The 72,089-nt window shown below is 38.4% G+C and overlaps 2 protein-coding genes across 2 annotated transcripts; both read left to right on the top strand.

Annotated features, from left to right (window-relative positions):
• The first annotated feature begins 45,553 nt into the window (after nt 1-45,553).
• On the top strand, nt 45,554-52,380 carry dgcr6 (DiGeorge syndrome critical region gene 6). Its single transcript, XM_002932074.5, has 5 exons — nt 45,554-45,695; nt 47,036-47,196; nt 47,924-48,024; nt 50,544-50,684; nt 51,551-52,380. The coding sequence occupies exons 1-5, from the start codon at nt 45,586-45,588 to the stop codon at nt 51,632-51,634; spliced, it is 597 nt and encodes a 198-aa protein (XP_002932120.1). The 5' UTR covers nt 45,554-45,585; the 3' UTR covers nt 51,635-52,380.
• A 16,597-nt stretch (nt 52,381-68,977) lies between these two features.
• slc7a4 (solute carrier family 7 member 4) lies at nt 68,978-70,044 on the top strand. The gene has a single exon (NM_001079352.2). The coding sequence runs from the start codon at nt 68,981-68,983 to the stop codon at nt 69,992-69,994; it is 1,014 nt and encodes a 337-aa protein (NP_001072820.1). The 5' UTR covers nt 68,978-68,980; the 3' UTR covers nt 69,995-70,044.
• The last annotated feature ends 2,045 nt before the right edge of the window (nt 70,045-72,089 follow it).

Below are 72,089 nucleotides of genomic sequence, written 5' to 3'. Positions count from 1 at the left end.
GAGTGCGGAACAGGAATTGATGGCATTAAACCAGCCACTTTGTTATAAAATGGCAGTGCCGCAAACTGTTCTGTGCTGCTCTTTCAGTGGTAACTGTAGTTTAAACCAAGCAAAACTAGTGTTGGATGAAACACACAAGTGGTTCACTCATGTTTACTCTTACAATTATAGCATGGTGCAGACAGGCACTGCAAATGAAAGGCATCTCCTGAAATATTTATTGTACTGGCTTTAGCATCAGGATACACGTCATTATGCTGCACGCTCTATTCTTGAATGAACATGTGTTTCTATTGTGGTCAGATATTGTTAGGAATGCCTCTGGATTTCATCCCAAGGGTCTATACTATCAGTATGTACTAGGTATACTGTGTCACTGGGAACAAAGTGAAAACTACTGCAATTTAACTTTTACTTGTTGGATCATCTGTCAGAGCCGAAAGTCAGTCATCATCCAGGAATGAAAAAGAAACATAAAATTTAGACTACGAGGATCCAATAAACTGTAATTCTTGCCAAGGATCCCAAGGGAAAATCTGACCTATGAAGTCCCCAGTTGATTAGAATCTGGAAACTGAAATAAGCACAAGTCTCAAGATAATATCTTAATCCCTGTGTATCCTGAGAGTGGTAGAACATAGCTAGAGTTACTGAAAAGTGTCCCACTACAAAAATGTAATGAATAAAGTATGGGGGAAAGTATCTACTTTTCAGTTTAACGTACTGGAATGGTAAATGAAGGATCATAGGAACATGAACAGGTAGTCATTTCATTATTAAGAAAAGCTGGTTTAATATAGATAATTTGACTAGAATTATTTGTACCTGCAATTTAAGGAGTGTGCATGTGGGTGGCTCGTCGGATAAAGACGCAGCATGCAGCGTTCCCTTCAAGCAGGCACATTGTGTCAGTTGGCAAATCTTTTATGTAGTTTACACAGAATCAGAATTTTCTACCAGTTCCATTATATTTTGACCCATGCGACTACATCCAACTTATAGGATGCATTTTGTCTATCCAACACCATCCTACAAAATCCCCCATGGAGTTTAGCCCTTATACAAGAACCTTCCAATTTCCAAAGAGTCCGAAACATTAATGCAGGTATATCCTGCATCAGTCATAGGTTCTGTTGAAATCACACTTCATTTGATAATTGGACCTACTTTTAATTTGAGCAAATCTTTAACCTTCATAGATAATAATATTGCCTAGGGCTCAACCAGAACAATATAACACTGTTTTCACAAAATTACTTTTCTTAGTTTTCCACAACAGACTCAAAAGTGAGACAACTGCATCAGACATTGTTCACCTTTGCCGTGCTGGGCCAAACCGGACATACAAGTGTGTGGACAAGATATATTCAATATATAAGATATGGTTCATATTAGCCACAGACATATTATGGTTTCCTTTCAATCTCTAGATTCATGTTTTTGTGCAGAAATATTTTCATTTTTTGAAGTTTTCTTATGTTTACTTATTTTTTGAAGTTACTTAAGACCTTTAAGGCTTAGCAATATTCTCATTGTGACTACTGCACCTTAAAACCTCTCTGTTGGTTTAAACATCCATACCATGCCCGGAGCTACCAAACAGGTTCGTTCCTGAGAAATAAAATATATTCATTACTTTACCAGGGTTTTGTGGCCTGACCTCTGGCTGAGCTGCAAGTCTTTTTTTCACATAAAGAGTATATGGGAAATGCGTGTGTTGTATAAAAACAAGTTTACAGAGTAAGTGAAGTCACGGGATGCCTTATTGGTTTGAGACCTGCGCTATTAGCTGTGCGTATGCTTAGTCCATTCATTTTGTCTGTGCACCTGATAGTAATTATAAACGTATTTATACAAGTCATCCTTTCCAGAACTTCAGTTTGCATTATACTTTGTGCCTTGAAAAAATTCTCCAATTTGCCGTGGTTCCAGGCAATGCTGTAAAATAAATAGTATTTTTGCAATTAACATGATATATTTTTAAGTCCCGAGAGGTTAATGTAACATTATGATGTGGCAAAAACTCTAACCAGATGTAGAACCTCTAGCTTGTCAGGAAAAGTAAATGCTTTGAAATGTATTGCCGAATCAACGGTCACAACTGAAGTGCGCCTCAGCTTTAAGTGAAAGTGACAAATGTCTAGGTTTGTTCTTCATCAGACACCCAGTAATTTTTATGCACATTTTTCAGTCATAGACACTGCCCTTTAGAGAAGTGGCAAGCATGAAACCTCTATACCCTGCAAAGAATAGCTGGGCTGTTACACTGCACTGATTGCCAAGTCTGGCTTTAGCAAAGCAGCACCAATTAATGCCTCCTTGGCATCCGTCCACTTGTACTCTCACAGTTCTTCTCACATTCATGTAGACACTCAATCACACTGACACATATTCTTATACAGTTTCTTAGCTCACATACACCCACAAAAACATATTCCGGCATGAAGCCATGCACTGTAAAGCGGAACTAACCCATTACACAAACATATATATATATATATATATAAATATATACACATATATAGTACCTGCCAAGGCTCCAGTTTTCTATTAAAAGGCAGCCTCTGTCACCTGATCAATCATACAGCAGACGAATAAAAGAAAGACCTAACTTAATGAAGAGTGAAAATGACTTAACTCTTCTTTGCTATGATTTGTATTTCCTTCGGCTGTGTTTTTTCACTTACTAGATGGCGGATGATTATTTACAGCGAATCTGATGTTTTTCTTAGTGAGGTTTCAATGGGACTTTGTGGGAATTTCACCGCAAAAGACTGAAAAGTATGCACAGATGAGTGCTTTATTTCTTCTGCAGAAACCAAACAAAGAATAAACAGCAAATGTAACTATGCAAAGTAACAGAACACAAAGATAACCACTCAGCACAACACGCGGTTACCATAATTTTATCTGTAGCCACTTTGGGGTATCAGCTTTACTTCCCTTTTTTAAACAGATCCTTTAACACACAATATTTTCAGTAATTCTGCTGTGGACATGTGCAGCTAATATAGCATACATTATAAAAGAATATATTAACAGATTATTTTTCCCCTTTAAAGGGTGCTGGTAAGGATGAAGATGAAAAAGCACAAAGTTTTCTTCAGGTCTAGTAACCCATAGCAACCTGATGTTTGCTTTCAACAGGGTGACCAGTAAATGCTATCTTCTGATTGGTTACCATACATAACTAAAACTGAAAACTTTGCCCCATTATTATAATAACCTATAGTTTTTTTCAGTTGTACCTGCATCGTGTCCCTGTGTTCTATTAGTATACTCAAAGGGGCAGATTAACAAAAAAAATTATTTATTTTTTAATTGGTAATGGTTACAGCTGAAAAAAAAACAATGATAACTTCTTTTCCAGCATTATTTAGTAAAAAAAATGGAGAATAGATCATAAAGTCTTAAACTTGCCTAGGTTGCTTTGCCCTCATGTGGTATCACAGTGACATTTCAGATCTGAAATTCAAGGACACTGAATTTTAGGAAGGCAAATTTTAGCTCCTTAAGGGCTGCGCTTCAGGGCATAGATTGGGGCATTATGTTTTCTGATAAAAATACAGAGCAGAAATGGTTGTAATTTAAAATGATATTAAATCATTACTGTTCTCAATTCATTCCATTAATAAGAAAAAGTAGAAGTGTTAAGAATCACCCTATGTGGCTTAACTCTGAGGTAAAGAAGTTAATAGGGATAAAAAGGAAAGCTTTTAAGAAATATAAGTCAGAGGGGACAGTAGCTGCGTTTAATGAATATAAACACTATAACAAGTGTTGTAAAACAGCAATCCGGAAGGCAAAGATAGAAAATGAGGAGCGCATCGCGGCCGAGGCCAAGACTAACCCCAAAAAGTTTTTTAAGTATATTAATAGTAAAAAGATGCAGGTTGAGGGTGTGGCCCCATTGAGTTATAATAACAATATGGTTACAGCGGATACAGAAAAGGCAGATGTGCTTAACCAGTTCTTTTCTTCTGTGTATACAGTAGAGGAGCCAGTGGGCCAAGTCCCACCCAATAGCTTCACTGTTGCCTCAGCTCCAACTACACAGTGGTTGGCACAGGATATGGTGCTTAAAGGGTTACACACGATAAATGTAAACAAGGCACCTGGGCCAGATGGAATACACCCTCGGGTACTGAGAGAGCTAGGGGCAGAATTGCAGTGGCCCTTGTTTCTGATATTCTCAGACTCGCTCTCATCAGGTATGGTACCTAGGTATTGGAAGAAGGCGAATGTCATTCCCATATTTAAAAAGAGAGTAAGATCTCAGCCTGGCAATTATAGGCCTGTAAGTTTGACATCCGTGGTGGGCAAGTTATTTGAAGGCTTGTTAAGGGATCACATTCAAAATTATGTAGTGGAGAATGCCATTATGAGCAGTAATCAGCATGGCTTTATGAAGGACAGGTCATGTCAGACCAATTTAATTGCTTTTTATGATGAGGTAAGTAAGAAGCTGGACAGTGGGGATTCAGTAGATATAATCTATTTGGATTTTGCCAAAGCATTTGATACCGTTCCCCACAAACGACTGCTTTCTAAGCTAAGGTCTATTGGTCTTAGTGAAGTTGTTTGCACATGGATAGAAAACTGGCTACAGGATCGGGTACAGAGGGTGGTTGTTAATGGCACATTCTCTACTTGGAGTAAGGTTCTCAGTGGGGTCCCTCAGGGTTCTGTACTGGGTCCACTTTTGTTTAATTTGTTCATAAATGACTTAGGGGAGGGTATTATGAGTAATGTATCAGTGTTTGCAGATGACACAAAACTCTGCAGACCAGTCAATTCTATCCAGGATGTGACATCCCTGCAGCAGGATCTTGACCAACTGGCAATCTGGGCAGCTAAGTGGCAGATGAGATTTAATGTGGATAAATGTAAGGTCATGCACCTGGGATGTAAAAATATGCAAGCCCCGTATACCCTTAATGGGACTGCACTAGGCAAATCCATAATGGAGAAGGACCTTAGAGTCCTTGTAGATAATAAACTTGGCTGTAGCAAGCAATGCCAGGCAGCAGCTGCAAGGGCAAACAAGGTTTTGAGCTGTATTAAAAGGGGTATAGATTCACGGGAGGAGGGGGTTATTCTTCCCCTTTACAGAGCACTGGTAAGGCCCCATCTAGAATATGCTGTTCAGTTTTGGTCTCCAGTGCTCAAACGGGACATTATTGAGTTAGAGAGGGTCCAGAGAAGGGCAACTAAGCTGGTAAAGGGTATGGAAAGTCTCAGTTATGAAAAAAAACTGTCCAAGTTGGGTCTGTTTACACTGGAGAAGAGGCGCTTAAGAGGTGACATGATAACTATGTATAAATATATAAGGGGATCATATAATAACCTCTCTAATGTTTTATTTACCAGTAGGTCCTTCCAACGGACACGAGGGCACCCACTCCGTTTAGAAGAAGGGAGGTTCCATTTAAATATTCGGAAAGGATTTTTTACAGTGAGAGCTGTGAAGTTGTGGAATTCCCTCCCCGAATCAGTCGTACTGGCTGATACATTATATAGCTTTAAGAAGGGGCTGGATGGATTCTTAGCAAGTGAGGGAATACACGGTTATGGGAGATAGCTCTTAGTACAAGTTGATCCAGGGACTGGTCCGATTGCCATCTTGGAGTCAGGAAGGAATTTTTTCCCCTCTGAGGCAAATTAGAGAGGTTTCAGATGGGGTTTTTTGCCTTCCTCTGGATCAACTTGTAGTTAGGCAGGTTAGGTATAGGCATTATGGGTGAACTTGATGGACGTATGTCTTTTTTCAACCCAACTTACTATGAGTTTATGAAACTTTGTGTGACTCTAAATTGGCCTTCCCAACTACATTTGGAAACCCAATTATAGTAGCATAAGAGTCTGTGTATAGGATATGTTTTACATTAGCTGTTGCAGTATAGGTGGTCTTTGAAAGAGACCCTTTATTAGCATGCCACAGAGAGGCCCAAGTCAATATCCTGCCTAAGGCCCAATTGTAAAGACTTATATATGGGAATTGTGTGTTTAATATATTCAGATCATATCTCCTCTATTGCTAGCCAAAACAAAAAAAGTATGCCTGGATAAAAAGGGTAATAAAGAAACTGCCAGTGTTTTTCCAAAGTAAGTTGGAAGAAGGAAACAGACTCCAGCAAGTAAAAGGTTAGCTGTACATTCAAGAGTCATAGATTGCTGATGTATTAAACTAACTGCATTAGGGGTAATTCAGAATTTACAAATGGGAAAGCGTTTATATCTGTAATTCTCCAGGTGTCTTTATCTCAGTGATTTGCTGATTCGAGCAGTCAACTCTCCACGTCACTTGATACTAAAGCTGTTTATGAAGACTAATTCTTGAAAGTAGCAAGTTCACAGCAGTGGGCTTACAAAAAGGCCAGAATGTCTAAGAATACAGTCATGTGATATCTCATGACCAAATGGTTAGCCTTACACTGGGCTTCCACTTAGAGAACAATTTGTCCAAAACTGGTGTCAAAGGTCTCAAAGAAAAACCAGCCCAAATCTATTTCAACAACAATCTATAACAAAACTGAAGACTGCAGAGTAGCAACTTTCCAGAACATAAGCAGAAATTCATATCAGCAGTTGGAGACTGAGGGGATCATTTATAGTTAGCTGTTTTCCTAGCATGCTTTAGCACTGATACTCCATGACAACTTCCTGTGACAGAGGTGCTTTAAAAGTAGACACCAGAAGGGAGTCATTCCTCATGTGGAAGGCTAAAAGCATAACCTGGGCTGAATAGAAAAGAACAGTGGTTATATGAAGAAAAGAGGCCATTGTGATTTTTTTTCAGGGAAAGTGCAAATGATTAAAGTGCACATGCAAAAGAGGATTGACCAAGTCATAGCATGCCTCTCATTACTAAATTATACTCTGGAAATCCATTATAAATGCTTTGTAATAACTTTACTTCATATGGATGCCAAGTCCACATGAAGCAGTAAAAATGCTATTTTTGTGAGCAATAAATTATACAATAAGAGCAATTTCATTCATAAGTGACAAAACTGTTTGAGATCATTTCAAAGACAATGCCTTTAAGCATGCGTATATGTTTTTTCTAAATATGCCAATATTTTACACTGCGAAGGTTAGTCAATCAATATTGGATGCAAAAGGATATAAAAAAACTACTTTTTCTGTGCCATTGCAACTTTTGGAATGTTAGCATGTTCAATTACAAACATCTAAAGAATATTTTCTCTTTTGCAGATATTGATCTACTAACGGCAGTATTACGCTCTTAGGCTCAGAATTTATAATATTATTGTACAGGTATCGGACCCCTTATCCGGAAACCCGTTATCCAGAAAGCTCCGAATTACGGAAAGCCCGTCTCCCATAGACTCCATTATAAGCAAATAATTCAGAATTTTAAAACTGATTTCCTGTTTTTATGTAGAAATAAAACAGAACCTTGTAATTGATCCCAACTAAGATATAAATAATCCTTATTGGATGCAAAACAATCCTATTGGGTTTAATTAATGTTTTATTAATTTTTTAGTAAACTTAAGGTATGGAGATCCAAATTATGGAAAGACCCCTTATCCGGAATACCCTTGGTCCCGAGCATTCTGGATAATGGGTCCTATACCTGTATTATAAAATCACATTTTTAGATTGTAAAGTGAAATTGTCTGCCCAAATATAGTTTGTCTTAGTTACTATAACATTTATTAAACTATTTTCTTAATTATTTTGTATTCTTTTTCTTCTCAAATTTTTATTGACATTTTTAAATACAGTAATACTTTGGTGATACGTCAGTGATGTCAGAGAATTAATGACTGTTTAGTAAATAAAATTACTACTTTTCATAAGAAGAAAACAAAACAAAACACAAAAACAAAGAAGCAAATACAAAGAAACAAATATTGTTCTTCTACATTAACATAAGGTAAAATTACCTCTTTGAAAATTATATCTAAATTTGACAGTTAAAGGTTTTTCTTCAACCCCTATAATGAAGAGATAGAAGGACAAATTCCTTACAAGATGTTCTTTAAAATTAATTCATCCTGACTCATATTCAATACCACCAAGTACACATAAATCTTTCAGGAAACTGAAAACTTTTTATGGTTGGACAAGAAGATCTGATGCAGTGATGAATGTTTTATTCTTACTGTGTTGTTTATTCTTGGACTGGCTATATTTGTGTATAACTGTCATTTCTGAATAACTAAACCATCTTTATTTGGCAAAATAGCCCATATTTGTTTTTTTTTTTTTATATTCTTCTTTAAATAATTAGATTTGATATATCATTATGAAGTTGACCTAGTCCCTGTTTTAATAGTATGCGCCTTTGGGTAATCCTAAATAGAAAATTGCTAAGTACACACTTTACGCACAATTTACAAACAATTTACGGTTCGCACAAAGAAATGAAGGACACATATATGTTAGGTCACATAAGCCAATTAATGGGTAAAGTCCAGTTTTTGCTCTCACGCCTTTAACAGTTACCATTATTTCCTGTCAGGTGATATCTGAGAAAGCACACAGAAAATCACGAAATGGTGGCTCAAGGTAAAAGATGTTAAAAACAATATTTACTGAGCAGTTATCCTCCCCCTCCCATAAGAATTTATAAAACTCACTCCCCCCACCCTTAGGAATGTGTGATCTGAGCTATAAGGGCTAGACTGCAAGCAGGAAGCTATGAAAACCAAGCTAAAATGGCAGCTGCAATCAGAGGTACTGAGGTATGATAAAGTTTTTGGCAGAATAAATATAGCATTCTAGGTGGCACTAATCTATTGGCAGTAACATGCCAAAATGACTTTCCTTCTCCTTTAAAAGAAAAAACTGTTACATTTGGACAGTAGAAAGCATGAACCCACATACTTACTCATCTTCCTGAGGTAGATGCTAAACAAGAACCATCAGAAAGAAGCAGCAATTCAGACCATGCTTCAACTTTCTTCATGTGTCCCCCACGTATTCAAGAGACAAGAGGCCCTACAACATAGTCTTATTTAGCATTATTCTTACTCAGAAATTTGGAGGTTTAACACTACAGTAGTAAGTTAAGGAAAGACTGCCTTATTTCAACTGGGAAATGAACAATTTTAGGCAGGATCCAGAAGCACAATATTGATAACTGTATAGGATAAGGCAAGTAAAGTACTAACTGGCCTACTGATGGGTTTGTAATAAAGGCACCTCTGATCCCAGAAGTGGTTATTTTGGGTAAACAGCAAAATGAATAGCTGAATAAACATAATTGAAATGATACTAACTGTATATTACCAATTATATTAGCCCAATAAATTATAAATGTTACACCTGAAAATGCTATGCAGTGTGCCATCACACATACTGTATGTACATTAGCAATATTTCTAATTATCTCATAAATATGCTGTGTATCTGCAATTTTCCCTTTCTAACCCATGTACACTATAACTGACACAATGTTTTGTGCCAGTCTGCATTTTATTTACATGTTTTACATCTCAACACCACGATCTGAAGAATTATGGTGGTGATCATTCAACTCTATAACCTACAAATCATTGTGTCCTGGGATAAAAGCAAACTTGAATATTATGGAGAATATTTAAAAAACCTTTGGTAGTAGCTGTGTAGCACTATTCCATACATGTCATTCTCGTTAACCTCATTAACATATCAAAAACTTGACTGTTTAGAGTATCATACATTTGGTTAACTGCCAAAGGCAACTCTATGTATTGTCTTTGTTATACTACAAAGCAAAAATGAAAAGCATCCACATGCAACATCTGGCTATTCTTTCTGGCTTTTGGTTACCATAGCTGAACTCAAGGCATATTGCAAGGGTTGATCTTGGGACGACAACAAAAAAAAACTATATATCTAAGATTCAACATTCAAGGTTGTTTAGGCAATATTCAATCAGAATTTAAAGGAGAACTAAACCCTAAAAATGTAATATGGCTAAAAATGCGATATTTTATATACTGAACTTACTGCAGCATCTCAATAGCAACAATGATCCAGGTCTTTACAGTTGTCACAGGAGGTCCCCATCTTGGAAAGTGTCTGCAAGACTCACATGCTCAGTGCTGCTCTGGGCAGCTGTTGAGGAGCTAAGGTTAGGGGTCATCACAAATCATCAAGCAGAAAATGAAGTTTATTTGACATATAACCTGATGTTACAGAGCTGATTATTAAATTCTGATGCTATAATTGCTTTGTTTTCAGAGCTACCATGTAATGTGAATAAATGACTAAACTGTCATATTTCATTTATATTTTGTATATACAGTATATTGTGCGTTGGTCCCTGAGCTCAGGTGAGTGACAGCATCACAGAGCATGTGTAGAAAAGAAGATGGGGAGCTACTGGGTCATCTTTGGAGGCACAGATCTTCACTGCTAAAGCACTGTGGTTGCCATGGGCTGGTACAGAAGCAACATTTCTAGCCTGCTTCTGTACCAGCCCAGCTTTAGGTAAGCTTTAGCTCTCCCTTAATGCTTTTATGAGAACATTCAGTGCAACCTTTTGCAGATTTTTTTATGTTCTGCAGCTCACCAGTTTGGATTTTTAGGGGCTATATGGTGGCTAGGTTCCTACTTACCCTAGCAGCAACCAAGAAGTGGTTTGGAACCAGTCTGAGAAATGAATAGGAGACTGTCTGAACAGAAATATAAACAATAAATTTAGACTAACCGGCGAATCAGGTTTTTGGTTTCCAGGGTCAGTAACCCTTAGAGCCAGACTAAATTTTATATTGCGTGCTGAAAAAAGGCAGAAAAAGGAAGGCAGGTAATTTTAAAGTCTTAAAAAATAAAGACCAATGTAAAAGTTGCTCTTTAAATAACATGGGTTGACAACTCAAGTTTAAATGTAACAGAGTTCTCTGTTATTAATAAAGCAGCTCTTCGCCACATGTGGAGTGAGCAAAGGGCGTTCTCACTGCAGTGTATGGATGTTGTCTAAAGCAGTCAAAAGGAATCAGGCATAAGATAAACAAAAACCTCTTGACTAGAATCTTACAGATATTCATGAAGGCAAGAAGAATGGCCTCCTAGCCTTTATGGTTTGAACTGCTGAACATTAAAACAGCAGCTGGGGAAAGGAATTTTTAAACAGCAAATTGTGGTTACCACAGAACCCTTTTGGTCATCTGGGAAAACTCAAGCTGCTATATTTTTAAAAATACTGAAGATGAGCTGGGAGAAGAAAAGCTATTCATCAGTTTTTGTTGTTTGTCTATAAATTTCTCAGTAGCTTTTAAAATATTTTACAGGTTATGTCCCTGTGGAACTGCAAAGGATCACTTCATCATGACCCAAGTTGGACCTGCTCAAACCATAAACTGCGTTTGGATGCCACATGTTGGTGTTATATTAAACACATGGATCTAAGCAAGTTTGGGGACCTGTGGCCCTCCACCCTCAGTTAATAGGAGAGCATGCTAGAAATGATAGAGTATTTAGGGTTCCAATTGCTGCCGAACTACAACTCCTAGAATCCAGTTTTGGGTTATAACAGTTAAGAGAAAAGTACAGCATATACAGACAGTGAGCCAATGATAATGTCTGAGGTTGCCTGCAGCCAGACTAGAATGTTTACAGGCTTTGTGTGTTGCAATCAGACAAGAAGCTACATCTCCTGCCATCACAACTATCCCCTCAACATTTAATTGACAAAACCTGTGTGTCAGTAATCAGTAACAAGCAGAGCATAGCAGGCCAATAAACAAATGAACATACCACAACAGAATGCCTTTATTTTCCTTTTCCCTACCCCTAAGATCTGTGCTTGCTGTGTCGTTTCAGTAAATGTTATATTACTTGCAGACTTTTATGTCTACTTAGTTATATGGTCTATCTACTCTCACTCTAATTAATGTAGTTTTAACACAGCAAACAAGTATAGCCATTGTGGACTATGGTATGAGAACCATGAATAAATATGGCCAATTTTATATAGTCTGTGTTAAAGGGGTAGTTAAGTTTTAAGTTAACTTTTAGTTACAGAATGTCCTATTCTCAGCAACGTTGCAATCGGGTTTCATTATTAATATTTTATAGGTTCTGAATTATTTACCTTTCTTGTCTACATTTTTTCAGCTTTAAAATGGGGGTCACTGACCCCGGCAGCCATAACCGATTGCTCTTTGTGACTATAACTTGATTATTATTGTTACTTTTTATTACTTATCTGTTATCTACGGGTCCTCTACTATTTATATTCCCATCTCTCGTTCAAACCACTGCTTGGCTGCTAGGGTAAATAAGACCCTAGCAATCAGATAGCTGGTCAAATACCAAATGGAGAGCGGCTGTACAAAAAGCTACATAATTGAAAACCCATAAAAAAGGTCAGTTGCAAATCGTATTTGTTTACATTATATTAAGTTAAAGGAGAATGCAAGTCAAAATTTAAAAAGCATACTGCCCAATAGTCCTCCTATTGTTTAGTATAAACGCCACACTTTTGGCTCACCTAATCAAATATTTACTCAGTCACACTTACTTCACATTTTCTAGAACAGGCAGCCATCTCTAAAAAGGTATTCTCCCTTCCTTTCCCTCCTTGCTTCATACTGCACATGTGTTTCATTCCCTCCCCCCCCCCTCTGCCGCCAGATACGCTTCTGATTGGCTGGTGGGCATGTGTAGCTCAGAACAGGAGACAGGATCAAGTTACACACATGCTCAGAGAATAGGAAGGCTGCCACTGGCACCTACAGGAAGGGGAGAGAGATTTCAGTGATGTCACTGTAGTCTTCACACTGCTGTAGGCTGCCAGCACCAAATCTCAGAGAAGCAAGCAGGGATCTGGGAATTTAGATATGCAGTAAGTACTTAAAAATAATGCCTTTAGACTTACTTTTAATTTATATTAACCTTTCATTGTCCTTTAATTAACTTAAACTCTTCTTCGACTTCAGCTTATTCTTCTGCTTTTTCTTATTATTATTATTTCCCCCATTTTCTAAACACGGGTTGGGCCACGAACAGTCAATCAGATTTCATCCATTGAATTTTATTGGTTTAAATTTAAAATGCTCTCATTCTCACACTGTTTATACCAGGGTGCCCACTGTTTGTCACTAGGTGACTTCAACTCAAGGTTAGAAAAAGTGGGCACACCCACCAACCACCAATCACAATTTACCTATTTACTTTTATTGGTTTAAATTAAACTGCTGCCGTTTTTTAACTATTAATCCTAGGGTCCCTAAACTTTGCCACTTAGTCACTGGGTAACTGCAGTCCCAGGTTAGAAAAAGTGGGCGGTGCCACAAACCGCCATTCAGATGTCACTCGTTGACTTCCAGTGGGGAAATTTAAGTTGCTGCCATTCAGACACTATTAAATCCAGGGTCCCCAAACTTTGCAGTGGTTTTTGCTATTTAACTGTGGTCCAAGGTTAGAAAAAGTAGGTGGAGCCAGCAACAGGTCAGATTAATTCAATGACGTCACGTTTTTTAAACTTCCCTTTCTAGTTTAAACTACCCCTTTAAGCAACATAGAAGAATCATTTCACAACTGTGTTCTTGTATTATTCTTGATATATACTGAAATTACTGATGTTACCATTTTTAATTTCATCTTATTATAAACAAAAATATACTTAGAACTAAACTATTTTAGTAACAAAACAGCTCCCTCTGATTTAAGAAACAGCTGATTTAAGATTACAATCCTAACAGCTCCACCCCTAATACCTAATACCTTTTGCACTCTTTAAAGATAGATATTAAAATAGATACAGAATGCAAAGATTTTAGGAAACTAACTGGGAAGCAAGAGTGCTTGTAAGGATATGAACAGGCAAAGATTAGTGTGATCCCTATTCACAGTGTAATTCTACATTTCCTCAGCCTATAAATTTGAGAAAAATGATATACACAACTTTCGAATGGCATAACTACTCCCAGCAAATTAGAGGCTATAAAGCAATGTGGTGTAGAACAGATTTAAATTAGCAAGCAAAGCTTCTCATTTTCGCTGAGCCCAGCAGCCAAGGCATATTTTGTAGCTGGGTGTGTAACATTCTGGTTTATGTCACAGTCTAGTTTGCATATTCTTTGGGTCTATTGCTTTATATATTGCCAGAGGAGATGATCATCATAGCTTCAGATTATAAAATGCAGAGAATCAAATTTGTACATATATTTGGCTTATCACTTTCTGCACAAAAGGGGAAAAAAATGTCACTCAAATTTAAGAAACTGACGCCTAATCATAATATTACCTAGCAAATGAATTTTCTTTTGTTCTTGTTTTCGTTTTAATGCAATCTTATCAATCAGTAGTATTATCTACAATTTTCATTTTGCAAATATTTTGAAAAATGCCCTAGACAGGTGCCCCATTTAATAAGCCAAGCTAGCATATAGCTGGATAAATTTGCAATATACATGGTAATCAAAATTTGCCTGTAGTTTGCCTCAAATATGGTAAAATGACCATATACTTTAGGTTCAAATTGCAGGTTCCTTAACTAATAATAAACAGATCAACACCTTCTCCTTGTAGATTGTAAGCTCTTTTGGGCAGGGCTCTCTCTTCGCCTCTTGTGTCAGTTGTTGATTGCTTTATATGTTACTCTGTATGTCCAATGTATAAAACCCACTTATTGTACAGCGCTGCGGAATATGTTGGCGCTTTATAAATAAATGTTAATAATCAACATGTCTCATTTGAATATGGTCAGTTGTTCAACTCAGAAAGTCGTCTTTTTCTGGGCCAAAATACCAGTATTACAAACGAAACTGCACCTTTTTCTTAAAGGAATACTGTCATGGGAAAACATGTTTTTTTTCAAAATACATCAGTTAATAGAGCTCCAGCAGAATCCTGCATTGAAATCTGTGTTGTGAGATGAACTTCAGTCACACTTTACTGCTGAGCTGCAAGGGGAGTGATATCACCCCCCTCCTAGCAGCCGATCAGCAGAACAATGGGAAGGAGCAAGATAGCAGCTCCCAGTAGATATCAGAATACCACTCAATAGTAAGAAATCCAAGACTGGCTTGGGACTCCTCCAGTTACATGGGAGTTGGAGAAACAATAGGTTAACTGAAAGCAGTTCTAATGTGTAGTACTGGCTCCTTCTGAAAGCTCAGACTCAGGCACAATGCACTGAGATGGTGCCTACACACCTATATTACAACTGAAAAAAAAATACATTTGTTGGTTCAAGAATAACATTTTAAATGGTAGAGTGAATTATTTGTGAATTATTACTATAAAAATCATGACAGTATTCCTTTAAAGCATGCATGTCTCTGGACAGACTGGATAAACAAAATATGAAACATGTTTATCAAGAAATTATTTAAGGGGATACATGTGTAGAAAATCTGAAGTCTCTAGGAAAAATCTGCAGCATGGACCCATGTTTGCTTGGTATATCAAGGCTGTAGGTATGAATGCTAGTGGCAACAGTGTCTCCTGAGGTACTGAGTGGATGTGACTGATAGTAAGACAGAGATAGTTACTATCATAGGAAGCGAGACCTCAATGTTAAACTTAAAAAGGGAAATGGTTCTCCAGAACAAGAAACATGGACTGGTTTCTACCACCTGGGGAAAACAATTTTATAGTCATATTAATTAAACAAGTTAAACATTTCATACCTGTAGTGATTTCCCCTTAAATATGTTTCTATGATTGATACGAGCAATTTAATAAAAGTCTTATTACAAAAAAATGTTTGCTGTCTTTGCCCTCTGAATACCAATTGTGCTTCAAAACATTTTAACACAAAGAAGAATTCTCATGAAGGATTCTAAATCTGTAAAACGGAACAGGAAATCTGCAGGATTCTTTGAGCTGGATGAGGAGGCTGCTTTATTGTTCAGTACACTGTATAATGGTAGCAGGTTTGAAGTTACTTCCACAATACTAAAAAAAACATGACATTTGCACAATAGAGACAACACAGCTATAGACAATATAGAACTGTGTTTCATCCACACTGGGGAAAATACAGACCTCAAACCATGTTGGTAATTTATTGCTTTTTTATATGTGTGTGTGTTTAAATAATGGAAAGGGGGGCTTTGTAACATTGCTATCTTTGTTAATATTCCCATAACACTTGTAAACAGAAATTCTTCAATTGGCTTACAGTGTTTAGCCCTCAGCAGTCTCCTCACAAGGTCCCCATATGTGACTTCTTGAGCCTCTACTGCTACTCTGAAATTGGCCAGTAATAAATATTTGTTTTTGTGTTTCCCCAATATACTTCACTCAAATATATATATCTTCTCCTTGTTTGATAATTCATCCCCTCATTTCTTTGGAAGACTGATCCATGTATAACAGACATTATAACATAAGTGGCATAAAAAGGCCACTTGTCCTGTAGTTTAAATACTGTAACAGTTGACAGACATTCTTTGTATTAAGGTCTAATGATGAGCAAATTTTTTCGGCAGGCATGGATTTGCAGCAAATTTCCACATTTCGGCATTGGCAAATTGTTTTGCGAAACTTCTGTGAAAATTTGCCGGGGTAAAATTCATGACGTGTAAAAAAATGTAATTGCTAATCAAATTGGGCGCAGTCACGCTGAATTGGGCACAGTCGCGTCAAAAAAAGTACGGGCAACAAAAAAAAAGCTGTGGTGACAAAAAAAGATGCGGGTGACAAAAAAGACACAGGCGACAAAAAAAAATTTGTGTGACACATGCCTTTCACTAATTTTTCGCCGTTTCATGAATTTTCTTGCCGTTTCGCAAATTTTATGGCAAAACAGGACAGATTCGCTCATCACTATTAAGGTCACAAAATGCCTGGACCATTTAAGGCAAAACGCATTTTTTTATCCTAGGTGTAAAAACAAGGGTAGTTCACCTTTAAGTTAACTGTTGGTATGATACTGGATGGCTGATTTCTTTTTCTTCATTTTTTATTTCCTATAGTTTTTGAATTATTGGCCTTCATTTTCTCTTTCCAGAGGGGGTCAAAAGGGCGTCACTGACCCCAGGGGCTACAATTTTATCCATACTTTTTATTTAGCCCCTCTATATTCAAAGTCTCTCCTTCAAACCACTGCCTGGTTGCTAGGGTAATGTGGATCCTAGCAACCAGATAGCTGCTGAAATTCCAAACTGGAGAGCTACTGAACAAAAAGCTAAATAATTAAAAAAAACAATTGCAAATTGCCTCAGAATATACGTTTCTACAACATACTAAAATGTAATTTTAAGGTGAACAACCCCATTAAGAAGAAAGAAACAGCAATTGTTTTAAGCATTAATCATATTTGGCCGAAGTCTCAGTTAATGACTAGCAAGCTAACCACTAACGAAGGGGCCGTATCATAACAGAGATGCAGACCCTGCAGTCGGGGGCCCAAGAATGTAGAGCACTCAGTAAAGCCCTAATTATGAACAATTTCAATATATCTTGGTTGAATAGGTCAAGTTACCAATATTTTGGGGCCCTAAATTGAGTTTGCTCTGGGGCCCAGTAACATACTGTTAGCCACTGCTAAGGTGCACATCGATTTGACTTTTTTTTATTATGGTTGAAATATAAATCATTAAATAAAATAGGTTCTAATTTTTTCTATTCACCTGTGTTCTTTACTCTTACGGCTGTCACCTAAACTGTAGAAGATACAGAGTTAAATAATACTGTAAATGCTTAAATTCCATTGTGCAAAATGTGCCAGATGTTTACATATGATTTGTATCAGTGTTATGTCAGTTTTGATATAGCGCAGAAGATTACATCTCTTCTCCATGGATGATGTAGACTGTGCTTTTAATAAGATCCAGCAACTAGAATTCCCCCACTGTTTTTTGTATCATTCCTTTAACAGATGGTTACATAATAGGATGGACCATATGGGAACGTGAGGTACGGAGAGAAGTAAAATGTGTCTGTAGTGCTTTGCAATCATGAGTGGGGCGGGCATGTGACTACCCCTTAGAAAAGATCACATGAGGGAGATACAATTAAATGCCTGGAAATAAACATCACACTGCAGTAAGCACATATCTACAGAACGTGCAGCAAAATAGAAAGCTCCAGGAGAAGCATGATCAGTTGTTAAGAAATTTCATATAATAAAAATGCTATGAATGTAATAACAGCAACACACATCAGGTTGGGATCTTCACAGCTTCTGGTGGATCTGGTAAATCAAATATCCTGTATCCTAAGCAAGTTCTTAGAATCCAAAGTGGAGTGGAGGGCCAAATAAACTTCCTTTGTGGTTTTCTGACTTTGCTGACATGCATGCCTTATTAACCAGACTGATTTTAAGAGTTAATTTCCAAGAAAGTTATTTATCGTGTATTTCCAAGAATTGCAAGCCTCCATCAACCTTCTTTACAGAAGCATAGCAGCAATCCATTTTCAGATCTGTCACAATAGAACTGAAAAACGTAAAACACAAACAAGGAGAAGCAGGAGAGAAAATTAAAAAAAATTCACCAGTGTCATAAAATGAAAAACATAAATTCTTACATCATGTTCCCTGCAGAAGAAGAGAAAATTATTAAGTTACTACCATAAAAACTACACAGCATGCCATAGGATAACAAATGAAAATGATAAAATAAAGTCAAATTTAAAAAATCTGAGAAGTTATTGGAATGCACTAACTATAGCTATAAAAAACAACCCAAAAACATCACACAAGGAGCCTAAATATATTGCAGTATTCTAAAGAAAGATCATACTAAGATGATTCTAAAGTAACAAACATTGAGGTCATTGGACCCCAGTACGACCAGCTGAAAGAACCCTGGTCATTAGGTTTTACATACAGTCTGTGCTTCTCACTGAAACAGTTTTGGGAAGATGGCTTTCAACTATATTGTTCAGGAACCATAACAGGTCAGTTGGCCAGGAAAGATGCTTTTAAGATGCTTTCTACCCCAAGCATTTTATATCTTTCCATCCTATTTACAAAAAAAAACCTGTCAAAAAAGTATTACATATGGGGGGAAGCAAATGTAGTTTTCGGCAAAATCAGCAGAAATCTCATGAGATTTTATAGCCTCATTGAAAACAGAAAATATTTGCAAAAGTTGTGAAAATAGTACAAAGCAATTCAATTATTCTAACATTATGCTGTTAAGGTGCATATTCTATTTTATCAATAAACTTATCAACACAACCCAGACAACAAAGACAGGCAAATGCCAAAAAAAATAGTTTGCCACAAATTTTGGCCATTTAAAAATAGAGCCCTAGTTATTTATTGTTATTTTACAATTTACCATGTATAGTTATGGGATCTGTTATCTGGAAACCTGTTATCTGGAAAGTTCTGAAAGAAAAGGCAATCTCCCATAGATGCCATTTTAATCAAATAAATCAAATTTTAATAATAATGTACCTCTACTGATCCCAACTGAGATATAATCAATCATTATTGGTGGCAAAACAATCCTGTTGGATTTAATTAATGTTTAAAAATGAGTTTAAGGTAGATCTATTATTATGGAAAGACCCCTTATCCAGAAAACACCATGTTTTCTGAGGTTTTTGGATAATAGGTTCCATACCCGTATTGTGTTTTGAGAAGTGCAAGGAACTGGAACAATTAGAGATATGTATTTGACAACTGTTACGTTGGTTATCTCACCCTCCACTGAAGTTCTTGGCTGAATATCAGATATGGAGGTAGAAACAATAGAAATTCCACCTCCACCTGCCGATTCAGCCCTAAACGTAGATTTTGCGCTGGTGACTTTAATGGCGCCCAATCAAAATCTTTTAACCTGGCCAATCGATGAGGTGACCGATAACCACAGCCTTTGCGAGCCACCATATACACACCGAAAAAAATACGAAACGAGGCTTTGTACAATAATATCAGTGTGTGTATGGCCGGCTTAGGTCAAGGATAGCTAAGGTAGCCCGTACCTAGGGAGTTGAAGTTTTTCCTGTGCTGCCAAAGAATGCTAGGTACTGGTCTAGGTACAATAGGTGGGCTTGTCAATATTAAAAGATATAGGCGTTTTGAGAAAAACGTTATGAGAGATACATTCTGAATTGCTTTAAAAAATAACTTGCCAAATAGAAGGTGAACTAAGTGAATAGATATTTAGTATTGCTTTAAAAATAACTTGCCAAATAGAAGGTGAACTAAGTGAATAGATATTTAGTATTGCTTGAAAAATAACTTGCCAAATAGTAGATGAACTAAGTGAACAGATATATATTATTGAAAGGTGATTAAACTGTATAAAAGGTCATTAAATATGATTATTCCAGCTGTTATATGGAGCATGAAATAGACCACAGTGTCATTAGTTCACATGGGGATTACATGATATTTTCAAAATACATTACATTATCTACATTGCTGTGTCACTGGAAAAATGGTATCACCCCAATATAAATCAAGTGTAACTGTAACATAATGTATAATTTAGACATTCAATTTCGCTGTATTCAGCTTTTTCTGGTGGGTAAATATTTTTCAGTGTTCCTCACAACGTAACCATTTGGCTTCTAAAATTCATCACTAATGCAAAGGAGTGATAAAAGCTATTTCACTTCAACAGAATGATAAATGATTGTGGTCTCATTTGAGAGAAAATTGCCAGCAAAGTGTTCCATGAACACTGATTCAGGCTTTAGATCAATCATTTAGAAGAGCTCTAAACAGTTTTGGAGCTTTAAATGCATATATTCATAGCAATAATATTTGGCTTATCAGGATGTATGTATTCAGCATCACACTTCACATCATGAGGATTCTACCCTTTGGTTGTATCCAATTTTTGATAATTAATTTAAATGTAATAAATGAATCATAGATCCTCCTGTTAATTCAAATGCCAAGTTATTAATATTAAACTGGAATGCATATTACCTAGCTGTAACTTGTAGCACTAGTGGTATCACAAAACAAAGTGCGTGTGGGTGTGTATGTTTTTGGTCTCCTTAAAGAAGAACTAAAGCATAGCTAAAAAAGAAGGGCAAAAATGTTGTACATTATGTACTGGGATTGTGCAACAGCCCAAGAGGAAGGGAAGATTTTTGCCTCCAAAGTTGTCTCCAGTAGCTCCCCATCTTCATTTCTGCTGATTCCCTGCACATGCTCTGTGCTGCTCTCCTGAGCTTAGGGACCAATGCACAATATATTGTATATATAAAATATAAATGCCACAATACAAGGCTAATTAGTAATGAAATGGGATGCTCACCTTTTGCAAACTTTACCCATTACAATCAATTTAAAAATACCTTCTTCATATTATTGAAGTGGTTAAAATTTCCACTTATTGACACCATCCCCCTGGAGAAGGGGATCGCCACCCCCCTCATTTATTTCCTACAAGCAGAGATCGTCAGCAGGGGGGAAGGTATTGAGTTAAGCGCTTATGTGCATGCACGGTTTCTTCTGAAATATGTGTCAGCCAACCGGAATTACTGTATTTACTCGAGTATAAGCCTAGTTTTTCAGCACCCAAAATGTGCTGAAAAAGTCACCCTCGGCTTATACTCGAGCCGGGTGCCATGGGTCCCTCTAGACTACCACCTTTTGTCCTTTGTGTGCAAATTAGGCCACACGCAACCAGACCCTCTGCCCTGTCTCGCTCCCAGTCACAATACTTATTTCCCCTTTCATGTCCTCTGGGACCGGGTCTGCTGCCAATTTGCCAATGTGCAATGAGCATGGGGTAGTACTCATATTGTTTTTGTTGACCCTCTTCTCCACTTACAGAGCTAGTTTACTGTTTTTCTTTGAAATAAATATTTAAAAACATATAACCCACTGATGCCTCAATTAATGTTATTTTATTGGTATTTATTTTGATTATTGAAACTTATCAGTAGCGGCTGCATTTCCTGCCCTTGGCTTATACTCGAGTCACTAAGTTTTTCCAGTTTTCTTAGGTAAAATTAGGTACCTCGGATTATATTCGGAACGGCTTATACTCGAGTATACACGGTATCTACAGAGGAAGATAGATCACACATGCACTTAGCTATTAACTCTGCTCTTGGTAACTACTACACACCCTCTCTCCCCACTGCCAATCTCTGCATAGGTGCTGAACCCGAATGGGTAAGCAACTTGTTTTATTTAATAAAGAAGGCATTTTTTTAAACTAATTGCAATGGGTTCTTCTTTTGCAAAGTCCTATCACTTTACAAAAGGTAAACATCCCCTTTAAGCATCCCATTGCATGACAGCCCTGAAACCAGTGCAATTAATATTAGAATTTAATCATTAGCCCTGTGGCTTCAGCTTATATGCCAGGCAAACCTCATTTTCCACTTGATTATTTGTTACAACCCCTAAGCTTAGCTTCTCAACAGGTGCTCAGAGCACTTTGAGTCCTAACAGAATCCAAGATGGGGAGCTCCTGTGACAACTTTGAAGGCCTGTATCATCACTGTAAAAATGTATTTATTTTACCAGGTTAAGGAACTGAAATAATTTCTCCATCTGCTCCTTACGGACATGGATAACTTGAAGTGGCATAATGATTTGACATTTGATTGACTGATATCTTACAATTCATACAGTGTCTCTTATGATCTCATTCCAGTTCCCCTAGGTCCAGTTGGAGGCCCATCCACATGTAGTCCTCAAAGAAATTTTTATCACCACTAGCAGGCCTATAAACCATGAAGACTAAAACAATTGGATTAAGACTATGGAGCACAATTACTATAAACTAAACAGGGGAATCCTTAGTGATTAGTGACAGTTTGATATGTTTTTCAATTTATTAACTCCTGACTGTCAAAACAGAGCAGGAAGTGGCAGTACTGGTGGTGAATATCACAAGACCAAGGAGCAATGCCAAGTCAAAACACCAACACAGAGAAACAGCCTTCCGTGGCAAGCCTGGGAGTTCTGAAGATGCATTATCACTGCTTGCCTAGCCCTGTGCTACAATAAAGTTAAAGTTAATTATGCTAAGCATGAGTAGTTCATTATTTTTTCAGGGAATAAACATTAAAAAAAAGCATTGGAATATGTTCAAATTTAATGCCATTAATGCAATTTAAAAACAATTGGCTGTGATGTAAAATTAAACAGCATTTGTAATACATTTTGCTTACGCATATATTAAAATATACCAAGGCTGAAATACATTAAGCAATGCTACATCAAGTGTAATACAAAGCAGACAGGGCTTTATGCTCAAGCTTAATGAAGTATTAATGACAAACAAGACTTTTTTTTAATGCATCAGCATGGCACTAAATTGTTGTAGAAAATAATGTGTGTCCAAAAAAAGCAAACTACCTAATTAATAAATGTTACCAATATTGAAAACTTAGCTGGTTTAAAGTTGTGCTGACTAAGCTATAAGCATGGGGCTGCAATGGGAAAGAAACATTTCAACACAATGCAGCACAGAAGAACTCCAGCCACACACACACACTGAGAGCAGAGAAACCTGCTCATCTATGTTGAAAAGACTCCCACTATTCACTAAGCCCCCCCCCCAGCAAATTCTAATCAGAAATCCAATGATTCTGCTTCACCAGAGTGCACATATTGCACCTAAATAATTCTGTGAACCAGATAATTAATATTAATAAATTATTTAACATGTAAAAAAAATATTTGCTATGCCTTTTAGTGGAGATGCAAAAAAATGTGGCAATCAACAGAAATGGCCCAGTTTCCCTTTTTTTTTTTAGATTGATAACTAGTGGCATGGATTTTCCAAAAAGGTGCATTTAATTGCACACTACTAAATCCATTATCTAGCACAGTGAGCAGAATCAGCAAATTTAAATTTAAAGGGGACCCCATACATAAAAAGCTGGATTTTTTTTTATTATAACATCCATATTGTTTTAAATGTATTTAAAAATCTGAGCTGTAGATCATATATTGACCTCCCTGCCTCTATCCCTGAGGCATAGAGAAGCGGCAGTGAATTACTTTCACTTTCCAAGGTGCACTTTCTAGATGTCACTGTCCTCCTCTCATTCCCCTTCCCTCATCACCATCTATAACTGTGTATCCTGTAAATGGGTATGTCCCCCACTCTGGTGCCTACATGGATTTTGGGATGATACAAAACAGTGTGCACAAAATGGCTCCTGCTTGCTCTGATTGTAAACTCAAGGATTAAAGATGCAAAATTAAAATAATTATACAGCGTAAGTAAAGTTTATTTGGTTCAACAAACGTAATAGAAAACGATTTGGAATTATTTGCTAGAGTGACAGGTCCCCTTCACGCCACACTGCATGTTAATGCATGATACATAGGGGCACATTAACTTACTCACGAACGGGCCGAATGCGTCCGATTGCGTTTTTTTCGTAATGATCGGTATTTGGCGATTTTTCGGAAAATTGTCGCGACTTTTTTGTTGCCATTCCGAATGTTGTGCAAAATCTGGCGATTTTTTCGTAGCGTTACTACTTGCGCGAAAAGTCGCGACTTTTTCGTAGCCTTCGCGCCGAGTACGAAAGATTCCGATTCATTCAAGCTTCAGTATGGTGACTTTTCTTGGGCCAGGTTGGAGCTGCAGGGTGCCATTGAGTCCTATGGGAGGCTTCCAAAATCATGCTAAGTCTGAAAGTTTCGCCTGCCACTTACGAGCGCTCAATACGAAAAAGTCGCGACAAGATACGAGCGCATCGTAATGGCTACGAAAAACTTGCATTTTTTAGGGCAAATCGTATTGGTAACGAAAAAGTCGCGACAATTTCAGAAAAGTCGTAAAGCCGCCGAAAAAATCGCAAAAAATACGAAAAAGTCGCAAAATGTTCGTTTTCCAATCGGAATTTTTCCAATTCGGATTCGTGGGTTAGTAAATGTGCCCCATAGTAATGTGTTTTTATGTAGGGAGCTGCAATTCTGAAATATTTACATGGTGCATGGTTCTGATCTCCCATTATTTCTGTGGGAGAAGTGCCTATAAGGATTCAGCACCAATGCTGGCTCACCACCAGCTATCTTGGCTTGTCTGGCCTTTGAAGACATATCCTCACTACATGCTGGCAGCCCTGAAATGATTATTTGCAGACCTCAGCACTGTACTGAGACTGTTTATTGCATTTTTCACTTCTTGTGAAATGCTTTTTGTTTTTAAACCAATCTTTATATCTGGCAAACATAAAAAGGTCTGAATCAATGTTCATCTCTAGAGGGTCCCCGCTCTGTAAATTGCCGTTTACAGTAAACTCCTGTGCATCCATGAAGTCTTCTATCTGACTAATCTCCACTTAATGGGGTAATGTACTGTAAGTTTCCTCCAGGTTTAGGAACATGCTAATTGGTTGCTATGAGTTACTAGACTTTTATTTTATTATGCCTACCTCATCTGCCCTTCTAGCTAATTAGCTACACCAATTCTTCCATTGACACCTTATTTCTTCTTCTCACTTTATTCTTTTCTACTATTTCCCCCAAAAGTTTGTATAATTCTGCTATTTTATAGAACAACTTACATACACAAGGTAAGGCAAGGTCATTTCTATTGTACTTGACCAATAAAGGACAAGACTTATCACAAAAACTTGGACAGACACTTCTAGTGCCTTGTAGCATGAAATGCATCAGGCTTTTATTTGGAGTGCCTGTTCAAGTTTTTGTGATAAGGTTAATCCACTCCCTCTGGCTGTAGATTTGGGGCAGGGCACCCAAACTCAACATTTCAACTGATGAGTTCTGCCGCTTGCACTTCTTTTTTGGGATATACATCTAAATACATATTCCAATAAAGAACAAGACCTTAATCCTCCCACCCCTCCTGTGTATTCCACAAAAATATTTTTATGGCTCCACAGTTGTTTGAGACAATTCAAATTTGTAATTGTTCATCTGTTAGGGTGTTCATTACTCTTTAGCCCATTACAGTTGCTAGGTATACTATATCTATCTATCCAGTGCCATCTCAGGGGTCCTAGCCGCCTGCCATTTGAGGCGAGTTTCTCAAATTGCCTCATGGCAGCAGCTCCCCTGTATGTATGTATCTATCTCCCCGCACCACTCTACCTGTCAGGTATTAGAGCACAGGAATGGAACCAAGTGGGAGCATTTATAAAGTGTAAAACCAAAAAGTGAAGTCAATGACCACTGGAAAATAAATATAGGCCTTGCTTTTTTAGCTTTAAACTTAATATATCAACCAGGAATGTAAAAGCAAAGGTTTTAACCCTTTCAATGCAAAACTACAGTGCAGGTAGCATGACTGCATATATAGTTATCAGGATTTTTATTGGACTGTCTGTTTGCATATAGCATTAAGCTGAAGTGGAGGCTAGAAAGGGCAGACAGAACAGTCAGGGTTGTTGTTTATTTCTGCAAAACAAGAAAATAAAAAATATTCCAAATGATATATAAACTGACAGTTTATATACCCTTTAATGACATATATAAATGGCAAAATCCTTGCAGAACTAAGTTTTGATTTCCCCTTAAAAGGCTAAAAATGATGAAGTGGGGGTTTCCTATATGTGAGAAGTCATTTCATAGTGTTTACAGCTCTATACATAAAAACGTCTATAACTTGATAGCTGATAATGTATTATGTAATGCTGCTTGTGTTGTTTCACAGCAGGCAATTCATCTTGTCCTTATCACTTCATGGTGTGACTTATCACAGTAGATTACAGCATCCTGACCAGAGTGTTAGAAGTGCAAAATTGCTATGTGGAGTTTGCTGCAAAAAAATAAAAAAAATCAGCAGCAGAACTACAGAACTGTAATTTAAAGTTGATAACATTGTAGGCACATGTATATATACATCTAGAATGTAATAGAATTTTCTTCAGTATAAGAACAGTTGACATCTAGGTATTAAATGCCATGTAGTGTCTTTAACGTGCTTAAGCAACAGCAATAGCCCCAGGGCCTGACAGTTTGTTGCATTCCACAAGATGTTGGTCACCAAGGAAAACTTAAGAAACTTTATCATGGGATTCCCCATTGGTGAACTGTAGTGAGCTCTGTTTTACCCATTTGATACATATGCCCCTCAGTCAACAGCTTGCAAGGCTTGGGTTTCAGAAGATGGGGTAGCAGACAAGGCAGATGGGGAAGCAGACAAAAGAGAAAATCTGGGCCCCATCCTGAGGGCAAAAAGCATTATTTAAGGGTGCCTGAGATGTAGACAGATTCACAATGATCACCCTGGTTATAACCAACACAATTTCTACATATTTTACATGTGTGTGTGTGTTTTCATTTGTGCTCATGATAAATTATATATTTCAGATATATAACATTATTAATCTTGCAGTAAAGATGGTAAGACTTTATGAATAGGTCACACAGAGCAATGCGAATGTGGGCAGAAGGCTGCTTCAAAACTCAACCTCTAGGGGAAGTGGCAAAGTGAGGAAAAAAAATAGTAACAAGCTAAAACAGGGGAAAAGAAAAATAAACGGGGATGCCAGAAAAAGAAAATGGAGTATGTGCCCAACAGTTATTTGGTTGCGATGTATCGAACTATGGGGGTCTGTTTACTAAAGTTCAAACAAATTGTCTATAGACTATCGCCTATTATCTCTGCAAATATTTTTGCAACAAAATTAACACCTCTCCCATATTTACTATAGTACAATGAGACAGATTTGTCTTGCAATAAGTGGCGATATTTACACAAGCGTAGCAGTTAGTTTCTGTGCTATTTCTGGTGAGTTGGAAGTTTTTTGGCGTTCATTTACGGCTAACTGCATAATCTGCTATAAATCTTGTGGATTTTTTTTTCATAAGAAGGCAAGGTTGATTGACAGGGAAAACTTGATTTGACCAGGCAAAAGAACTGCAGATCCGCTTCCCTACACTCCTCTGTGTGCCTGCATGAAATACTATGGCAACTGCCTGAGTGTGGGCACACAGAGCAGGGAGAATCGGAGGTCGGCCTGGAAAATGTCTCCGTTGGCGTTTTTCAGGCCGACCTTCAATCCTGTAATGTTATGTATTGTATGGAGTGCCCTTGCAGGCCAAAATATATAGGTAAGACAAATAGACAATTGAGGGATCACTTAAATGAACATGTAGGTAGCATCATTAAAGGGTTAGAAACACATTTTAAAATTCACAGTAACAAAATCCCAGAGGAATGAAACTCTGTACAGAGTACAGTAAGATATGAAATTATGTGGATTTAGACCCTACAAACATTTACTCCAAAACATTAAACATTAATATAAATCTGAAATCGTTTTAATGAGTACATCTGTGTATTTAAGATTTTAAATGTAGACTTCTGTTCATTTTAATTTTTAAGTGTTTAATTTTAAAATTTGTATATAGATATTTGGAATTGGGGTTTTGTAAATGATTCTAATGTGCCCTTATATATAATATGTCTCTATGTTGCTTTTTTTGCTTACTATATTATTTTTACTCTAATGTACAGTGGGAAGTTGTTGCTATAGATAATATTCATAGTAACGAATTGAGCGCAAGTGCGTCATTTTAGATGTAGGCATCAATATAGACACATGCATCATTTTAGTGTGCATGTGCCCCAATTTTGATGCATGCGTTAAAAATTACACACAATGCACATATGCGAAAAATTAGATGCAGCTTGCATGTGCAAAATAATTGCATGGCAATGGACGTATATAGACGTATATAGAGTGGCTGGACACAACTGAGACACATCTCTGAGGAAGCTAACAAGCAAAACGCATCAGACACAACACCATCAGGAGGAGCCAGACCAGAAAGTGCTCTTTATGATGGGCACATTTGCTTTTAACTATTAGTAAGTGCAATACTTTTATCTTATTAAGAACAGTTTTACACTACTGGCGGACTGTTCCTGCTCCAGTTAGAGACTATCTCATATATGATATTTATGGGACCATTGGTTTATTGATATGTGATGCATTATATAAAGTGTTTGTGAGTACCCAGTCACACCAATTTTGATGCACCTGTTTAAGAGGAATCATTTTGGGACTCTTTTCCATACCTCTCTGCTGTGAACTTAATCTGATTCACCAACACATATATATTTTATACATTTGGAGTTGTCATGCAAAATGTTAGTGAAGTGTTGAACCATTAGATATTCTTTCCAGGAATGTGAACACACTTTTCACTTGGGTGGTCTAATTTTAGCACTAATTACTATTTTTTTTTTTTTTTTTTTTAAATTCCCTTTAGCTTCAGCGCTGGAGAAATAAACTTTTCTTGGATGTGATGCTTGCCCTTTGCTGGAAACAGCAATCTGCCCTCACTATCTATTTGACCACATGTACCGTACAAACAGATAAAAAGAATATGCATGTCCATGTCCCCAACAGTAACATCACAAGCTTTGTGTCCCCCCTATTTCTTCTTTTACAACACAATGATTTATACATTAACCCTGAGAAGAGAAGTCTGCAGAGCAGTAATGGGAATGTTTTCCTGATGCTGCTGTTCAAAATGTGGCATATAAAATATAGTTGTTACTCTACTAAATTAATCCAAGCTTGGGTTAATAAGGCCAACATAACACATACAGCACGGAAACTTAATTTGCAATAAACATACAGATTGTGAGGGTTGAAACCCATGAGCACAGTTCACTACATCACTGCTCAAAAACAATTTTCATCTCAAAAATCCTCATTCATATAATAAAACAGTACTTGGGCAGCACCTAGTGGTCACCCTGGATACAAACAATTGTTTTCTTTTAGTAAAAGCATCCATTATAATTTGACTGTTTCCACTGACGCCTAAAGCAACTTTGTAAAGCATTTGTGAGCACTTTACTTTCATTAAGAGTTGATTTCTTCTATACCAACTGATAAAGTCAATAAACTTATAAGTATGGGTGTCTGGTATCTTAAAACATATCCTGTTTTCAAACACATTTTAGTGCATTTCTAAAGAGCAGCCATTAATCCAGATTAAAATTTGCCAAACAGCATTTATAAAATATGAAATATTTATACATGTAAAACCAGTTTCACCTACATTAGTTCACTTGCTACATAATATGGAGACATAAGTATGGTAGATAAAAGCATAAGCCTCCCACTGCTAACGTTTTATATTTTTATATGGGTAAACATTGATAAGGGTGGATATAATAAATATCAAATCAGGGGATCCAGAGGAAAAGACATTGATACATTCATTACATAATGTAACAAGGCATTTCTTTGTGTGATTAACGTGTCAGATCATCATACTTCATTCAAGTATTTTACTGTTTAAAGCAGTCAAACTCCATTTGGTGCTATGGGGTGTTAAAGCTCAGCAACAGGACCTCAGACAAAGCTAGATCAGGAAGCACCTGACACCCAGGGCAATACTATGTGGCCCAGTGCCCACTTGCTCCACCCCACTTACCCTGTCCATCACACTGTCCTCACTCCCATGCTCCTAAAACATAGCATCTCTTTTTTACAGATCCGCATGTTAGTGTCAGCTTCCATACTGCAACTAACTAGGCATTGATGAAGAGCAAGCCCATGTATTGCAAGAAGGATGGAGAACATATCCTAAAATACTGTCCAACCTATGACAAACCAGCTGCTTTTGCTTTCAACTCACTGCAGACTTCAGCTCAAAGATCTATACTGTGAGTTTCAGCTGAATAGCCAGAAATTAGACATAATGACTAAATCATTAGACCATGTAATTTGAACATTCACAGATGACACTTGTGGGCCCAGGGTTACCTCTGAGGCGAGATTCAGGCAGTCACCTTCTTCACTATTTCCCTCCCTTTTCATGTCTTCATAACCTCTGTAAAGGTATTCTCCATAGATTTGACATCTGTGAAGAATGCATTAGCTTTGATAACAACATGGCAGCTTATATTTATTTATACAAATATGCAAACAATGAATGTTTGATCCAAACAATGAGCTATATATATATGTTGCAAGAAGACAGGCACTCACGTATAAGTAGGTCCAAGGGAGCCTGGGTGCAGTCCCAAAATAATAGATGGAATTGGAATTGTATGATTAATATTGGAATTGAATGATTAATATTATGTCTCTGTAATTCAGAGGATCCTATACCTGTTCTGTTTTTGTAAGAATTTTAGGAAGACCACAGCAGGAGGAGAGGATGTGATTTAGTCAATCTCTTGATGGTGGTACATTATTTTCAAGAATACAGGCAGTTTAGAGGGATTTGATATATGACAATACTACAATCTTTTTTGAAAAGGTATAAAAATAAAAAAAATATTAGACATCTCTCTTATTTATTGGGCTAAATTTGAAACTAGCTGTATATATTTTGCCTTCCATGATTCCTCGCCTCACGCATGCAGCTTTTTCACAAAGCCTCTGATCCACCTATCACAAAACACTGTGGCATAAATTGGAGATCATCAAAAAGAATTTTCAAAGAACATCAAAAAGCTATTTTTCAGCAGTGCTGGCAGACAATAACTCATTATCAAAGTGGCAAAATAAATTAGTAGGGACATATATATATACCAAGTATGTATCATCACACAGATAAAAAAAAGGTACCACATCAAAAAATACTATTGTATTTAATAAAGCCAATGTATTGCTTGATGCTCTCTCTATCTGAGTGTGACAGGATGATTCACTCAAAAACAATATAGGTACATTGAATCTGACAGCATATAGGGTATAATTGGCTCATCTAGCCTGCCTTTTGTTTGCCTAAAGGTTATTTCATGCATTTGATGCCTAGGATTCTCGGTTTTATGCTTGGCACAAACATTTCTTCATCATTATTTCTTTAGTAGATGCAACCTGCTTACTTCCAAACCACCTCACGACTGAAATGCCTTTTTTTCTTATTTTTTTTTTTTTTTTTTTTTTTTTACTAACATTATCAGGATTTCTCCACTATCCAAGTCTGAATCACCTTTTTCCAAAAACCATTACAAACATAGTACATAATTTAAAACTGTAAATAAAGAGAACAGTAGATGTGACATTAGTACTGGGATCATTCAGTGTAGCAGGAAGTACAGACATTACCTTTCCATAGGTAAGTGTTAAGGCTGAAGATCAACATGTGGTGTGACAAGAGCATTTTGGACATGTTAAATGGCATATCCCCACTCTTTACCCAGAATGCTCTTCACCTTATGACTTGGTCCAGGGGTGGTAATGCAATTGCCACTTGTCAACAGTTGTGCCATCCTAAAATACAGGTATGGGATCCCTTATCCGGAAACCCATTATCCAGAAAGTTCTGAATTACGGGAAGGCTATCTCCCATAGACTCCATTATAAGCAAATAATGCTAATTTTTAAAAATAATTTCCTTTTTCTCTGTAATAAAAAAACAGTACATTGTGCTTGATCCCAACTAAGATACAATTAATCCTAATTGGAAGCTAAACAATACTATTGGGTTTATTTAATATTTAAATTATCTTTTAGTAGACCTAAGGTGTGGAGATCCAAATTACGGAAAGATCCCTTATCTGGAAAACCTCAGTTCACAAGAATTCTGGATAATGGGTCCCATACCTGTAATATTTTCTAATCCTTTTACATAATAAACAGCTCTATTAAATCCTCATACACAAAAAAGTTATTGTTATTTATACTAACATGTTCAGTCTCTCATTTCAACAAGAAATATATTTCTAAACTGTGTACTGTAATCACTTGGGTTTTTGCTTTGTCTTAAACCTAACATGCCTCTGTCATTGTTTTCCATAAATGAATAGGCCAAATATGCCCTTACATGAGTGCTCATGCATAGATCTATGTTTTTACATAACTTATGCCAATTACTAGCTATGACACCATCATTTACAGACAGCAATTCATCATTTATAGCAATGCTTTATGCCTAGGTTTAAAATTAGATGATATGCTATTATAAATGCCTCGAGCATTGCTCAAGCATTAAACAGGTATGAGACCTGTTATCCAGAATGCTCGGAACCTGGGGTTTTCCGGATATGGAATCTTTCCGTCATTTAAATCTCCATACCTAAAGTCTACTAAGGAGAATTAATCCCACCTCTAAACCCCCAGCCCCCCTGAGCTGTCCCCCACCCTGATACCTCCCCACACAGTTCATTCCTTTCAAACGTGTTCCTACTTCACAGGGGCCATCTTCTATTTGTTCGGAATCTTTTCTTGGAGTTCGCCAACACAGAGCCTGCTGGAGCATGTGCAGTTGAAGCTTGGCCTGAATCCTCTGTGCCCAATAAGGATTAATAATATCGTAGTTGGAATCAAGTACAAGGTACTTATAGACATAAATTAAAGGGAAGCTACAGTCACCTACTTTTACAGCATTTGCAAACACTCCTACAAAATTACTTACTCTGCCATGCCACTGATTAAGGCACTGCCATACAAGGCATTTGGAATCTATATTTGTTGGGGTGAAATACCTGGTGTCAAAATATGATGCAATGTTGAAAATAACTTGAGATCTAGATTGAGAAAGTCTCATTAAGAGAGTGTTTCAGTTAATAGTAGCTGCATTTCTAACCCATCCAATGCACACACTTTCTTTGCTACTGTTGGCTTGATACATAGTGACAATAATACTCTGCACTAAACGAGTCTTTTGATGAACACTTCTTTGTGATGTGTTGAAAATTGCTTGCAGCTTCCTTAAAAAGTACACTTCAATAAGACCTCAAGACGTATCCAAAATAAATATATAGGAAGTGCATGAAAGATAAAACTAATAGTGCATTATATTAAATGCAAAATATGACACCCTAAGGGGGACATTTATTAAGGCACGAACACTCCAAGCGTATTTTGTGCAACAATTTTGTACCTTGCGCAACAATTTTGTACCTTGCGACAAAATCGTATTGTCGCGCCGAGTACGAAAGTTTCGGATTCATTCAAGCTTCGTTATCGTGACTTTCCTTGGGCCAGGTTGGAGCTGCAGAGTGCCATTGATTCCTATGGGAGGCTTCCAAAATCATGCACTGAAGGATCAATGTCAGAAAAGGTTTTCCCGCTGTTTACAATCATTCGGTATGAAAATTTCATGACTTTCGGAGCGCCAATACGATATTATTGTGACTATTCCGATTTTTTCGTAAACATTTTCGTGATATTTGCGATCATCAGAAATTATTGTATCCAATCCGAATTTTACCCATTTTGGGATTCAAACTCGTGATTTGATGAATGTAGCCCTAAGTGTGTAAATAACACATCAAAAATAATTTGAAATGCTTGATGCAACTGTAAAGCCTCCACCCAGATGGTTAGGTAAGTATGCGCACTCACCAGACTTTAACCATTCTCATGCCAAAAAGATAACTCAACAGAAGATCCAACTGTGAAGTGTGAATATACTTCTCCTCTCCAATGATACAATAAAGAGGAAAGAAAAAATGGGTTAATAGACTACAATATAGGCAAGAGTCTCCGTATTCTTTATGATTTATACCAAAAAAAACCACTAACTTTTAATACTTGCATAAGTTCTGTGGAGATTGACAATCATGACAACCTCCTGGAAGGTCATGTAATGATCAATAGTCTTCTATGCAAACAAAACAGCCTTGGGCAAAAACTGTATGTCACTTTGAAGGCTTCAGAATTCTAAATTATTTGTAACAGTTTCTTGGGAAAAAAAAAACACTTGTTGGATGATATAGTACCATAACCATCAATGCAACAAAAATAATTTATATCTGAAAGGTAAAGGTATTAAAGACATAAGACCTTGGTGAAAACAACTAGAAAAAACCTGCATTGATATTATGACATTATCTGAATAAGTATGTACAAAAGGCATTGCATGTCATTATTAAAGTTCATAATATGTGTAAGTAAGATGAAGCAAATGCCTCCTTTTCTATTGGTAATATAATGTATTCTTTATATGCAGCATGCCATTGAAAGGCATCTTGGCATTATGACAACTATGTCTAGATAGTGAACAAAACAGTGTACAGACATCTGATTAGTGCTATTTAATGAATGCTTATTTGTCAAGGTGTTTTTATTATTGTACATTTGCATATGATGTTGTATTCATTTTATTTTATGCCAGAATCGCTTTTGTGGGTGGAGAAGGTTAGAATTGCTTCATCAGACCATGATTCAAGCTGGCAAAATACACACTTATATTTTTAATATTTTTAACTTGTTCACTCCGGACTGAGTAGGCAGTTTGATGGCCTGTGTAAGGGGCCAAATCAATACCCCCAACCTATGTGTGGTCAGGGATCAGCCAGCTATTTATTGGGGATGGTTTAAACAATTCCCACCAGGCAAGGACTATATATGACTGTTGATGCATTCACCTCCTGACAGGATTACATAGGTCCCTAACATGATGGGCCAAATCAGACATATATTACCCACCATCTTTTAAAAAATCCACTAGTGCGGTAATTTTTTCAAACACATTAGTGCATATGGCAGTTTAAATCATATCATACAGCTTGGATGGGTGAGTATATTTTTTTAGTTTGATTTGTCATGCTGTTCCCTGGTCTTGCATGCAAAGTATAGGGTCTTGTTTAAGTTATGCTAATTGTGAACTATTCATTCACTTTCAAAAATATGTCAAATGAACTACAACATAAAACATCTGAATATTCCTCTGTCAGAGGTAAATGTCCTCACATCACCATTTCTATCACCTACAGCACCTATTCTTATTTGGCTGTAATTATCATTTGTATGCATCTACTTGCACTAGCCATTACTCGAGAGTCAACCAAAAATCTCACAAAGCTTAGTCACACTATTATACTGGATTGCAATTTGCTGTCATCCTACCTAAAAACAACATTATTACCATATACTTGTGTCATGACTGGGAACCCTGAGTAAAGCTGGAGTGGCTTCAGATTTTTGTGAAGCAGGTAAATACTGGTCTTCAGAGATGTCCTTTTAGGGACCCACAATTTCCTGCTGCAGGACTGACAGGGAACTTGCACACTACAGAGATCAGACCAGAGTAAACAAAACTAGATATACACACAAAGAACAGGGTCAGGCATGATCTGAGAAACAAGATGCCAGCATGAGTAAGTTTACAATGCAGGAAAAGGGGCACCAAAGGGAACTGGATGGCAAGAAATGAAGCAAACCCATTATTGGCATTATGGTGTGCACAACCTGACATTATGATGCACCAAGAGATAGGAAAGCACACTGGTGGAGACCACACTGGGGTGCAGATTTATGACTGCTCAAGACTTTCAGCTCGAGCAATTGATAAGGAAAACCCTGTGTATGCTAAGAAACACCTAAAAGCTGTCAAACCATTTATTATTTAAAGCGGACCTGTCACCCTAAGAAATAAGTCCAAATTATTTTCTATATTGTTAGTTGAGCAAAATAAACTTTACTTACTCTATATAAATAATATAAATCTTGTTTCCTTCCATCTCGGAATTACTCAGTCAAAGCAAGCAGGCAGCTACCATTTTGTGGGCACTGTTATTAAGACAAGCTTTGTATCATGCCAAAATCTTATTTATGTGCCACAATGGGGGACCAGATGCTCATGCCCATGCACTGGCTACACAATTAGATGAGGAGGAGGGAGGGGAAAAGTGAGATGTGCAGTGACATCTAGGAAGTGCTGAATGGAAAGCTAAAGTTATTGTCTGCCCCGCCTCTATGCCTAAGGCATAGAGGCGGGGCAAGCAATATATGAGTGACAGCTGTGATTTTTAAATGCCTTTATAATGGGTTTGGATGTGTTAATATAAAAATGAATTTGGGTTTCATGTTTAATTTGAACAGGACTTTTATTATACAGATTTTCATGTCTGGGTGACAGGTCCACTTTAAGAAAGTCAAACTGGGGGCAAAAAACTCAACTAATGAAAATTTTTGCCTGAAACCTCACGTGAGTTCCTTTACTCATGCGATGCTTCCTTTATGACTACTTGAGCTGAAATGCTCAAGCAATCATAATTCTGCCCCTGGGGGTAGCAGAGATCATATATAGACACAATAGGGGTAATTTATTATGTGCAGATATTTACCGCAACCTTAGGAAGTCTATATATATACAGTACTTCTAAACACAATCAATTCAGAATTATGTGCCTTTTTAAAAAAAATTATCAAGTTACTCCTTATTCATCTCTAAGCAATCTTTCTTTTTACATGTAGCTTTCTGCCAGAGTTGATTATTTTGAAAGACTCTTATCTTAACACATTGTCTAGGTAAATGGAATGCAATTAGGTATTTTAGCTAACTGTTAATTAATATCTGACTCCTACTCTCGCATTAAGGGCTCTGGCACACGGGGAGATTAGTCGCCCGCGACAAAACTCCCTGTTCGTGGGCGACTAATCTCCCCGAGTTGCCTTCACCTACCATCCCACCGGCGACTTACATTTTCGCCGGTGGGATGGCAACTCGGGGAGATTAGTCGCCCGCGAACAGGGAGTTTTGTCGCGGGCGACTAATCTCCCCGTGTGCCAGAGCCCTAAGACATATTAAGAGCTACTAGTAACGGCTAAAAAAAATGGACAATGCTGATAATTTACTGATAATTGTCTCTAAGGGGCAGATTTATTAAAATGTGAGATTAGCCCTAACAAAAAAATTCACCCACTTTCTGTTCATTTCTATTCCTATGTAACTTTTACCTATTGATACCTATTGATAAATACACTTCTAAAAATCCAATAGGAATGATTAGAATATTGGTGATTTTTTCTGTTGTAAGCTCTAGTCTCACATTTTCATAAATCTGCCCCTAAGACTTGTGAACAATGTCCTTTATTTTACAGGGATTTATGCCTGTGCTGCATAGAATGTCCAGATACAGTTACTACAGTTTTTGAAAGCTCTTTTGGACTCAGAGTGAGTCTCAGTGGTGTTCAGTTTCTGAGCACCAGAAAAAAACTAATGTAAGGTTAATTTATTCAATGTGCCTGTCATCTGCACTTTGTGCACTGCCCTCATAACTGTGGTTGTCCTAAATAATATAGGACTGACTATCAGAGCAATGTCCATGAGGGGCTGAACGGAGAAAGCATGTTGTCATTCAGACATGAAACTCTGGAAGCAGCAGAAGACATAGGTCGCAAAAGGACCCTGTCCTCACCATCTGCCATACTGCAGGTGGTTTGGACAGGGCTGGCCTTTACCTTTACTATAGTGCTGTGTGCCTCCTGTAAATAAGGCCTTATATAGACTAATCTTGTGCAATCCTTGGTTCTCGCACCCATTGTAAATTTGACCACAATACATAGAGCGTAACTCTCACTGGAGCCATCTTTATCTATGTCAGGGCCTGAGGCAAAAAAGACTGTGTTGGGCTGCATTCTTTTTATTAAATAGGATTGTCCAATAAATAGCCCTTTGACTAATGTTGAACTAATGTACAACTCCTGGTAAACCACAATATATTTACATCAACAACAACTAACAAGCCACAGTTCAGGAAATTTAAAAAGTCATATAAATATTTACTGTCATTATTTAATGAAATATTATTGAAATATTGCTTTGATATATCTAGGATATACACAAAACAGTACTAGTGTCACTTTTTGTGTCTCTGAAATTGATAAAAAGATGTGGTTTCATTTAATGTCAAAAAAGCTGCAAAAATATAGAAAATTATAAAGCAGCAAGTACTATCCCAAATCACCCTGTTGCCAAGTCAAAAGCTTAGAACTTGCCTCTATCATATATTTATTACATTTTGCAGAAAGAACATTGGAGCAATAAAAAAAATCTTGTATTATCATCTCCCGTCAGTTTGTTTGTGTACTGCATTAGAAACATAATTATATTTTAGGTTTAAATCATTTCTTCTTTATTTTGCTTTGCTATCTCATTTGTATCATTTCTACTTTATGCCTTTGTTAATAAAGTGTAAAGAAGAAGATCTATGCTTCTGCAGGAACATTACAAAGAAATCTCAGCACTGTTCTAAAGAACATGGCGTTCCAAGTGGTTTGTCACTTTCCTGTCAGTGTGAGACTTGGTATTTCACTACATGAAATAAATCTGGGAAATCTATTCCTGCTGAGCGATATATGCACTGCCATCTTAACGGAAAAAGGTCATTGTCAGAAATAAAGTATGTCTTCTATTACTTCCTGCATGTAACCAAAATGTATAAATAACAGACATGAAATGTTAATTATTTGGTAATTGTTTACAGTTTCCACTAATTAGCCATTAGCAATATTCAGTAGTCTGCATTTTTAACATATTAACTCTGCAGGGGGACAGGCTGTTATATTATATTACTTCTTTTATATTCATGCATTTGTCAAAGGAAGATTAACGTCATCTGTGCACTTGCATAATTTTTCTCAGTAAGGTTAAAGCAATCTGATTAATACTGATATCTGGGCTGCATATTAAACCAGTCTACATTATATTATAGCTCTATTATATATATATATATATATATATATATATATATATACACACACATATATGTATATAAAATCAAAGTTTGTAAATGCAGCTTCAGCTGAAAGCAGTATTTCTTTGCCCCTTGCTATTCTCTGCACTGCTGGTTCTGGTACAATGTAACAATAGACAACTGATTAACAGATCTGTAAAAAGCATGCAAGGCACTTCTTATATGAAGAATAGGTGATCTGCTACATTGATTTCCTCCCAGAATTGCGGGATGTAATTACAATTATAAATCATTGTAAAACATTAATCAATATATAACAGAAGGTTGCCTACATAGAATTTTATTAGGAAAAATGTAATTTGGGGTTTACATGCCCAATAATAATAGTACAAATTAATAGTACAGTTTAGTCCTTCACATCCCCAACCCCATGCCTCTGCTTTTTACTTTCTTCACATATGGCATCCCTGCTCCTCCAACTACAGCATTGAGCCATGTGGATGTGGTGCAAAGATCTGATATAGGACTGATAACAACTTGCAGTACCTTATGAGCATTTTAAAATTTTAATAGAAATAGCAGCATGTAAAATACAATTTAATTAAAAAAATACAATTTAATTGACCCATGTTTTCATGGGAGGCATTTGATCAGAGAAACAACAGCCACAAAGATGCACAAAATAAGGTAATATACCTTTAAAGCCTAGACACAGAAAGGCATTGGACAAAGTTTGACATTGTTCATATCCAGGCATTTGCCCCATTTTTCACAGCTAATTCAACTAATATACAAGGAGGCCACTTAAAACCAAACAGGACCACCCCATGCCCCCTACTTTTCGGCAATTAGATGGTCAAACAACATTTTTTCCCACATTTCTAACCCTAAAAATACCACTGCCTCTTGTTTTGCAGGTTATGTCAGTAGTCAACAAGTTTTTAGATTTTAAAATAAATTTTAAAAAATTCACTTTTCACTTTTTTTATTTGCTTTAGAATAAACACACAGCCCATTAGGGGTCTTGTGACAAGTTCCTACTGAGCAATGGTCAGGTCTTTAAAAGAAAAAATGTCTTTTATTTCAGCAGCATACAGAAAAATAAAGATAGTTTTTTTTCTGTAAACAGTTCAAAAAGAAGAATATAGCTAATATTAGCAGGATAACACAAAAATAAGGGGATTTTTACGCACCTTGCCATGTCAAAATGTGTACACACTCAGAGGTTCCTGTGAGTTCTTTTAAGACATCACTCTCTGGGGCTGATTTACTTACCCACGAACGGGTCGAATGGAGTCCGATTGCGTTTTTTTCGTAATGATCGGTATTTTGCGATTTTTTCGTATGTTTTTCGATTTTTTCGGATTCTTTACGAATTTTTCGTTACCAATACGATTTTTGCGTAAAAACGCGAGTTTTCGTATCCATTACGAAAGTTGCGTAAAAAGTTGCGCATTTTTCGTGTAAGTTTTAACGCTACGAAAAATGCGCAACTTTTTACGCAACTTTCGTAATGGATACGAAAAACTCGCGTTTTTACGCAAAAATCGTATTGGTAACGAAAAATTCGTAAAGAATCCAAAAAAATCGCAAAACATACGAAAAAGTCGCAAAATGTTCGTTTTCAAGTCGGAACTTTTCCAATTCGGGTCGGATTCGTGGGTTAGTAAATCAGCCCCTCTGTCTCCCTCTTTCTCTACAAAAAAAAACTGTAGTCTGCAGCTCTTTACTCTGCTACAGATCACCTTTTACCAGCTAAATTAAACAAACAAAAAGTAGTTAGGGAAATGTACCAAAAAGCCCAAATCTTTGTGCTACATTCTAGACCAGATCCCCAACCAGTGGCTTGCAAGAAAAATGCTGTTTAACAACCCTTTTGATGTTGCTCAAAGGAGCCTCAAAGCAGGTACGTATTTTTTCATTTCTGGCTTGGAGGCAAGTTTTTAAGGCATAAAGACCATGTGCACCCACAAAAAGAGCATCCGGTAGGCTGCCAGTCCATATGGTGCTAGCAAATAGCCAGTCACAGCCCTTATTTGGCACTCTCTTTGAGCTGTTTTCATGCTTGTGTTGCTCTCCAACTCTTTTACATTTGAATGTGGCTGACTGGTTAAAAAAAGATTTGGGACCCATTCTAGATGCACAGTTGAGTCTCAGTGATCAACTGCAACAAGCAAGATGCAAATGGCAAAAACATTGTGCTCTGTGCACTTTTTTGTACTTTGCACAATGCACCATTTTTTGTAAAGCAGCCTTATACCTTTCCCGAGGTACTGTGGGAGCAAATGGAACAGAAAATGGTTTTGCTGTGGGGCCTTACAAATTCACATTTAATAAAAGGGTATGTGTGAGTTCTGTATATATTGTTTTACGTAAAGCCCTTAACAAGATTGAGAATTCAAAATATTTTGCATGAGATTCCAATATTTACTTTACTTTAAATGTTTGTCTTCTTGGTCATGGAGTTACTGCGAATGGGATCCTCATCCAACCTACCTGGCGGGAAGGACTGTGTGTAAGTTCATTGTGGTGCATAGGGATCTACAGTTTTTCACCATCATTCTTGGGTTTGGAAATTGTTTTTATATTTGGCTATGATATATTTGACTTTTACTGGCTTTCTGTTAATGACACCTTGCTGTAAATCAGTGCTGTCCAACTTCTGTGGCACTGAGGGACGGATTTTTTCCGGCCTCCGTGGTGGAGGGCCGATAATGGAAGACAGTTTTGACCACTCCCCTTTTTAAAACCACACCAACTTGAAACCACACCCATGTTATCGCATGACCATAGCCATATTAATGGTGGTAGTACAGCAAAAACCTGCCATACTCTGCCTTCCCTACCCTGCCTGTGTTTGCCATACTCTGCCTTCCCTATCCTGCCTGTGTGCACCATACTCTGCCTGCCCCATCCTGCCTGTGTGTGCCATACTCTGCCTTCCCTACCCTGCCTGTGTGTGCCATACTCTGCCTTCCCTACCCTGCCTGTGTGTGCCATACTTTGCCTTCCATACCCTGCCTGTGTGTGCCATACTCTGCCTTCCCGACCCTGCCTGTGTGTGCCATACTCTGCCTTCCCTTCCCTGCCTGTGTGTGCCATACTCTGCCTTCCCTACCCTGCCTGTGTTTGACATACTCTGCCTTGCCTACCCTGCCTGTGTGTGCCATACTCTGCCTTGCCTACCCTGCCTGTGTGTATGGCACACACAGGCAGCCTACAGTGACACAATGCTGCCACTGCTCCTACAGTCTGCACAATAACTTTATATTAAAAAACTTTTTAATTGCAGTACCATCTCAGTATATGTTCTTTTTATAGTGTGAAGGGTTTATTTTTGGGTTTCTACTGCTCCTACAGTCTGTCTGAGGTATGAACAGGTGAACAATGTGGGTGATTACAGCCTGAGCCTGAGGTGTGAACAATGCAGGGGATGAACAATGTAGGGATTAAAAGGTGTGAACAACACAGGGGATTACATTTTTAAACAATACAGGGGGTTTACAGCCTGAATTTGAGGTGTTAACCATGCAGGGGGGGGCAGTTAATCTCAGTATTGATACCATTTAAAGCTTACACAAAGGTAAGTTATCAAAGCAGCCAGACAGGTGGGGGGCCACACAGAGGGGGGGTCGCAGGCCGCCAGTTGGACAGCACTGCTGTAAATTATACTCGCCTCTGGGTCTGTAGACCACTATCCTACTCCTGTATGTTACTGCACACTACTGGTAGTACATTAGTACATGGCAGGCTGTAGAAGCAGACCCCTGAACAGTTTTACCAATACATTCCAACTGTTTCACCACACAGCAAAGGCCTAGGTTTTGGACAGCAAAATTTTAGAGGAGTCCTGTAGCAGCAGGTGGCAACCCTATCTGTAATAAGGAAAGAGCTGTCAAAATCTCCAGCCTTACCAGTCAACAGTACAGCTCTGTTTGGGGTAGGCGCAGAAAAAAGTTCATGCAAACGTGGAAGAGAAGGTGCAATCAGCAAGGGGAGGTTGATATTGTTGGGGAAATTCAGTTAATGGAGACCACTTGAGGTGAAAGACAAAGTTTATTTGAAATGAACTCTGTGGATTACGACCTCACTGTTATGCAAACGGTTACGCAAAGGAGTATGGGAGTAAAAGAGATACATCATTATAAAAGGAGAACTAAACCATAAAAATAAACATGGATAGAAATGCTGTATTTTATATATGAACTTACTGCACCAACCTAAAGTTTAAGCATCTCTATAGCAGCAATGATTCAGGTCTTCAAAGTTGTGCACAGGGGTCACCATCTTGGATTTTGTTATGAGTCTCAGTGACTTTGCACATGTTCACTGTGGTCTGGGCAGCTGTAAAGAAGCTAAGCTAAGGGGGTCATCACAAATCATCAAGCAGAAAATGAGGTTCAAATGTCATAGAAGCTGATGCTAAAGGCTGATTATTAAATTCTGATGCAAACTACACTAGTTTCATAGCTGCCATGCAATGAGAATCTGAATTAATTACTAATCAGCCTTGTATTGTGATTTTCGCGAGTCCCTTTTGACAGCTCAACCTGCAGTCCCAGATTCTTACTGAAAAGTCCCTCGTTTCCCTTTGATCTCCTGCACTGAAGCTAAAAAAGATACAAATTTATTTAAAAGTAGCTTTTGGCAGAGAGCCCAGAAATCTTAATGAGCGTCACCTGCACTTAGAAACATTGTTTCTCACATTTAATTAAATAAGTAGCTTTTGGCAGAGAGCCCAGAAAGGTAAAAAGCCCCACCTGCACTGAGATACAATTGTAACTAATAAGCTAAACAGGTCTCTTGGAGGAACTGAGACTTGCAGCTTAAAGGGCAATTTCACCTTTTTCAGCAAAACTGTAATAACACAGAAAACCCCCAGAAATGTGTTCAAACTTTAAATAACCTGACAAATTAAGTGAAATGGGAGTGGTTTTTAGGCAAATGGCAGTGGTTACCTTGGGCTGGTGTAGAACCCCAAGCCATTATTCAGTATTTCTACTCTACTTCTTTGTTAAAGGAGACATATTGGATAAATGTAAAAAAACGTAATTTTGTAGGCAATTATGAATAATATACGGTGCTGGTTTCCCTTTGTTCTAAAAATTAATCCTATTTGTAACAATGGCCCCTTTATTGGAGCTCCCTATAGATCCTATCGCTTCTCTGTCCCAGTTTGAAATGAAGAGTGGGCGTGTCCTAATGGTCCCTGCCAGAAGCACAGTAGGGAGAGCCAATCACAGCCCTGCACTCACACAAGCACAGACAGGCTTCAGTTCCCTATCAGGTCAGCCTAGCTGCTGATTGGTTCCTATCCTACAGTGCAGTGTGCCGAGGGCCGCCGGCTCCCAAGCTCATCCAGAGAATTCAGCCAGCAGGAAGTGGAACGGATGGGCGGGGCTAGTGGGGTTTTGGTTAAATTTCTCAATAAATCAACCTGAAACACAATTTTTTTATGCACATTCCTTCTATATCAGTATAATTCACTGGTACATTCATCATTTTTATAGGATATGTCTCCTTTAAGCTTTAGTTCTCCATTAAGGAGTAAAAATAGTTACCAGTGGGTGAGCATAGAGACAGCTCTTCAAAGCACAGAAAGAAAACACAAAGAACTGATGGTGTAGCCAAACAGGTGACTCTACCCTCAAGGTCAGGGTAGAAGTGACCAAGGCTAGCTTAAGAACAGGATCCAAGTCAGGGGGCTATAGGGGAAAATACCTATACATAATTTTGTTCTCTATCAAGGTGCAAGTGGGACCACAGCACTAAGGGTATAAATCTGACCCTTCCTCAGTCTGTTAACTGTGGTTGTTACATCTCATTTGAAAATACTAACATATTTTTCTGCTTCTGTAAAACTATAAATAACATTGACTTTAAGCATAATTTTTACCTGCCAGGCTGCTAATATACCAGGCAGGCGGCACAGAAGAAATCATATTAAGCAGTAGCGCACTGTATCCTCCCAAATATACGTCTGAATTTACACCTAAAACGTTCCTGATTTGTATTTTGTATTTTATTATCAGCAGCTTTTGGACCCATTTATCATAAGCATCTCTGACACCCTGGCACTTACGTCAGTATAACATACTATACTACCAAGAGGCCGCTTGGGTTCCATCGTAGCAGGAAGCAAAAGGCAAAAAATATATGCGTTTCACGTAACTCCACCCACACCATATAGCCACACCTTTCCCTGATTCGTATTTCCGGCTTCAGCCTACTTTCGAATGCCAATATGCGTTAATTAATAAGAAAAGCAAATAACCCCTCTAATTTTATTCAATCCTATAGTAATTGTGTTTTGCCATGTAACAAATTTAAAGCATATACAGCAGCTCCCCGTCATCGATTTCGGTGCCCTTAATAAAAATGGCGTATTTCCGTTGTGACGTATACCGCGCAGTAACCCAACATGGCGGGGTATATGGGGATGTATGAGGAGCCCCGTGACATAACTCAGCAGCAGGAGAGACATTATTATCTTCTGTCAGAGCTGCAGAGCCTGGTGAAAGATCTCCCCAGGTAGTGTGCCACGGACATACCGCCATACTGCTCATGGGGGAGTTCTTGCTTTCTAAGCCTGCCTGGCCTTTTGGCTTGTATCAGCAGTTTATCACTTTGGGTTTTATTGTGAGCAGCCATAGTTATGGGTACCAGTCTGCCAGCTCCATTATAGTTCCTAATCTGTCTAAAAACTATCTTGAGAATACTTTTTTCCTATGTTTTCATTTTAAAACTACGTTTTTTTCTTGTTTATGAGGTAAAAAGAGCAAACAAAGAAAGTAAAGCTGCTCCATGTTTCTGGTTCTTACTAGATAGCTTATTATCTTCATTAGCAGGGAGGTTGTAAGCAAGATTAAAAAAAAACTTGCTGCTTTATCAGTTTTTTAAGTGTTTGCTTTTCAATTAAAAGCAGAATTAATTTTCAGTGTAAGGTCTGTTTATTTTACTCAATGTATGTGGACCCTTCAAGGCTAATGAAAATCCCATCTTTTGGCAGTAGCAATACATTTATTCAGTTAGGCTGATGCCACACGTGGCGTTTTTACGCTGCGTATTTTCTCAGCCTAAAAACGCCGCACAAGCCACACAGCCCTCGACTATGGAATTTTTCAGCCTAGTACTGGTGACATAGCAAATCCCGTTTCCATGGTGCTAATAGTGCAAAATAGTAAAAAACGCAGCGTATTTCAGCTAGGTCTGGCAGCTGCCTTTGTGTATACATAGGAATAGCTTGCTTTGCAAATACTGGTGTATTTCAGCCAAGGCTTGAAAAATCCGTGCTAAGGCGTTTTCTAACGCATTTACGCATTGTGTGGTTTGCTTCGAGTCTTTTAAAGTTATTTCTATGGATGATGATAATATCGTGCGTTTTTCAGCCGCTGAGAGAATTAGAAAATACGCAGCGTAAAAACGCCACGTGTGGCATCAGCCTTACTGCTCACATGGAGTGGAGGGCTTCAGTAAGTGATGGCCTCTTTTTACTACAGTTTCATGACTTGAAAGCAGCGCTTGCATACACCACAATATTGCATTAGTGAAATGCAGTAAACAACTAATTGTCCAATATGCACGTATTGCCAGCTTGAAATTGCTTGCTATCTATTTCAACAGTAATCATTCAGACTCACCAGTGGACTTGTGGGGTCACGAGAGCACACCCACATGTCTGGCTGTTGAAATAAATTGGGAGTGATTCTGAGAGAGCTATCGGCTCCCAAGCTGGGAATTGTTCTGATTGCAAAACACGAAGATTCTTATCATATTCCATTTCTTTAAAGTTTATAAATATGTGTCAGTGTGTATTGTAACAGTGCCTGTAAAATATGCAATCTTAACCAAAATGTCTTCTCTCACTATAGTTCGTGCCAACAGCGAATGTCTCACACCATACTAAGTGATTTGGCCTTAGCTCTTATTGATGGGACGGTTTTTGAAATAGTCCAAGGCTTGCTGGAAATTCAGCATCTAACAGAAAAAAATCTGTACAATCAACGATTAAAGCTACATGCAGAACACAGAGGTAATATAAGATGTTTTGAAAAAAGCCAATGTTTCAAGTTTCAAGTTTTATTGTCATATACAAATAACAATGAAGCATCATTACGGTAATGAAATTTTTTTGACCCATGTTCCTCCCAACTTTGCTATTACAATAGGGCCAAACAAGTTCTTTTCTGTTATGCGTGAAGCACTACACTTAAGACAGTGACTGATATGCATTAGTGTAGAAGTCTATGGCATGAATTTACAAAAAGTGGAGTAAAACAATTTCACCATATTCACAAATAGATATTAGGCTAAATTTTTTGGTGAAAGAAAGAGTTTGCTACTTTGCACTAGGCCTGTACAAAGATTTGTTTGCAGAGGGGCCCGGCACAGAGTAGTTACGTGGCTGAGTTATGGTTACATTTTATCATCTTTCTATACAGGCCCTCTCCTATTCATATTACAGCCTCTAATTCATACCACTGATTGGTTACTGGGGTAAATTGGATCCTAGCAACCAGACAGTTGCTGAAATTCCAAACTGGAGAGCTGCTAAAGAAAATAATAAATCAGCAACCACACATAATAAAAAAAAAAATGCTCAATTCCGAAAGTGTCCCAAAATATCATCATACTATTACACATACTAAAAGGTGAACAACCCCTGTAACCATGAGGATAAGTTTCCTTTACTAGTTAATATTATTGACTGTTAGAAAAGAAATCCTTTGATCAACATTAATTCTTTAATGTTTTGAAAGGCTTAAAACAAGATCTTCTACGCAAGCATAGAGAAGCTCAACAGTCCTGCAAAGCGCACAATTTTCAAGTACTCAAAGCCACCCAGCAGAGAGAGCTAGAGGTGAGTGATTCTGTTTATTCTATCAGCCTCGTGCAGAAGATATGGGATCCCAAAAGCAATTCTGCTGTTTGATTAGTTTTTTAAGATTAATTTCCAAGGTCTAATTTGTATCACAATGGCCTGGACCCAGGAGATACTTTTACTTGGAATAATGTTATTGTGTGTCTGTGTAGTTATCCCATGTAATAATGTCCATGTATTGACAAAATCTGCTTTTTAAAGGAAAATTACATTTCTGACATTATATTTTGTTTCTTAAATATTTACTTTTCTGGCTTTGAATATTCAAATATTGATCTGTGCAGTACTTGTGTTACTTACGGCTACTCTGCATCTAGTGGTTTCTATCATATTCCTTATTTCACCCACCTTAGGGAGCACAAGTGCTAATTTAAAGTGCCAGTTAGATACTGGTAAATTAACATATAACTTAGTCAGCAGCAGCAGAGTATCTTTGTGTATATGTATATGGAAACAAAAAAATAATATATACCTGAAAATGTGTTCCACTTTCCAATTTTCTCCAACTATAAATCTGTTGAACACTTTATAAAGCTAGGAACTGTAATAGTGCTCAGGCATGCATAAATTTGCAATATCACCACTTTGGGATTTTCCAAAGAAATGTTTTGATATTTCATGTTTGAGTTATTAGTCCAAATAGTCAAAGTTTGGTAATATTTCACATTTATTTGTAGGATAGGTTTTTGTACAATAAATATGGTTGCAGTAGCAATAACAATAAAACTAAAAATTTCTGAACATTTTACTTGTGCAATGAAATGAATGTGCAATACTCAAATGCAACCAGCAGGTGTCAGGATGTGTTAACATTACCTACTACTTATGGCTATACAATAGGGTAACTTCTGATAGGATAGTGTTGATGCACAGTCATAACAGCTGAAGCAAATAATACAAGACAAAGGCCAGTTTGCAAAACAAAAAGGTAATTTTACATATTACGAGTTGTTACAGCAATTTGTACTTTCGGGCAGTGGAGAATGAGCTGAAATTTCTCCTAAGCAGCACAGCCAGCAGCTGTCAAACCATCATTACTAATTGCTGTCTGATCAGAGGGGACAACAGGACAAACTTGTGTCTTAATTTCTGAAATGGTTCGAAATTTCTAGCGCAAGTAAATCGTTGATATGTTTATGAACTCAAAAATCAATTTTTGTTTTTTAGTCTCAGAAACACCTTTATGAAACTCGTTTGGTCCACAATCCAAATACAGCATTAAGGCTAGGAAATTTTTCCACACACACAATTTTTTTTGGGGTAGATGATACACAGGTCCATCAGTTAGTGACTTGGACGAAAGTGGTGTATTCCTAGTACTTTAAGAATACACAGAACAGGTAGAGCTGCAAGGGAAAGTAAGCGCAATAGTAAACATGAAAGAATGTATGCATTCTGCTTTAGAACTATTATAGTTAGAATTTCCTTGTCCTTAAAGTAAGTATTGCAGAGTTCAACATTATCAGATTTACTGTACAGTGCCATAAAGCAGCATGTTCCATTTAAATAAGGAGCAGCTACCAGTGGAATAACCATGGTTGGACTGAGACCCATGAGTGGACTGTGACAGTCACAATCCCAGTAAGTCTTACCTGGGATGATCTGCAATTGTTTGTTTGAGAGAGCACAAATAAAAACAGCCTAACAAGAAAGTCCACTGTATGGTAGCTCCAGGGTCCTTAGAAACTAGCCATTAGCATTTGCTATGTTCAGGACAGTTTTATATTTTATATGATTTGGACCCTGGATTATAAGGAAGAGGTTTGTAGCAATTCTTGTGTTCAGGTTGTGAACATGTGTGTTGTACTTATAGCCCAAACTAATTTCAATTATAAAGTTGATTTATTTTGTGGGATATTTTATAAAGCTATAGGCATGTTAGGTGCCAATTGTCAAGTTCAGGTGCCAACACACACTATAAATATTAATAAACCTCTATGATCTGTGCCATTTACACATTGTAAATATAAGCAAACTTTACTTAACTTTGTGGCTTTCAGCATTTGTTGACTTTATTAACTTACGAAACATGTTAATCCTTATTTTTCCTTGCCTTAAGAAATGGTTTCATCTTCAAGTTAATACATCTTTTATTATTACATCTCAGTTTATGTACTTTATGTACTTCAATTATGTTCAGGGGCCCGCCCCAGCTGCAACAGTTAATTGGGATTGGAATACATGTGGAAAGCAGCCTTATCTGAAATTAAAGGGGTTTTGGCTTAAGTCCAGATGAAATTCTGTGTGTGGCATACAGCAAAAATACACTCTATTTTTCAGAGGCTGTCAGGTATGTTTATCTTCCAGGTTTCTCCTATATGATCTTCCAGGTTTCTCCATATGGATATACATAACAGGACATCCCACAAGCTGAGGATAACTCAGTAACAAGAATAGGTGGTTCTGATCTGTGTTTAAATTGCATGAATGTACATTTCTAGGAGCAATTTAATATATTTTTGATGTTGTGAGTGAATTATTTTTCTGCTTTTTTTCAGTCTCTTGAGCAGCGCATTAAAGAAGAGCAACGAATGATGGATGAGAAAATTGTTCTGGAATTAGATCAGAAAGTGATAGATCAGCAAACCACCCTGGAAAAAGCAGGAGTTTCTGGCTTCTATATAACAAAAAATCCCCAGGTATTTCATATCACTATAACGCTTTTATGTTTAGACCTTCTTTGCCATCAACGAACTGTATAGGAATACGCTTTTGTAAAGTTACTGCTGTCCATTTTGTTCACAAGAAAGCCTCAGATCAGACATTGGCACCCCGTAGACTTCTGAATTGTTGTTAGAATTACAACTATGAAGACCTAATATTTTTCTCTTATTCTTCTCTTTTCCTAATTTTAAAATAAAGAAAACTATGTACACCTTAGGCCCACAAACATGCACCACTGAACACCACAGAACACAGTATTGTAGGTGACTTTTAAATCCCAAATTTTCCAGGCATCAGATCTAAAAGATAGAGGTTCAAGGGTTTTTAAAACAGGAATGTAACCCCAATGCTATATAACATTCCATAGCAGCTATTGCTGGCTTCATTGATTGTATGTTTTTTAGGGCCTCATTCCAACTGTGTATTGAAAATCTTAGGGCAAAGTCAGGCCTTGCATACGGTCCAATTCTTTCCACTTGCGTTTGGTAGGCAGGCAGAGAGAAGCATATACACTTTCATCAGCAACTCCGTGTAGCTGTACTCAGGCCAAAGCTGTGTCTGTCAGTGTAGCTACACAGAGCTGCTGATGTTCTTTTCTCCATCTACAAGCAGACCATATACAAGGTCTGACTTTGTCCTTAGGACTTATGTTTCTAAGCACTGCATAGATATGTGGTGTTATATAAATACTTTAAGATTATACCACAAATCAGAGAGTGAATTCGAAGGCTATTCTGCAGGAGTCAGTCTCTGATTTAGCTGTTCCTGCATTGGGTTAATCCAATATGTGTGCCTGGTGGGGACCTGAGGCTAACATTCTCTTTTTTTTCTGCTCTTCTAGGAGCTGATGCTCCAAATGAATATACTGGAGCTAATCCAGAAGCTGCAACAAAAGGAATCCCTGTCAAACAAAATATACCCTTAAGTCTAAAGGAACAGATTCTGCACTTTTTCTTTCTGAAAAAAACTGTACATAATGCTATAAAACTGTAAATAAGGCTGTAATGCTGATGTTTCTGTTAGGTCAGAGTCTAATTTCCTTTATATGTCTAAACTTTTCATTTGTATATAATGAACAGCAGCATTAATGGTTAAATATTTATGATGACAACATTTTTCTTTTTAAACAAAACTGTGTATGTCAGGCATGTGTTCTAAGGTTTTTCCTCCTAAGGAACAAGTGGGAGGAGAAAAGAATAATTTTGCCGTTTCAGTTCCTATCCCTGAGAACAGAGGCAGTCCAAATTTGGGGGAGAGATGCTTACGGATTCCTTCAAGTGGGGAGATATTGAGCTAAAATGTTCACAGTTGCAAAAATACACATAAAGCCTTTTCAACATATGCCTTTTGAGGCTTCATTGAAGTGTATATTGTGCTATATCAGTAATGTACTTTTTTTTTAAAGAATTATTAAAGCTATGTTTGAATGTGATATTTATTTTTTGCTTATACAACACATTTGAATTGTCTATAAAAGTAAAGACAAACTAAATACCTGTTTTGTGAAAAAAGTGTTAATTTAAAGGAATTGTAAATATGCCATGGAATGTGGCATTGCAGCTTATTGCTGGCATACTTCCTAAGGTCAGCTGATATGCTCATCATGTATACATGTCTGTCAGTTTATACTGTTGGCAGAATAAAACGTACTTACTTATGCCTTAACTAATATGTAACATTATGGCTGTCTTATTTTTACTTCTAATAATTGATGCTTCATTTATAGCAAAAAATAGCAGTCCTGTCTTTATTTACAGCAGGGATATACAATCAGATACAAGATATGAATTCTAGCTGCTGCAGAAATGGCAAATGCACTGTGTAAAAAAAAAAAATATGAAATCATCAGTTTGTAAATACAAAAGGGGGTAATTATGTGATACAAACGTTACTTAACTGCATAATACTTCTTAGACAACCAGAAGCATTCCTTTAGAGGGCCTTTGTCTACCTTTAGAAAATACAATGAAAATACATGAAAGATATGTGTTTTTATTTTTTTTTTGTATACCATTGGTTACAGAAAAGATTGTTCGTTCCCTCCACTCACGTTCAGAGCTGAATTGTCTGATATGGAGGTAGAAACAATATGGATTCTACCTCCACCTGACGATTCAACCCTAAACACAGATTTTACTTGGGCGCATTCAATGGTGCCTAAGCAAAATCTCTCGTCCCGCCCGATTGACGAGATGAGAGATATTCAAAGCTTTTGCGATATCGTTCGTCTCGATGATCCACCATACATGTACCAAATATCGTACAAAACTAGGTTTTGTACCATAATAACGGCGCATGTATGGCCAGCTTTAATACTGGTTTGTAAAGCCCAATGTCTCCTAAATGTGCCAATATCAGATATGCATAATTCTAGAGATTTCTGACTTCTAGTGATAAAAATAAAATTTACTTCTAGCAGTACAATAAGGGGCTGATTTACTTACCCACGAACGGGTCGAATGGAGTCCGATTGCGTTTTTTTCGTAATGATCGGTACTTTGCGATTTTTTCGTATGTTTTGCGATTTTTCGGATTCTTTACGAATTTTTCGGATCCAATACGATTTTTGCGTAAAAACGCGAGTTTTCCTATCCATTACGAAAGTTGCGTAAAAAGTTGCGCATTTTGCGTAGCGTTAAAACTTACGCGAAAAGTTGCGCATTTTTCGTAGCGTTAAGTTTTAACGCTACGAAAAATGCGCAACTTTTCGCGTAAGTTTTAACGCTACGAAAAATGCGCAACTTTTTACGCAACTTTCGTAATGGATACGAAAAACTCGCGTTTTTACGCAAAAATCGTATTGGTAACGAAAAATTCGTACAGAATCCGAAAAAATCGCAAAACATACGAAAAAGTCGCAAAATGTTCGTTTTCAAGTCGGAACTTTTCCAATTCGGGTCGGATTCGTGGGTTAGTAAATCAGCCCCTAAGTGTACTTTAGAGTTCCAGGTCAAAATATCTAACATTAGGTTTACCCCAGGAAACCATATACTTTTGAAAGGCACACAGCTTTGTTGAATTTAGCAAATCTTCATAGCTTCATATTGCCAACATGTCATTAGGAACAAATATAAAACTCAAACTCCAGCTTGTTTAGACTTATTTCTACTAGATATGTACATCCTGTATAATAGCTTGTTCTTGTACTGACAGGGATACTAGAAAATAATATAGCTTGCATTTCTGAAAAGGTATTTGCTAAACAATGTGAGTAATCGTTTTACATATGGTTTAAAATTACTCTCATGTGTGTGAGGAATGTATGGAGGGCAGTGGTTGACTAGTAGGATTTCAAGAGCCACAAACAATGCTCTGAGATGAAGATAGTAAGTTCTGCATTGTGATATAACATTACAGAGTTACACTCTGCTTGTTTGCTTTGCCTCCAAAGCTGGCCATACATGCACAACAAGATTTCATATGATATTCAGTGCATGTATGGTGGATTGACCATACCTATATAGCAAAAGCCTTGGATATTGGATGGTCTTGTTGATTGGGCAGGACAAAAGTTTTTGATTGGGCGCCTTTGAAGGTGGCCAAGCAAAAGCTGCATTTAGGGTTGAATCGTAACATGGGGGTTGAAATCTACTTCCACATCTGATGATTCAGCCCTGAACATAAGTGGAGGGTAGGAACCGATGATCACAGGAAAGATCATAATTGTATCGCTAGCTTTACTCTAATGTCTTTGAACTTAATCTGGTTCATGGATTGTCTTTTACTCTACTTTATTCCAAATCTGAGATCAAAAAGACCCTGGTTTAAGGTGGCCATACACAGGCCGATTGTAGCTGTCCCTTAGACCGATTCGGCAGCTTATCAGGCGCAAATGACAGGTCTGCCCAACCGATATCTGGCCTGAAATCGGCCAGATATCGATCGGGCAGGTTAAAAAATTTAGTCGGATCGGGGACGGCATCAGCTCGACTGCGCCTATTACCGGTGTTCTAATTTGATTGTTTATAATAATGTAATAATTTTAAGAATAAGTACCATTAAGAATATAATCTAACAAGATTACTAACATAGAATATAATAAAGATATCATAATCTGATTTAATAATATTTTACTACTATGAACAGTCTGAAAATGATATGTAACAATAGAATACTACTTCTACTATGAAATACATAATAATCTAATATTAATAAACTCGAATGTTTAATGTTAAATCATTCTAATAAAGGAATATACTCTAATATTAATAGTACAGGTATATAATAATACTAATACTATTTACCAGAAATAATATACACCATATAATAACCTAATAATACTAATAAAAATAGCACTGTTATAAAAGTAAAAATACGGTATACTAAGTATAATAATTGTATAATATGACTACTAATAGAATGTAATACTAAACTAATAATTATGATACAAATATAGTCTAATAGTATACAATACTATTATAATAATAATAATGTAATAATACTGATAACATATAATAGTAAATTCAATAAGAGTATAGTAATTTAAATATATATTACTTAATAATAATCTAAACATAATTCTATATATGATCTTAAAATGTATCTAATAATAATATCTATAATAAAACAACACACTGTATAATAATGCTTTCTCTAGTAATGATGGCTAGACACAGTAATACAGTATTCATCAGGTGGTGTGTGACAGATCTTCTTTTTGGTTGGCAAGATAAATCTGTAGGGTGATATTAGGCAGAGCTGACCAACTATATCAATTAGTACATTATAATCAATTAGCTGACAATTAAACCAGTGCTGGGATTGAATGACCTAATTTGGGAAAAAACAGTTTTTGCTAACCTTAGTAGATGCCAGTATGTTGTACATTATACAAAATCACATGATGAAGCAGTGAAGGAATCAGGCAGGTGTTTGCAGTTGTGTTGGTTGAATTTCCGCATCATTTACCTGGATGGGATTATTCTGACAAAAGATATGGGTCTTAAGGTGGCCATACACGCACCGATATTATCGTACGAAACCTCGTTTCGTACGATAATCGGTGCGTGTATGGCATGTCGGCGAGTCGATTGATATCGCAGGAAGCTGCTGATATCGGACGACTCGCCGATCGGACCAGTTTGAAAATTTTGATCGGGCGCCATAGAAGGCGCCTGACCAAAATTCTCCTTTCAGAGCTGAATCGGCAGAAGGAGGTAGAAATCCTATTGTTTCTACCTCCTTACCTGCCGATTCAGCCCTGAATGGTGTGTGGCGGATCTTACGATGTTTCGTGCGACCCATGGTCGTACGAAACATCGTCAGATCGCCACGTGTATGGCCAGCTTTAGACCTTTGTTATATGGAAATTCAATTAAGCAACTGTGTCTAAATGGATTCCTGCTGCTAATTTCCTTAGTTTTAGTATGCAATAAATACTGTATACTAAGTCCAATGTCACACTAGGTAGCAGCTTGGTGTCTCTCCACCACAGTGGAGAGGGACCGATCTGCCATGTCTCTGCACTGACAGGCATGCCCTTGGCCTGTGTGCAGACACAAGGAGCAAATTTTGGTGGAAAATTGCCTGTGAGTTTAGAGATGTGGCAGAGTGAAGTGCATTGGCTTGTCTCCTCCTGCAGGGAAAACCTAAAAAGAGAACTAAAGATTAAATGAATTCAGGGATTTTTTCATGATTTTTATGGGGTACTTTTTATTTCTAAGGGCTCTGGCACACGGGGAGATTAGTCGCCCGCGGCAAAACTCCCTGTTTGCAGGCGACTAATCTCCCCGAGTTGCCTTCCCCCTGCCATCCCACCGGCAAACATGTAAGTCGCCGGCGCGATTTCGCGCAAATCGCCGAAAAAGACTCGCGTTTCCCGAAATCGCCCCTCCGCATCTGCCATCCCACCGGCGACTTACATGTTCGCCGGTGGGATGGCAGGGGAAGGCAACTCGAGGAGATTAGGGAACAGGGAGTTTTGCCGTGGGCGACTAATCTCCCCGTGTGCCAGAGCCCTAAATTGCACTGTTTACATAGCAAATAATTAACTCTACCAGTTAAAATTGTATTCTTGAACAAACAAATGTATAGTTAGCTGTAATACTGGTGTGTAGGCAGCCATCTCAGCGCATTGTGCCTGAATCATCTTTCAAAAGGAGCCAGCGCTACACATTAGAACTGCTTTCAATAGTAACCTATTGTTACTCTTACTCCCATGTAACTCGAGGAGTCCCAAGCTGGACTTGGATTTCTTACTATTGAGTGCTATTCTGATCTATTGGGAGCTGCTATCTTGTTACCTACCCGTTGCTGATTGGCTGCTGGGAGGGGGTGATAGCACTCCAACTTGCAGCTCAGCAGTAAAATGTGACTGAAGTTTATCAGAGCACAAGACACATGGCTATGGCACCCTGGGAAATGAAGAATATGGCTAGCCGCATGTGAAATTTCAAATTTAGGCTTATGTACCAGCCCAAGGCAACCAAAACCCTTTGGCAGGGAAGATCTGTGCCTACAAAGATTCCCCCAGCAGTTTTCTGCTGAGTCACTGCACATGCTCTGTGCTGCTGTCAGTTACTGAGCTTAGGGACTGATGCACAATATACTGTGTATATAGAATATAAAAGGCACAACATAAGGTGGATTAGTAGTTAATTCAGAATCTAATTACATGGCAGCTCATTTGTATCAGCTTCTGTGACTGGTGGACCTTATTTTCTACTTGATGATTTGTGACAGCTTAGCTTCTCAACAGCTGCTAAGAGTACACTGAGCATATAAAATCCAAGATGGAGAGCCCCTGTGCACAACTTTGAAGGCCTGAACTGAAAAAAAATATGAGTAGAAATGCTGTGAATCTCTATAACAGATTACTGGGTTTAGTTCTCCTTTAAAGCTGGCCATACACGCACCGATAATATCGTACAAAACCTCGTTTCGTACGATATTCGGTGCGTGTATGGCAAGTCGGCGAACCGACCAGTATCGCAGTAAGGCTGCTGACATTGGTCGACTCACTGATCGGCCAGGTCAAAAGATTTTGATCGGGCACCATAGAAGGCGCCTGAGCAAAATCTGCCATCAGGGCTGAATCGGCAGAAGGAGGTAGAAATCCTATTGTTTCTACCTCCTTATCTGCCGTTTCAGCCCTGAAGGTTAGTGGCGGGTCGATCGCAGATCGCCACGTGTGTGGCCACCTTAAGGCTCAAAGTATGAAGAATGCTGGACATGAAGTAGTATATAACTTAGACTGCAAGTTTTCTTTTTGAGAATTACAGTCATTAAACAAGCACTTGTGGTCCGCTTGTACTGAGATAGCAAACTGCTTTAGTTATTCTTACTCCCTATTGTTATAAATGATTAAATTCCTGACATAACAATATCTCTAGGTTATGCAGGTAGATATGAAACTTATCACAGAACTTAAACATCTTTATGCAGAGTGTGCTTTATACCCTTTAATCCTTTAAACTTTTTTTTATGTTGTAGGGAGTGCCATTCTAAAGCAATTGTAGTTGGTCTTTTTCTATTTTTATGGTGTGCAAATGATTTTTGTGCAGATCTGAGGCTTGAAATTTATACTGCTGTCTAGTTTGTAGGTTGGAATGAGGTAGAATATAAAGGTTAATAATTCAAAAACCATTAAATATGAAGACCATTTAAAAAGATGCTTAGAATAGGTCCTTCTATATCACAGTATACAAGATTTGTGTAAAAGTGAAACTTCGCATTTAAATGCCTAGATGGTAGAATTAATGGCACCGACATGTTAGTACAAGAGTACCGCTGTCTTAGATTCTACTTTTCTGGCTTAGCATTTCTACAGTTATAGCATACAGCACTCAGATAGTTAAAGCATACCCCCTCATCAGTGAAGCATAGACTCTGTTGCACAGCCACATTACTGTGCACTGAATGAAAAAACAGTGACAAAATTTGACAGGCTTCACTGTGTAAAAAATGTAAAATTGGCGTAGTTTTTTCATGAGTTTTTTCTTCCACTTTAACTTACGTAACATAACGGCATAAAATCTGGCATTCAGGTGTAAAATTCTCCATTTACAGTATTTTACACAGCATTTTATGATGTTTTTTTCTGTGAATTTCATTATACACATCTTAATAAATAGGCCCCCTAGATTTGCCATGAACTATGCACTCCGGGCCCAGACTGGCAATCTATGGATTCCGGCAAATGCCAAGGGGGCTGCTGTAAAATGCCATAAACAGGCACTATTTATTGGGCTGGTGAGGGCTGTTTGGGCCTCTGTGTACTTGGAATGGCAGGGCCTATTTTGAATCCCAATCCAGACCTGATGCACTGCCATTAGCAGCTCGGAGGCACTAAAGAACCAGCCTCTTGGAATCGCCATGCTTTGACCGAGGCCTCTGGATTTTATTTGGGATTGAAAATTTAGGATGGAGTTTAGGAATACTTTCAACAACTCTTGGAGGCACAATAAATGTTAAAGGATTGATTTTGCAGAAACTTCTCCTTTACAATGCCCCACACGGTGTGAAAAGTGCAAAAGAGGTCCCAGTCAGCCATTTTTGCACTTTGCCCACTGTGTGTGGTGTTATGGAAATAGCCACAATTCTCTGCACTCCATTTTGAAGCACAGAGACCAGCAGAATGTGCCTTGAATCAAGCACTGCCTGTGTTAGGAGCAGTCAGGGGAGGCATGTAGGGGCCCCATATCTAGTGCATTATTTATAGGTGCAACACAGCAGCAGGAGATGCAGCCCGCATCAGGGGCCTGTCCTTACTGCCCCCTTAGTAGTGGTTCCTTCAAACCATATGCTTTTATATCATGCCCAGTGTGCATTCATTGCCTTTTCTTGACCCTGCCTTGGTTGTCTGTCTTTGCTGTGTGCACTGCTAAATAATTCATGAAAGCTTAGCTCTGGCTGCTAATCCCACAGCATCTGTTTATTCCCAGGCTTCACTGCTCGCAGCCTAAGCTGGGGAACCTTTCTTAGGCCCAGGGCCTAACAGGTTTCCTCAATGCCAAGACCGTTACTGGTCTTGCCCCCCATGACCCATGACTAAAGCTTTTTCTGAAGCCTCTTGCAAGGCAATATTAAAATACACACCATCAGTCATCAGTCAGACACATACCTGCATCGTCCTGCTCCAGATTGATGCGTCTATTACTCAGGCAATTTATTGACCTAGTAAACTTGGCTATTGTGTGTTTAAGTCTCTTACCGCATCTTTCTAGAGGCTTCATTGCCTCTGTTTTCCAGATAAGTCTTGTGAACACTTCAAACCAAAACACATCATGCATGAGTAGCCTAATTTCTGATAGATCTCTCTTGATCATTTTAGTCAGGTCCACTGACTTGACTTGGCCCAAATCGTTGCCACCTAGATGTATCAAGTTATCATTGCATATCCACACTTTTAACCAGTGAAGTGAGGCTAACTCATCTAACTAATCTGTATGGCCTCCACTCTGTATCTGGCACAGAAGATATGAGTGGCCAGCAATTCAAACATATCTAGGGTTTCCTGTACAATGTAATAGGCATTCTGCTAAGTCCGGGATTTACAGCATACAATCTTTTTAATGAGGGAGTCTGGCAAACCCAATAGCTGGCATCAGTTTGGCTAGTAGAGTAACCATAACTGGTCTCCTACTATTTCTTAGCTTTTTGTCCCTTGCCATCTTTTCATAACCAGCTTTACAAATCCATGTTCTTTTGTTCCTACATAATGCCTGGCTGTACAGAAAGCTTCTGCCTGAATTTCTTATAATATAGGAACCATGTGATACCACCATAGTTCCTATACACTTCTAGCACACTATCTACATGTTTGAACAACTGGGTATTCTGGCAGCTTTTCACACCCTGCGCAGGCTGATATGTAGAAGGTCTGCAGTCAGTTAGAAAAGGTCCTGGCAACAGGCTGTCTCCTATCTTCCTCAGTGTCTGCTCATTCGCAGCTTGAAAATATTGCTTCACTGCTGGGAGAAAAGACAAAATATCAGCACATTCACCCCTCCAGATTTTCTGACTGATCCAGAAAGGTGGGTCTTGACTGGAGTGGTGTCACATTATTTACTTACTGTGGGTGGAATGTGCCAGGGCAACAATTCTTGGATAAAAATGACTGTAATAAAGCATTGGTATTATCTGTATTAACTGCCTTCTGGGTGATCTCTGATAGGGTGTCTCACTGGCTACAACTACTCTGCTGCTTCTGGCCTTGCCTGCGGGTAGGGTTGCCACCTGGCCTGTATTTCACCAGCCTGGCAGTAAAAATTTAGGAAGGACAGCATTTTTCCGTAAAGGTGGCAAACCTACCAGTGTGTGACACTGAGGGGGTGGAGATATTCCTATAGATCAGTGATCCCCAAGCAGTGGCTCGTGAGCAACATGTTGCTCTCCAACCCCTTGGATGTTGCTCTCCAAGGGGTAAGGAGGCAGGTTTTGGTTGCATAAAAACCAAGTATAATGCCAAACAGAGCATTCTGCAGGCTGCCAGTCCGCATAGGGGCTATTAAGTAGCCAATTATAGCTCTTATTGGCACACCCAGGAACTTTTTTCATACCTGCTATAGATGCAGCTAGGTGCAGCTAGGGAAGCCACTATTAAAGGAGTGTGTACAGCTATAGTGGGGGAGGAGTCTGGGCCGACCTTGCAGACTCACCAGTTCATTTATTAGAAATCATTTGTACAGGCTGCATCTAATTGGCAGCCTGAGATGGTGACAGCTATGCCTGTTAGGAGATGCTGACAATTCCCCTAGGCTGTGGCTGCAGCAGGTGCGCCTCTCTTCCTCCTCTGAGCTGAGAGCTGCTCCTACCTGGCAGCCCCGTCACTACTGTGTCCCTTGGTCCCGCCTATGCCTGGACTGGCTGCCTCCTCTCAATCCTCCGCCTCCCAGCTGATCCCCTGCGGGAGGGGCAGCTCATTCCTAGCAGGTTGCAGGGGAGAGGCGATGTCAGCTGTAATTTCCCTGAGGAGCTGGGCTATCGGCGCTGCCTGCTCATCCTCACGACGCCGGCTCTGCCTGAGGAGCGCATGGCCTGGGCTGCTTGATTGGTGATAGCCATCTGGGCAACCCGGCGAGGTAAGCCCAGCCATGTCTGAGGGTGCCCGGCTATGTCTGAGGGTGCCCGGCTTTGCTGTGTGCGCTGCTAAATAATTAATCAAAGCCTAGCTCTGCCTGCTAATCCCACAGCATCTGTTTATTCTCTGGCTGCTCGCAGCCCCATAGGGGGAACCTTATCAGAGAGGGAAGGGAGTAGGCAGAACTGCAATCATATAGCTATGCTGGCACTCTGAGGCATGGGAATTGTTAAACTGCATTACTAAACTAATGCAAGCCTGTGTTCTTCAGTCAAGTACCATTGCTTCTCAGGCCCTGTAGGAGCCCAGAACCATGGCTACCTTGCTCCATCTGCCCATAGTGACGGTGTAGGGAGGAGCTGGGAAGATTTGGGAGAGATTCTAGATAATTGGGAAAACAAGGAAAGCTTCTAATAAACACAAGTAACTGGGTTGCACAGCTCTGTTCAGATTAGGGCTTCCTTACACTTATGGAAACATGGGCACTGGCTGAGTGTGTGGATTATATGCTGCTTGTCATGTATTTTATATATTCAGGTAGCAGCTGTTTATGCTGGGGCAAATGTGGACACTGCCATTTCTTTAAATGAGATGTTCACCCTATTTTTTAATGACTAGATAAAATGTAATTTAACATTGAACCGTTCACTCGCTTGGAAATGTAATTGCTGTTGAAAGCAGTATTTGTTTTTTCCTTTCTTATCTCTGGGTCTGATTCTTGAAACAATGTAGCAGAAGTCAAGTCTTCCCCAGGTCTGTTAATCAGCTGGCTTCTGCTATATTGTATAGGGAGTTGGAACCAAATGCATTTTCTTTCATAATGCAAAGGGTGGAAATCCCATTTAAGTAGTCCAGTACCCCAACTTGCCAGTATTATTTTTAAAGAACAAGTCAACCCAAAATATAATTGTTTACCTAATATAAGAAATCGTAATTTTAAGCCACTTTGCAACATTCCTTCATTACAAATTTGGAATGGTTTTTGACTTATTTGTATATATAATTGCTATTATAAGTAGCATTTGCCAGTCCTTTTCTATTCTCTGGCAGCACACTGACAGACCTGTCTTGCTGGAGGAGTTCAGTAAATATTGCTTTCAATAGCAATACTCTGCGCATCTCTCTATAGTTACCGTACATGTCGGCAAAGTACAAATTATACTTCATAAACTTTATTCAGAGCTTTTGCTTCATTACATAGATTTCTGCATAGCAAACTGTCCTGATTAGCCTCATGTTTACAGTGTATGTGCTACACAAGGAATCACAAGACGAGGTGCTTTTAACCCTTTCCCTGCAGACAGTTTAACTAATAAGGGCGGTATGCAGAAAGCTCTTTGCAAGGCAACTTGTTTTTCCTGTAGGGTGACAAACTAACCTGACAGTAAAAGCATTAAAATCGATTATTTTTGCAACTGAGTTTATTTTTTGAATAAGATATGAATAATGAATTAAATACACAAGTAACCAGGATATTCTATATATCAGCCAGTGAGTATGCACTGAAAAGGAACTTTATATCATTTACGAATATATGCTGATTTTCTAGTTGGCGACAAGGTTGCTAGCCCTGCACCATCTTTATTGCTGAGGTTAGTGGCCCCCTAACTACCAAGTATTTATAGGTTTCTGTTTTCTTGGCTTCGGCTGCTAAATGTTTATAATGCTCTAAGATCCCTATTCCCTTGTCCCCAACCCACGCCACACATACCATAGTGCAATCCTGATCAGCCTGTTACTGTGTGTTAGTGGCATAACTAGAGAGTAAGCAGACCCCTGCTTCATCTATTGCAGTGCTGCCCAATTTATCACATGTAGTGGGCTGATTATTTCTTATATAGCATGTACGAGGGCAGGATTACATAAAGATTATGATGTTATACAGTGAAGTCTATGGAGCCTTCTATAGACTGGGCAGACTGGGGACCATAAAACTCTTTTGGAGTGCCACATCCGGCCTGCAGGCCTCCAGTTGGACAGCCCTGCTCTGTTTTGTTAGAGAAATCCCACCTCCCCACCCCTCTCTTACCTGAGAGCAAGCAGGCAGGAAGCATTGGATGCTGGAGTGCCAGTGGGGCAGTCAGGCAGTGGTAGTACATACCAGACCCCTCCAGAGATTCCTTGCAGGTGGGCCCAGCATGGTGTTGGTATGCCGCTGCTGTGTGTTTTGGTGCCATAAACTAAACAGATCAGATACTTGATTTAAGTTATCCAAGGTTTCTCACACTGGGCCATGACACAATCTTGGGGCAGCATTGTGCTTTAATTGGGTTGTGGCTACATGAGAAAAATAAATATACAATTTTTTATTTATTTATTTTTAAACCTGTTTTTTTTTTCATTGGTGGCCATTGGGAAACTCTTTTACCTGTATCTGTATTTACAGATGACAAGGGTTGAATTGGAGACTAGTGGGAAGTTGTATGTAGCCTCAGATGGCCAGCTGTAGCTCAGCCTCTCCTAGTTAGGCAGTGCAGTGTGACATAAAATGGCATGTCTTGTTGTGCTGCTTCATTACTTATCCTGACAATATAGTAATTCAAATATAATGTAATGCTACCCTGCACTGGCAAAAGTTATGTGTTTGCTTCAGAAACGCTACTATCTGCTGTGTAGCCATGTGGGCAGCAATTCAAGCTGGAAAAAAGGATAGCTTATCTGTTTTCTGCTATTTAACCTGTGTCATTTTAACCCTATTTTAACTGCCCCATGACCACACAGCAGCTTGTTTATCTACGCTATATTAGTCTTTTGTCAATGAACTGTTGTTGAATCTCCTCATTCAGGCTTTTTTTGCTAGCATTTTGCCTGAAGATGTTTTGTGTTCCTGTGCAGCGAGTTTACTTGATTCTGCCAAACATAGCTCATTGTTATTTGCTTACCCCTCTGTGTTGCCACATGATTTACCAGTTAAGACTCTTAAGTTAAAAGGACATCTTCTGGAGTCACATATACATTCCAGCCCCAGGCTGCCACACCCAACATATGGTCTGCTTGCTAAGTCAATAAAAAGATGATGTAGGAATACAAAGTGGCTTCTGTGTGCCAGGATGTATATTGGTCACTTTGCAAGGTGATTGGCAATACCACCCTATACCCTCTGTGTTTAAACTTTCATCTGCCTTTTGATGCTTTCCACATTAATAGAGTTATGTAATAAAAGGCACTAAGTTTGCCCAGGAGCAATAATCCATAGCAACCAATCAGCAGGTAGAATTTACTTGTCACCTGTTTAAAAGCAATCATCTTATTGGTTGCTAAGTGTTAGGGCTACAACATACAGAGATACTGGCTACAAAACACCAGAAAATACCCTGCCATAGACAATGATGACAATTGTCTTTGCTAAAACACACATAGAGTCAATTACCATATTGACTGTTTTGTAGCTGCGACAAGTAGCTGGCTACAAGTAACTCCGTGTTTCATTGCCCTTACTGCTAACTGGGCAAACTTAGTGCCTTTTATTACATATAGGGGGTAAATGTTAAAAAAGTTTGCAGGGCAAATGTTTTCCCACCACAGAGGGATAGAAATAAGGTACACTTTCCCACTAATTGATGCAGACTATCACAGGGACAGAAAGTTTAAACCGAACTGAACAACCTTACAAAACTAAATTGTTTAAAGACTTTTTACCCTGGGTATCATATGTGTGTGAGCAAGTAGTGGCAACACACACTGTTACTGCCCATGACATGATACCAAGTATAGATAGGGATGGTGGGCAGGTCATGGGTATTACTAAACTGGACGCTTTGGTTTAGTAATCCTGTGATGAGTGAGAAAAATACACAGTGCAGTGCTGTGCTGTTATGTCATTTGGGCACAGTCTATAATCAGATAAGCTGTTATGTCCATATATCACCACTTGATTTGTCTTATAAATAGCCCCTATTCCATACTGTTGGTAAGAAATAATAGTAGGATTTCCATTCTCTGCACTCGGCCTGCAAATCCACTCCTACACTTGAAACAGTGCTCTTCTGTGTCTGCACGTGGAGCCATTGCATCAGCCAAGGTGCAGGCACATTCTGAAGCTGAAATACACTCTGTTTGACACCAAATAGCGCTGATTCGAGGGTAGGGGTGGATTCTTGTCGTGCGTTTATATGCAGACCGAGAATCTGCCACGTTTGGCCTAAGCCTTAGATTTCCAGTGTGATTTGGTCTTTGGAAGTAAACAATACAGTACAGTGTTTACACTTATTCATAAATGGTGCTGAACATGTTCTGCTTTAATTCAATAGCAAGAGAATCCCTTCAAACAGAAAATATTATAAAATAATATACTTTATATTCATATGGTTTGAATATGAGGGTTGTGCTCCTTCCTCTTCTTCCAAGGCCGCCACTGGTTTACTCCTATGCATTCACTGGTATTAGAGATATTACAGAGATAACAGAGTCATTTATTGAACTTCCAGTCATGGGACTAGGGCTCCCAGTCATTATAAAAATAAGCAGTCCATGACAAATTTCCACATAATTCTTGAACCTACTAATATTGGAAAGAAATGTTCCTGGGCTTTTTTTCCCCATAGAGACTGTGACTTGAATATAGTCATAAGCAAGTCGTCATTCTCTTCTAATGCACTGCTCATAGCAGCCATCTCTGCATGACTGGGTAATTGGATGACACGGATGGAAAAAGCTCACGCAAACAAGATAATATGGCAAATACAACTCTGAATGTAGTCTTAAAAAACTTGATAATAAAGGCCAGAGGAGTAAATTGCACTATAACATATCCATTTTAAAGAAATATTATATTAGACAGGTGTAACAGGATCCCACCGTAGCCCTGATAATCCACCGTGAATATATGAATCAAATAGTGAACAGAAATTTTAGGACACTTATACATAATGGATTAAAATAAACTGCATCATAAACCACCAACCAATTCAAAGTAAAAATTAAAACTTCTTTACACACAATGTGGTGCACACTAAGTTGTATCCACCAAAACTTGCACGATGCAGCAATATGGACATAAATTGCCTTTTGCTTACAATTTGTGGTCGTCTATGTTTTTTTTCCTTGTATTTGTTTGAATAGTGTGGCCTTTATGCCAACATTAGCGTTCAGTTCACTTGGTGCAAGTCAGTTGCATGTATTGCATGAATTCCACTGAGGGAATTGTGGATATCCCTAGTTCCAGACTGATGGACATTAAAGGGTTCCATTGATTCATTATATCATTTAAAGCAGGCTGAAGGGAGCATTGGGGCTGGCCACAAGTTGCAAAGAAGCAAGTATGGATGTAATTGACTTTCTGCTTGGTGTTAGTGTGTGCCCAATTTTTTTCATCCATTTTAGCATCTTGCACTTCCGTTGCATTCATAACTGAGCCTTACAGAATGTTTCTTTTGGATGTCCCGATTCTAGCTTTTACAAATTTGCAGGACTGCCCAGATATCCATGATTAATTGTTAAACTTTATAAATCACACAGGCTATGTCACTGACCATGTGTCAGCACCATAGGTCTTATGTTAATGGAAACCAACCAACATAACAAGAACAGTGCCTAGGCACACAACGTGTTAAACTTTATGTTCATATGAATGTTTTCCCTGAACCTAACACAATAATCCTTTGGCTTAAAATATCACTCTTATCAGTAGCGTAACTTGCAAGCACTGGGCCCCCCTGTAAAAAAAACTCTTCAAAAGGGGCCCAGCGTGAACAGTCTCTTCTCCCCCTCCCTGTTAACTACTTGAGTGGCATCTTAAGTTTTTGCAGAATCTTAAGTTAGTAGAGGGGTTGGGAGGGGGACTGTGATACAGCAGACACCACAATATGGGACTCCCCTATCGCCCAGGCCCCCTGCAACTGTGGGGTCTGCTGTATTTGTATTTTCGGCGCTGACAAAAGCCAAGGATACCCAAGGAGGTTTGCACTTTAATATCCTTATATTACAAGAGAAGGATATTTAGTCCAGTGATTTTAGTAGGCAAGCCTCAACTAAAAATAACATAGCAATATGACTGATGTTGGATTCACAGAGGCCGTGTTTCATTCAACCTGTATTATGACTTAAGCTTGGCCATACACGCACCGATAATATCGGTCGTAACCTCGTTTCTTACGATATTCGGTGAGTGTATGGCAAGTTGGCGAGTCGACCAATATCGCAGGAGTCTGCTGATATCGGTCGACTCGCCGATTGGCCAGGTTAAAAGATTTTGATCGGGCGCCATAGAAGGTGCCTGAGCAAAATCTGCCATCAGGGCTGAATTGGCAGAAGGAGGTAGAAATCCTCTTGTTTCTACCTCCTTATCTGCCGTTTCAGCCCTGAACGTTAGTGGCGGATTTAACGATCTTTCGTGTGACCGATGGTCGCACGAAAGATCGCAAATCGCCACGTGTGTGGCCACCTTTACTGGATATCATTGCAATTGAGATGCATAAAGGCCAAATTACTGCTGATCCAATGATTGGTCCAAGCAAATACTACAAAGAAATTAAATATCTATAAAACTCATTCTATATAATTACATCTCACAGACAGCTGAGCCTAACATTTTGGCACCCCCAAGTGACTTAACCTTTCCTTCTCCTTTAAGAAGGGGCTGGATGGATTCTTAGCAAGTAAGGGAATACAGGGTTATGGGAGATAGCTCTTAGTACAAGTTGATCCAGGGACTGGTCCGATTGCCATCTTGGAGTCAGGAAGGAATTTTTTCCCCTCTGTGGCAAATTAGAGAGGCTTCAGGTTGGGTTTTTTGCCTTCCTCTGGATCAACTAGAAGTTAGGCAGGTTATATATAGGCATTATGGTTGAACGTGATGGACGTATGTCTTTTTTCAACCCAACTTACTATTTTACTATGTTACTATGTATGTTACCCGTGAGCCACATTTCAATGGAAAAGGTGTTGGGGAGCAACACAAGCATGAAAAGAGTTCCTGGGGTAGACATGAGAGCTTTAATTTGCTACTTAATAGCCCCTATGTGGACTGGCAGCCTACAGAAGGCTCTATTTGGCATTATACTTGGTTTCTATGCTACCAAAACTTGCCTCCAAGCCAGAAATTAAAGAAATAAGCACCTGCTTTTTGGCTACTGGGAACAGCATCCAAAGGGATGGTGAGCAACATGCTAAGTAAATATTAACTTTTCTGTGGGATGCTTTTAATATTTTATGTTTTGACCTTGTAGATAACTACCAAAAGTGATGACAGATTCACCAAGCTAGAAACCTATTCATTTGACTCGAAGAGGAACAACATTTGGCAGCGCAAACATGGGGAGTCGACTACCGTCTGCTGCAACTCTTGTCCGGTTTTGTCAGAAGCTGAACAGAGTGAAGACTTTGGAGGATGACTTAATGGAAACTTCCTTGAAAAGATGCCTTTCTACAATTGACCTTACTCTTTTAGGTGTGGGTGGAATGGTTGGTTCAGGTTTATATGTACTGACTGGCACAGTTGCCAAAGAGATAGCAGGTCCAGCTGTCATTATATCCTTCCTTATTGCTGGGGTTGCTTCACTGCTAGCTGCTCTTTGCTACGCTGAATTTGGTGCACGTGTGCCGAAAACAGGGTCAGCTTATATGTTTACGTATGTTTCGGTTGGTGAAATCTGGGCCTTTTTAATTGGCTGGAATGTCATCCTGGAATATATGATTGGTGGAGCTGCAGTGGCAAGAGCCTGGAGTGGGTACCTGGACTCAATGTTTGACCACAAAATTAAGAACTATACAGAAACACATGTTGGCAGTTGGAATGTCCAGTTTCTAGCACACTATCCTGACTTCTTAGCTGCTGGGATTTTGCTGGTTGCCACAGCATTTATTTCTTTTGGTGTCAGAGTATCCTCGTGGCTTAACCACATTTTTGCTGGCATAAGTATGGGGATTATCTTATTTATTCTGATCTTTGGATTCATTCTCGCAGAACCCAAGAACTGGGGTCCTGAAAATGGGGGATTTGCCCCTTTTGGCTTCTCTGGCATTATGTCTGGCACTGCTACCTGCTTTTATGCCTTTGTTGGTTTTGATGTGATAGCGGCCTCCAGTGAAGAAGCCAAGAATCCTCAAAAAGCAGTTCCTATTGCAACAGCCGTCTCATTAGGTCTCGCTACAGCCGCCTACTTCTTGGTGTCCACAGTATTAACATTGATGGTACCTTGGAATACACTTGTACCGGACTCTGCTCTTTCTGATGCATTTTATAGACGGGGCTATTCATGGGCCGGGTTCATTGTGGCTGCTGGTTCCATTTGTGGTAGGTTTAATAACATTTTCTGTTTAACATAATGTATTACTTTTTGCATGTGCTTCCTAATAAAGAAATGCAGTAAATGCCTGATTTGCACTTAGGGCCCTTGTGTAAATGAAGAGGCCGAACACTGGCCTAAAGCCTATATACATTCCATGCACTCTGCGTTTCCAGAATAATGTTTGCGTAGTGCCCTTTTAGCTTGTATTTTTCTACAAGGGATGACCATTCAGTGCTAGGACTAAACTCTTTGAGGTGTAAAACCCTCCCTTTATCAGGAATACAATGAAGTGTTACATTTCTTCTCTAACGGCACACCCTCCCCCATGAGGAAACATTGAGTGTTTTTCACTAGTCACATCTCCCATTGAAATAAAGCATCATTAGCCCAGGGGTCTTGGATCACTTTATTAGCTGCTAACTATGTATTTGACATTTGACAGGATTTAAGTTCAGGGTCACAAAGAACTGACTCTGGCATTTGAATCAGTCTTCAAAATGATATCATTTGAACTAACTACTTTAACATTTTACTGAGCTCTAATGTTAAATAGGACATTTCTTACAGTTAAACCTTTAAAAATTATGTCCAACTGTTCTCTGTGCAATGCATGGATCTAAAATGTATTTTTTTGCTTTAATAATTGTTTCTCATAAAGAGCCCCCAAACTTGGTAGCACCATGGGAGTAACTAGAAGAAGAGACCCTGCTGCACCTGGGGAAAGGCATGGGTTACCACCTTTTCTTTAAAAAAATACCATGCCTATATTTTTAACCAATAATGCATCAATGATAATTTCAACCAGCCAGACCAGTATACCACTGGCCAAGTGGCCTAGGCTCTGAGGGGGTGGGGCGGCTTTAGGGATCCCAGTGGGAAACTGATTGATAAGTAGTTTCATTATATGTGTATAAAAATGTCTTATTTCCAAAGTGGAAATAAGGGGACACTAGAAGAAATATGATGTAGGGCCCCCCATTAACTGTTTAGCACTGTATATATAGCTAAAGGGAGTACGTAAGCTTCTCAAGATATTTGGAGTAAAGCAAATATATTACTGTCACTTCATGTGTTTTCTCTGTAAATGGAACTGACAGACTGACTAACAATGTAATGTAAATGTTTTTGATGTTTTAAATCATACTAATGATTATCTTTCCACTACCCTATAGCAATGAACACTGTCCTCTTGAGTAACCTCTTCTCCCTTCCACGGATAGTATATGCAATGGCGGAAGATGGGTTATTCTTTCAGTTTTTCTCCAAAGTGAATCCAACCACCAAAGTACCTTTGATTGGCATTATTGTATTTGGTATTTTGATGGCTTTATTAGCACTTGTCTTTGACTTAGAAGCTCTAGTGCAATTTCTTTCCATTGGCACACTGTTGGCCTACACATTTGTTGCAGCAAGTATAATTGTTCTGAGATTTCAGCAAGACAAGATGGAATTTTCCCAACCAACAGTGCATGAGGCAAGTCCCATTCGTCACAGTGGTGTTCCTATGAAAAATGAAAATATGTCTGGAGAAGAAATGAAGGAATATGAGTCCTTCTCAGACAAGCTTCAGCTGGTGGAAACTGACAAAAAAGGCCAACAACGCAGAGAAACGGGACACCTGAAGGCTGCTTTTGAGCCATACCTACGGTTCTTGAGTGACTGTTACCCTGGAGAGGTTGTCACCATTGCAGTTGTTTCACTGATGGTCTCCTCCATATGCTTTTGCTGTGTTCTGGTATTTGGGAGTGATCATCTGCACCTTCCTACGTGGGCTTTTTATTTGTTGCTTGTGATTTTTTTGATTGTTTTTTTAGTCAGCCTGTTTTTAATATGGGCGCATGAACAACAGAGGAAAACAACAACATTCCAGGTAATTGTAAGGCAAGCGACAGTAGGTATCTAAAATGCTAATTTGTTTCCTTGATTGTCTAATCTTACTGAAAGATACTAGCTTCCTTTTAAGAATGATATCCCCCCTTTAAAGTTTGCAACATGCAGAAACTGAAACAACCAACACCCTTTCTGAACATCTGTATATCTGGGAGGAGGTACATACTGACTGTATGTATATTTGAATAGATCAGTTGCCTTTTTATTTGTTAAAATTGTAAATATCCTTTTTTGTGCATGTC

Source organism: Xenopus tropicalis, chromosome 1 (assembly GCF_000004195.4).
Source record: "Xenopus tropicalis strain Nigerian chromosome 1, UCB_Xtro_10.0, whole genome shotgun sequence".
NCBI classification, from domain to species: domain Eukaryota; kingdom Metazoa; phylum Chordata; class Amphibia; order Anura; family Pipidae; genus Xenopus; species Xenopus tropicalis.
This window is presented reverse-complemented; position numbering and strand designations above follow the sequence as displayed.

Excerpts from the sequence above, each read along its gene's own strand:
- dgcr6 (XM_002932074.5), top strand. The coding sequence starts at position 45,586 with ATGGCGGGGTATATGGGGATGTATGAGGAGCCCCGTGACATAACTCAG. Across the intron at positions 47,197-47,923 it reads GCTACATGCAGAACACAGAG|GCTTAAAACAAGATCTTCTA; the intron begins GTAATATAAGAT and ends ATGTTTTGAAAG. Across the intron at positions 48,025-50,543 it reads CCCAGCAGAGAGAGCTAGAG|TCTCTTGAGCAGCGCATTAA; the intron begins GTGAGTGATTCT and ends GCTTTTTTTCAG.
- slc7a4 (NM_001079352.2), top strand. The coding sequence starts at position 68,981 with ATGGGGAGTCGACTACCGTCTGCTGCAACTCTTGTCCGGTTTTGTCAG.